The 72,089-nt window shown below is 42.2% G+C and overlaps 3 protein-coding genes and 1 long non-coding RNA gene across 5 annotated transcripts in view; 1 reads left to right on the top strand and 3 right to left on the bottom strand.

Annotated features, from left to right (window-relative positions):
- rnf2 (ring finger protein 2) overlaps positions 1–6,425 on the top strand; it is a 22,277-nt gene extending 15,852 nt beyond the window's left edge. For both annotated transcript variants that reach the window (XM_034206379.1, XM_034206377.1), the window contains exons 8-9: positions 840–1,029; positions 4,481–6,425. In XM_034206379.1, coding sequence (XP_034062270.1) covers positions 840–1,029; positions 4,481–4,582 — 292 coding nt within the window. In that variant the 3' untranslated portion in view covers positions 4,583–6,425. The remainder of the gene's footprint in view (positions 1–839; positions 1,030–4,480) is intronic.
- Positions 6,426–20,642: 14,217 nt separating this feature from the next.
- On the bottom strand, positions 20,643–41,074 carry LOC117540018. The gene is made up of 8 exons (XM_034206408.1): positions 41,045–41,074; positions 40,505–40,640; positions 38,608–38,752; positions 38,420–38,515; positions 36,678–36,822; positions 36,436–36,581; positions 22,713–22,852; positions 20,643–22,107 (listed from the first exon to the last, which is right to left on the bottom strand). Exons 1-8 carry the CDS (start codon positions 41,072–41,074, stop codon positions 21,959–21,961), a joined length of 987 nt encoding a protein of 328 aa, XP_034062299.1. The 3' UTR covers positions 20,643–21,958.
- A 531-nt stretch (positions 41,075–41,605) lies between these two features.
- On the bottom strand, positions 41,606–67,075 carry cunh5orf22 (chromosome unknown C5orf22 homolog). The gene is made up of 10 exons (XM_034206376.1): positions 66,823–67,075; positions 59,792–59,937; positions 48,997–49,146; positions 46,735–46,868; positions 45,642–45,928; positions 44,632–44,694; positions 44,223–44,344; positions 42,963–43,029; positions 42,435–42,574; positions 41,606–42,334 (listed from the first exon to the last, which is right to left on the bottom strand). Exons 1-10 carry the CDS (start codon positions 66,889–66,891, stop codon positions 42,178–42,180), a joined length of 1,335 nt encoding a protein of 444 aa, XP_034062267.1. The 5' UTR covers positions 66,892–67,075; the 3' UTR covers positions 41,606–42,177.
- On the bottom strand, positions 44,860–45,635 carry LOC117539997. Its single transcript, XR_004568099.1, has 2 exons — positions 45,560–45,635; positions 44,860–45,436 (listed from the first exon to the last, which is right to left on the bottom strand). It is a non-coding gene; the product is annotated as an uncharacterized LOC117539997 (long non-coding RNA).
- Positions 67,076–72,089: the final 5,014 nt, after the last annotated feature.

The following is a 72,089-nucleotide window of genomic DNA, read 5'->3' as shown; positions in this document are numbered from 1 at the left end:
CTGCATCGCCCGGCTCTTTCGTTCTTTCAGTGGTTTCTTGTGCTGAAATGTGGAGGGGACGGCTCCGGGTTTCAGCCTCCGACGTGCTATTAATGCTTCTCCACCAACAGACTTCATGATAGCAGGATCAACGTCGTATGCATAACACGCGAAGTGGTCAGAACACAACTTGCTCCATTTTGTCGGTTGCCATCCAACACGATTCACTAAAAAAATCCATTTTTTGCGGATGATTTGGTCTTTGGGAAATGCATGTAAAACTCTCCCAGATCCCGCACCGTTCGTACAACAAAAAGCTCAACAATAACCCATGTTAATTCAGTTTTCTTTTCGAAAAACATGTGACCGAGACTGCCGAGTCGGGATATTTGGTCCAGAGACTGTTTGGCAACTATTACGTCACGCGCGCGGAGGCTGCTGGGAATTACATGTCAGAAATTCAGACGGCTTTGGGTCGAGTTTTGGATCAATAAAAAGCTTTTTTTTGGGTGTATTATCTCGATTTAAATAAAATAAAAAATACAGGCAGTCTTAAAAACAACATTTCTATAAAAATGTAGCATATTTGGAAGCTTTGCATTTGATCTTTAAGTTATCATTAATATGTTAACATAATACATAAAGGCAAGAAGACAAAGGGTAATACTAACGTATACTATTTTGATCATGTTTAATATTAGCTAGAATACAGTGCACAGTTGTTGTGTAGAATGTTGTGTTTGCACTAAGGAGTGACATGGAACATGGTTCCAAAACAAAACACTGTAAAAGTGCTTTGATTAAATCAGTCCTATGTGGTTACAATGGCCTGCCTGCTGATGTTTGAATGGTGTCCGCAGTGTGGAGTTTGTCCCTCGCTACATCAAGACGTCCGGTAACGCCACAGTGGATCACCTGTCCAAATACCTGGCTGTCCGACTGGCTCTGGAGGAGCTGAGGAGAAACGCTGAGGCCAGCCCTGTGAACGTGGAGGCAGCTTCAGAGAAACAGTACACCATCTACATACCTACTGCGGCAAACCAGTTCACTGTGAGTACACACACTAGATATTTTTCCAATCTCAATATTATTATCCAGTGTTTCCCACATAATTTGATTCTATTTGTAGAATCATGCAAATGAGCCATAATCTCATTAAATATGCGCATATTTTAATACATTTCAGGAACACAATTCTGAACACTGGATATTCAGGTTCGAAATTGTGGTTTCATTTTGTAGTCATATTAGAATCTAAAGTTTTTACAGAAGGGATTTTGGTTATCTCTTTTTATCACTCCATAAATCAGAAAATACTGTCAACAGCTCTAAAATATCAATTTTCACCATGTTTTTAGGTATACAATGTTGTGTAATTCAGGCTATGAATGATATATGAACAAACCCTTCTGTAAAAGCCTTCATAATATTGCTAGGAATATAACTGGAAGGTTTGGTGTATGTACGTGCAACTGAAGTGGAAATGTCGGACTCAGAGTAGGAGAAAAAACTAATCTTGAGAAAACGACCTTTAAAGATTGCAGTGAGGCGCTAGCTAAACCCTCCTGTTCTTTGGATGACAGCTTGCTTATCGACGCACTCCGTGAAGGTATTTCATGTTCGGGGTCATTTGTTTTTTTTTAGTGCTGTCAAAATTATCGCGTTAACGGCGGTAATTAATTTTTTGAATTAATTGCGTTAAAATATTTAACGCATTTAACGCATGTGCAGAATGGCCCGCCCCATACGTGCCACCAGTGGCAGCGCCAGGGTATGGCTGGGGTAGGCTACACCCATACCAAGAAATGGCTTAGCCCCACCATGAAAAATGATGTTAAAGTAAGCTAAATAAAGTCTGCCAACTCGCGCGGAGTAAATTGCACAGACAGCAGTTAGTAAGATTGATTTCAGTAGCCACGGTTTTGAAAACTTTTGTCACGTAGTGATCGTCTTCTCAATAGAACATCTTTGATAACGGCGTGGTGTTGTTGCAGGAAGTCCCGACGGAGAATACTTTTGCTGTAGTACAGGGGTGCACATAACTGGTACGCAGGTTATGTGCGTAATCTGAAATGCGTACCGTCACTTGTGTCACAAAGCGCATTTGCGTACCGACGTACTTGTGAAGCTTTTCCAGAAGGCGGTTAGATCACCGGACGACAGAGTCGGTCTCCGTGTGCACAGACAGGGCTGCTGTTAACGTCGGTCTGTACGACGGAATTGTGCCAAAACTACGCCAACCGGCTGCGGAGGGAGACTCCCCCCCTTCACTGGAGAACTGCGCTAAAACAGCTGATCACAACGTTCACACTCTGTGGTCACGAAGTACTCCACTAGCCGCCCCCCCCCCCCTCTGTCGACTTTCCTGAAGTACTCCCCCGTTGATAGAAATCAACACGTAATGAAATAAGACCCCACGGTTTGATGATTGATAGGTGTGTGGGTTGTCTTTCATTTTGACACTCAGAAAAATGTTATAATAAACATAGATACTGTATGTTAAATGGATATATCCGCCTTCTTTTATTTATCTTTCCATTCCCACAACAATATGCATAAATAAATGGCATATTTTGGACATAGTTCGAATGGTGATTAATCATGATTAATTCATTTTTAAGCTGTGATTAATCTGATTAAAATGTTTAATCGTTTGACAGCCCTATTTTTTTGTATAACCTTGCTTCGTGCAAGTGACAATTGTTGTCGTCTTCTCTGTGAACGTTTTTTTCGCCGTTCTTTTGCCATTTTGAGATTTACATTTCTAGCGGAAAGCTAACCAGGAAGTGTTTTAGCACACCACGTGACGCATCTGAACGAATCACGTTGTCAGAAATTGACACCAGCCAATGAGATTTTGTTTCTTGGTTTAAGACCCCTTTGTGCTTTCACGATTGGTTGCTGATACAAAGGAAATGACCATATTTGGATCCGATGAGATTGTGCAGGAGAGACGGAGCTTTCCAGCGATATCTCTGTAGACATGGTGCACACAGCGGTCGCGGTACTTTATGTTACGTTAGAATGCTAACTTTTGGTGAATTTAGGAGAAATCTACAGACGCAAATAGACAAACTATAGTAAAATAAACACTTAAATGTGTATTTTGTACGTTTTCCTTCCAAAAGCCTGAAAGAAAACATGTTATAGAATCAAAATAGCACAAAATCTCAAAATGTACCAGTACTTGAAAAACGATGTTTTTGCCTGCCGTGTCTCGCCTTAATGAGTGAGACACACCAGAGTTGAGGATCTGTGGGGTTTGTATGTCGATGTATGGGAAACACTGTTATTTGTATTACTATTATTAATAATAAGGGGTGCATAGTAGGGATCGACCGATATGGCTTTTTCAAGGCCGATACCGATTATTAGTAATCAAGGAGACCGATATTTGGAACCGATATACATTTGCAGTAAAATCAGATAATCTTGGTGTCAAAATGTAGAATAACAGAAACTCCAACACAACTCTTTGAAATGCATTTAAGCATATATTATGTTTAATGAACTTTTAAACATCTTACAACTGGTTTCCTCTCTGTGCCCTTTTCTTTAGTGCAGCCATCTGCAATGAGTTAGAGAGAGACAAGAAGTGGGGCTGCAGGCTGACATGCTTAACTAACAATAATGCTTAAGTTATTATATCAAAACAATGCCAGTCTATCTAGCATAACATCCCAATAAGCTGCTAGCAACTGCAAAACACTAGTGCTAGCTAATGTTTTGCAAAGTATTAAAAGTGAGGCTATTACAGTAGACCTAACGTTAGTCTAGTAGCCTCACTTCTAATATGTTGCTAAACATTTGCTAGATACATGTTGGCTAGCTAATGAGCTTCACATATCAACCTGAAAAACTGCGAGGCTCCACTCGCAGCCCCCCCCGCACCCAACTCTGACTGACTTCCCGCGTCCCTGTGTAACTGGGAAACTGATAGAATTGGATTTTAAGATCGTGGTGTTTTTGCAACTTCAGCTGAGGGGATAGGGATGTTTATTGAACAGAGCCATACCATAGTATGGCTCTGCGCTGCTGCTTGCTTCAGTCTGTGTCTGCGTTCTTTTGCACCTGCCTGTAATCTGAGAAGGTCCCGCCTCTCTGGCTGGCTCCCGCCCGGAACATTTTCAGTGTTGATTGACACTTCAGTAATAGCCTATCAGATAGCGCTGTGGGCGGGACATTGCTCGTGTACACAGAGTGGTGACTGCAGCCAGAGAAACGGCCGCATCAGAGCCAAAGTTTTATCGGCAATTTGATAAAAAAAGGCCGATACCGATAATCGGTCAAATGCGGAATATCGGTCGACCCCTAGTGCATAGACCTTTTTCAGGGGCGGACTGGCCATCTGTAGAATGTCTCCACAGCGAGGCTCCCCCCGTTGACAATTTACTAGCATACTAGTAGTAGTATGGGGAACGCTACGTTTGTATACATAAGCACTGCACTGGTGACAGTGATATATTAGATTTGTGTTTGATGTGTTACCCTCTGTCCACAGGTTCTGAACGGGTCCTTCTCTCTGGAGCTGGTCAGTGAAAAGTACTGGAAGGTGAACAAACCCATGGAGCTGTACTTTGCTCCTACTAAAGAACACAAGTAGACTCACACACATAAAACACACTCGGCAGTTGGAAGTAAACACATGGACTCGGTTACACCTGCACACACACTAACAAGAGGACAGGAGTGTGTTTCTCTGAAGGAGATGAGGGGGTTGAGCCCTCTAAAGGACTCTTGTAAAAAGAAAACCAACTCTGTTTTATATTCTCTTTCTCTGTGTGTCTTTCTATCCTCTGTAGACGGCAGCAGATCAGTACAGCAGCAGCTCATCGCTTCTTTCACTATTTCTTAGTATCATCCAGTATTCTACTCGCAAATCCCCTCCATGCCACGTGGTTTCGGTCCAACATAAGCTAGTTGAGAAATGTTTGCTCCTCATTCCCAAACAACTCTCAGATTCCTCTAAAAGTCACCGCCAGTATCTGAAATATTGTATATATTGTCAAAATAGGGCATAAGCTTGGAAAACCTAATAATATGATTCATAAGGGCCTGTGCTTCTCAACTGAACACAGACATCCAACACCAAGCTGACATGTATGGAAGCAAAGAAAGGCCAAAATGAATACAACTTGAATGCTAAAATAAATTGTAAAATGTAATCGCTTTTGAATTATCGATTGAAATATTTAACTATCTGCATTCATGTGGTCTTGCGATTTAAAAAAACATATTTTTGAGAGTCTAGGTTCCTATTTAAGTGTTTATCCACATCAGTTTGAGTTCATTGAAATATCATAAATCCAGTCAAAGCAACCTGGTATTCAGAACTTCCCTGCACTTTTGGATCTGAATCTTTTAAATGTTGGAATATTGGGCCTATTTTCCTCCAAAAAGCAGACATTTTTTCAAAGTAAAATATTTTAATGTTCAACATAGTGGTTACATTTGATAAATGGGTTCCTTATTAAATTCAAACGACTGGCCTTTCTTTGCTTCCTCAGACCACCCTATCTCACATGGGACTTCTCTGTGTGACAGAGCACCTGTTAGAGCAGATGTTGAACACTGTAGAGCAGAGCTCTGACCAGCAGGGGTCAGAATTCCTCTCTATAGTGGAATAAAGCTACAAACATTGCCTCAGGCATTTTGTTTCTTCTTTGAGGGGGTTCTCAGAATATTTGTTGTTCTCTAAACAGTTTTTTCTTCTAAATAAAAGTAGAGGCTGGTGAAGCTTTGAATGTCTGCCATGTTTTTGTCAGAGAAGACTGTACCGCGATCGATGAGGAACACTTCCTCTTTTAGTTTGTAATAACTTCTCTCACTCTCAGCTGTTGTGTTGATCTGTTGCCCGTAGAAACAAACTGTTCTAATATCTGTGACTTGTTCTTTTATAAATGTCTTTTGTCACAAGGAAAGGAAGGATGGGGTTTGATTGGAGGCGGGTGGGGTGGGAGGATTTAATTTGTCAGCGCCATAGACAGTCAGACTATCCAAGTATTCTCATGCTCCCTGACCAGTGGATCTCCATCACTTCTATGTAGGCACCTATTGTGATTGTGAAACTGGTTTTATGTTTCCATGTAGCTAACTGAAGGGTTTAAAGCTCAACAAGAACAGAACAACCGTGAGAATTTGACATTTAAGAGTCTGAGCAAGTAAAGGTTTTGTCATTATTGGTGTGTAGATGCATGACTCATGGGAGACTGGATGACGAGCATTTTAAATGAATCCCTCAATACAGCCTGTCATCTCATTTTCACTGATGTTTGATATTTTGATGGCGGTGCAGGTCTTTTGTGGACACCTGCAGCATTTTAGGGTTAACGTGGTGTCGTCACACCTAAAGAAGTATTTCAAATTTCACTGTGAGAACCTGTATACTGCATCTTTCTGTTTGGACAATAAACCTGAATCTGTGTTGCTCAACATGGAATTCTGAGCACCTGTGTTTTTATTGTCTCTGTTTAAAATCTGCATTTTAGGTGTGATCATATCACATATTGGTATAACATCTATGATTTCTTTATAAAAGGCTGGCGTAGAGTCACTTTCTAATCCTATAATGACCTATAGGAAAAAATGTTTAATTGAATGTGGCAAAAATAGGTATAAGTATATAATACAATACAAAAAATATATATGTTCCAGTGTTGTCCTGAGTGGATTCTAACTAAATTATTTAATGCTTGCTAAATAATTTGAAGATTTAGTCAATTTCATAGGAAATTGCTTCTCTAACTCTGAACTTCTGAATAGTGCATCAATCTATTACAATTACTTTTAGTTGACCTCAAACAAAGATGTCAATCACTGATTCTGCCAGAGGCCTGTACTACGAAGCCGGATTTTCGCTTGGCGAGCTAACTTCAGGGAAAGCTCTGGGTTTCCGGTCCTACGGCGCTGGTTCACTTCTTAGCGGGCTAGTATATATATATATATATATATAGTATTGTGGTGATCACTGTAACATAATTCACTCATGGAACTACAGTTTGGGGGTATTGGTTCCGCACGGACATATGTATCAACTGTTATATTGTGTGCCCTCCTGCTTCTTTCTCTTGTCTTCCCGGGCTGAGACCCGACAACATGTCCGTTTCTGCTGCTCATTAAAGTTCCCTTTTGCACCTTCGATGCACCGCCTCCGACTCCTATCTCTCGGCACTACAGTATATTGTGGTGACACGTTATAGGACATAATTCACCGTGTACTGTGTTGCAACCCGCACCCGTTAGTGAGGGTACCGGGTTTGTGGTCATGTGGTAGCTTGACATGCAGTAGCAGTAAGTGTACTCACCTTGTCTTGATCAATGTATAATAAAGTGTGGAGTTCCATACTGAACACACCGCCTCTGACTCCCATTCATCGGTTCTACAATATATATATATATATAGTATATATACAGTGGGGCAAAAAAGTATTTAGTCAGCCACCAATTGTGCAAGTTCTCCCACTTAAAAAGATGAGAGAGGCCGGTAATTTTCATCCCAGGTACACTTCAACTATGAGAGACAGAATCCAGGAAATCACATTGTAGGATTTTTAATGAATTAATTGGTCAATTCCTCGGTAAAATAAGTATTTGGTCACCTACAAACAAACAAGATTTCTGGCTCTCACAGACCTGTAACTTCTTCTTTAAGAGCCTCCTCTGTCCTCCACTTGTTAACTGTATTAATGGAACCTGTTTGAACTCGTTATCAGTATAAAAGACACCTGTCCACAACCTCAAACAGTCACACTCCAAACTCCACTATGGCCAAGACCAAAGAGCTGTCAAAGGACACCAGAAACACAATTGTAGACCTGCACCAGGCTGGGAAGACTGAATCTGCAATAGGTAAGCAGCTTGGTGTGAAGAAATCAACTGTGGGAGCAATTATTAGAAAATGGAAGACATACAAGACCACTGATAATCTCCCTCGATCTGGGGCTCCACGCAAGATCTCACCCCGTGGGGTCAAAATGATCACAAGAAAGGTAAGCAAAAATCCCAGAACCACACGGGGGGACCTAGTCAATGACCTGCAGAGAGCTGGGACCAAAGTAACAAAGGCTACCATCAGTAACACACTACGCCGCCAGGGACTCAAATCCTGCAGTGCCAGACGTGTCCCCCTGCTTAAGCAACACATCCTCACTCCCAGGTCGGCTTATGTTGACGTTATGTCAAGTCCTGTATCGGCTTTTTCCAACGCAAGGGGGGGGGGCCTTAGCGTCCATTTTCAACGCAAGGGGGGGTCCCTTAGCGTCCATTTTCAGCTTTCCGGGATGTCCATATGCTTCTATGGACGCTCATGGAAGCACGGCATTCGTTTGTGTCGGCTGCCCTTAAAGGCAATGTGAGCGTCCATTCTCATTGGATAACGGAGAATTGTACACCCGGAAGTAAGTATTCCCCTTACTGTCGATTGAGTTTACAGTGATATCTGCACTACTCATCGACTAAAAAACACCAGATTATCCTTGTTAATTACACAACATTGATTGGTTTAAATTGTGTGCAATACTTTTGTATTTTTCCCCTTCGATTCGGAGAAACAAATATTTTTTCGGAGTAAAGGATGGCAGAAGACACTACACTACCCAGAATCCCCAGCTATCGTTTGGACTACACCATGTGCTCTGTTTGACAAACCCCGTGATAGTCCTCAAGCTCTGTGATTGGAGAGTGTGCTCCGAGGGTTACGCCGAGCCTCGAACGGCAAAATGTCCAAAACTGGATTTGAACGGGTCCACCGCGTCCCCCCCTCCCCCACCCCGTCCCCAGAACTACACATGCTGGCTATTCTGTTTCGCAACATGTTCTGTATCTATGGCACGTCTCTACTGGGAGTTGTAGTTTTAAAAGACGTTTTCGTATTTCCCATAATAAGAAGTTGCCAGTATTAAACTGTGTACATCCCTGGAGGTTTAGGGGATAGGAAACACTCACATTTAAAACATATAATTAATAAATGGGTGAAAATTGCTTGTGCCCATAGTGGGCAGCATTAATATATATACACACATGCCAGCTAAGGTCAGAAGAGCTTTATTTAACAGCTGGTCTTATGTTTGTGACCCCTGTTGTTAATTGATAACATTACATTACATTAATTGATAAGCCTGAAACATGCACTTGTCAAGGTTCAGAGGCACATTTTGCAAATATGGCAGTAGCCATCGATCAGCTTAAAATAAGATATACTTTATTGATCCCAAGTTGGAACATTTGCGTTACATCAGCATGTGTAACAGTTAAATATGCAGTGGTGTTCATTTGTAAATCATTTTGTATAATCACACAAATTCTGTGTTTTATATTCAACAATTCTGTGTTCTTTATTTATTGATTGTTCAATACCTGACAAGGCCGGAGATGAAATATCTACATACATCTTATAAGAGTATAATACATTATGTATAATATCAGTTAAAATAAGTGCTTCAACATAGTTAACATTGCTGGAGGTATGCACAAATATTGATAGATGTCTTGTAATGCACTATTGAGGAACCTGCGACCCAAGTTTTTCATTCAATGCAGAACTATAGTTGTGTAGGCCTATATGATATGTCAATAAACCTTAGAAAATCTTGAAATCTTGAAAGGGATGTGCAAAATAGTCATTATATACAGTCTTTAATTAACTATTAGTAGAGAATAACGAGTAATTAATATACTTTATAGGGATCCTATTAATATCTAATAATACAAATAATGAAATTCAATAACATGCTTTAACCACTAGGTGTCCCTTTATATCAGCTGTGCACCTTTATGGTGTAAATACAGCATATCTACCAATTGGATCAAATATAAAAGTCAGCCGAATTAGTGTTGATACTGCAACGAGACGTATTGTGTGAAAAGAAATGTAAGATGTTGTTTAACTGCTGATATATTTATGATCCACGTCACGTTTTCAGTTCCTCATATTTGTCTAGAAGTCTTATCAAGGCTCTATAAATACAGAACTACGGCAGATATGTAATATTTAATGCAGCCGAACCGTGTATTACAATGCCGTTATGTGATGACTTTCAAAGAGAAAATCAAGCACACTCGGAATAATGTATTTTTTTTTTTTTTTTAAATGTTTTCTGTCTGTTTCCGGTATTTGTTAATGACGATGTGCTCTGAGATGTGAGACTGGAATTGCACAGGGGAAAATAACGTATCTTTAGATGCGGAGTTTGTTAAACTAATACGTTTGCGCTGTGGACCAACACTATACATTGACGGGGAAGGGGGTAGCAATAAAGATAACACCATTAAACAGTTACACAACATAACAGAATTAATATCGATAGCAGCGTCCCTAGCAACCACCTTGGTAACAATGAAAACTTCCTGAAGTAATCTTCGTAATAACTAGCAAACTAAAGATCATGTACATCCACTGCACACATAATCTGAAATAACAACTCATATTTCTCGCATCAAATGACATCAAAACGCATTTTAATGGCCAAACTAACTTTAAAATAGGCATTTTCCATCGAGAATAAAACGAAGTTCGGCCATGTTTTTTTTTCTGCAGGGAGACATTTCAAGATCACGTGACGTCAAACAGAGCACATGGTGTAGTCCAAACGATAGCTGGGGATTCTGGGTAGTGTAGTGTCTTCTGCCATCCTTTACTCCGAAAAAATATTTGTTTCTCCGAATCGAAGGGGAAAAATACAAAAGCATTGCACACAATTTAAACCAATCAATGTTGTGTAATTAACAAGGATAATCTTGTGTTTTTTAGTCGATGAGTAGTGCAGATATCACTGTAAACTCAATCGACAGTAAGGGGAATACTTACTTCCGGGTGTACAATTCTCCGTTATCCAATGAGAATGGACGCTCACATTGCCTTTAAGGGCAGCCGACACAAACGAATGCCGTGCTTCCATGAGCGTCCATAGAAGCATATGGACATCCCGGAAAGCTGAAAATGGACGCTAAGGGCCCCCCTCTTGCGTTGAAAATGGACGCTAAGGCCCTCCCCCTTGCGTTGGAAAAAGCCGACACAGGACTTGACATAACGTCAACATAGGCCGACCTGGGAGTGAGGATGTGTTGGCTTAAGCCAGTACATGTCCAGGCCCGTCTGAAGTTTGCTAGAGAGCATTTAGATGATCCAGAAGAGGATTGGGAGAATGTCATATGGTCAGATGAAACCAAAATAGAACTTTTTGGTAAAAACTCAACTAGACGTGTTTGGAGGAGAAATAATGCTGAGTTGCATCCAAAGAACACCATACCTACTGTGAAACATGGGGGTGGAAACATCATGCTTTGGGGCTGTTTGTCTGCAAAGGGACCAGGACGACTGATCCGTGTAAAGGAAAGAATGAATGGGGCCATGTATCGTGAGATTTTGAGTGACAACCTCCTTCCATCAGCAAGGGCATTGAAGATGAAACGTGGCTGGGTCTTTCAGCATGACAATGATCCCAAACACACCGCCCGGGCAACGAAGGAGTGGCTTCGTAGGAAGCATTTCAAGGTCCTGGAGTGGCCTAGCCAGTCTTCAGATCTCAACCCCATAGAACATCTTTGGAGGGAGTTGAAAGTCCGTTTTGCCCAGCGACAGCCCCAAAACATCACTGCTCTAGAGGAGATCTGCATGGAGGAATGGGCCAAAATACCAGCAACAGTGTGTGAAAACCTTGTGAAGACTTACAGAAAACGTCATTGCCAACAAAGGGTATATAACAAAGTATTGAGATTAACTTTTGTTATTGACAAAATACTTATTTTCCACCATAATTTGCAAATACATTCTTTAAAAATCAGACAATGTGATTTTCTGGATTTTTTTTTTTTCTCATTTTGTCTCTCATAGTTGAGGTATACCTACGATGAAAATTACAGGCCTCTCTCATCTTTTTAAGTGGGAGAACTTGCACAATTGGTGGCTGACTAAATACTTTTTTGCCCCACTGTATATACTATATATAATATGTATATATAAAGTATATATAGTATATATTTAAGCAATAGCTCACGACAGGCCGTGGTATATGCTCAGTATATCACAGCTAAGGGCGTGGTTCGGCCCGACGCGAAGCTGCATGCAGTTTGCTTTTCAGCCCAACTCAGACGCGGAGGGATACTAGGCTTGTTTGAGACAAGCGAGACCGACGCAGACCTGCACAATTTCAATCAACGTCTTTGCTAGTGCGTTGCATGATGGTTAGTCATTTTGTCCGACTTGCTCTGGAGGCTCGCCTACATGAGACGTTGAAATCTCGCGGGACAAAGACGCCCGCAGCCTTGAGAGCGAGGCACGGCGAGGCGGCGCAGTTCCTCTCCACGGGCTGCGGAAGCTAAATGCTTGATGGGAAACGACTCGCTGGTATCTCGAGCTGAGCGCTCATTGGTGGTTTTTACCACGTGCTGCTGATGAAACTCTTCAATTGGCTGGGCAAAAGTTTGTTGTTGTTTTGTGTCAGTTTTACGTCGCCACATCCATTCCCATTTTTCATCATTGTTCCACAATGTTTATCATCATGACATTAATATCTAGCCTATATATTTTATACTATACTTGCACTGCTTACCGTTTTCATACTTTATATATAATAGCATATTCATACTGCTCACAGGCTGATATCTAGTGTATTCATACCCCTCACTGTTTATTCATCATTCAATTAGTTCTATATTTTATTCTGTAGATTGTGTACATTACTTTTCACTTTACTGCTTGTTGCACCTGGTTAGAAGCTAAACTGCATTTCGTTGTCTCAGTACCTGTAATATGTGCAATAACAATAAAGTTGAATCTAATCTTGAGCAGGAACAAATGTATTTACTTAGTACATATCTGACATTAACGATTAAACACATGTGTGCATTCTTTATAAATGCAAACCGAGTCAAGCCGACTCCGGAGGTGGCGGTATGCACCTTCAAGCTGTTTGCAATCCGCCAAAAAACCGAGAGAAGACGAAGAAGAAGACGAAGCCGACTCGGAGCTGTCCGACTTCAGGCGAGCTTTTTGAGACCTCCCCCGGCTGCGATCGGCTATTCGAGGCGATCCGCAACGCGTCTCAAACAAGCCTACTGACTTGTTGTGAAAAGTAACTACAATTCTACCCGTAGGGCGAAGTCCCTCCCTTTCCGGGGGACCTCCATGGGACCTTGGCTGCAGTCGAATAGTCCAAAAATCCGATCCTAAGTTCTAACCCTATTGTCTATTCCTTGACCTCTGAGTGAAACGTCGTGGTGTTAAGGGATAGTGGATAGGAGAATTCAAAAGGATTTAGGAGAAGAGACTGCGGTACTTTAGAGAATCCGACTGCACTTTCACTATCCGACGTGTATATGATGCGCCAGCGGACGTCATTTTGTGCGTCTGCTGCTGTGGGGAAACTATGGAAACTACAGTTTTCTATACAACGGACCAGCAACGGACTACATGGATGTTTAATAGAGTGGTGAAGTCACGCCCATCTACTTCCGGTTCATGGGACCTTATTTCGGAAAAATTCTGTATTGAAGTCAATGGAGAGAGAAAACGTATCTTTCGATCCCGTTTAAATTGTGCCACAAATTACACATATGATGTTTGTCAATCTTAAAAAATAATTTCTATGTAAAAAAAGTCAGTTTGTCGTAAAACTGTTGAAATATAAGACTATGAAAAATACGCAACTACAAAAAGAAAGACTACAAATCTCAGAGTCGCGTAAGTGATTTCATAACTGATGTCACAATTGTTTTCCTCCGCTAAATATAAGAGATAGCTAAGATAAGATAACTTTAACAAGATGCCTGTGTGCTTAGTACCAGGTTGTTATCATACCAGCAATGGGTCTTGCTCGTTCTTTCGCTTCCCGTCTGATGAAAGGACCAGGAGTGGCTGGATCAAGTTAGCTACTTAGCTAGTAGCAAGCACGTTAGTTAGCATTACAGCCTTTGCCTTGTCATTTTTATTAGCCTTAACATGAAGTAACATCAAGTAACCCAAAATGATAAACAGTAAGAGTAGTAGTCATATTTCGTGAACCGTTTGAAGAGTACTGTCACACCGGTGAGATCATTCTATAATACACCATTTAAGCCCGGGGGAGAAATGCTAACGCTACATTAGCACCGGCGATCTTTTTCTACTTCATGCTATCTGCACAAATGGATGGTTGACATTAAACATTAAAAAGACTACGCAGTTCAGAGAGAATCAAAGGAAGGCAGGCAGGCAGACAGCTTTGCATGACATTCTTCTGGACGTGTTTCATTGTGGTGATAGTGAGGGTAGTCAATCACTTTTTTGACAAGACAGTAGTGACGGCCATCTTGGTGACGTGTGTTGTTGTGAGAGTCTGCGAGACCAGAGATGTAGTTCATTCAGCGTTTCACACAAAAAAGTGTTACTTCACAGTTTTACGACACATTTATATTATTTTTTTGACTTGCAAAATTATCTTTTAAATTGACAAACATCATATGTGTAATTCGTGGCACAATTCAAACGGGATCGAAAGATAATCTTTCTCTCTCCATTGACTTCAATACATCATTTTTCCGAAATAAGTTCCCATGGAGCTCCCCCGGAAGCTCCACTAAGAACGAGGGACTACTGTAAACTCATCTAGAGACTCTGCACCGTGCTCTGATGCTGTTGCTTTATGCTTTATGAACGTGGACAACAGAGAAACATATTCTTCATGAACAAAGTTTTAGAATTTAAATAAAAAAGGAAAGTGAAACTGATGCTCGTCACCCTCTCACATTAATACAAATTATCCCAATACGTATGATTGTATGAAAAGATCTTAAAATAAATACAAATGTATTTATTATAAACGTTAGTCCTTAACATCTATCACTGTGTATATCACCATTCAAACATATTTTAAAAGTTGAACAAACCCCACACAGCTCAGTGAAATGTTGACTTTATTTGATCATTTCAGTAAAAACTAACGTTCATGTTTCTCTTTTTGATTATAATACTGATGAACGTTCAAAACAAAGCACTTTGGCAACTTACCACATACGTTTTAAAATGCTTAATAAGCACCGTAACTTTCATGATATCATTTCTCCGTCATAATCGTTTGTTTCCGTGAACGGCCGACTGTTGTGTGACGGCAAATGCTGCGGCTGCAATGCATTGTGGGGCAGCATTTTCTCCTCTCCTTTCGGTTAGGGAGGTCCAGTGGTTCCTAAGCTAAAGGAGGTTATAAAGGACATTTGAAACCTCCTTTCCTATCATCTAGAGCAGTGGTTCTCAACTGGTGGGTCGCGACCCAAAAGTGGGTTGCGGACCCGTTTCGAGTGGGTCGCGGATGTGTGAGTGAAGAAAACAAAATTGAAAAGCAAAAAATTGGAATTTTTTTTTTTTTTGGGGGAAAAAGTCAAACTTTTATTTTTGAAGGCCCGATTTTCTAACGCTGTGCATGCAGTCGGCGTTGGACTGGAAGTACCGGAGACCATAAACGGTTTTGAAAACTTCTGTCACATAGTGATCATCTTCTCAATAAAATATCTTTGCTGATGTTTTTTCGAGTCTTCTGGCCAATCAGAATCAAGATTGTTGCCGGAAGTCCCCATGGAGAATAACTTTGCGGTAGAACTCTTTTTTATATATCCATGGTTACAACTTCAGATAACAATGAACACATAATGAAATATGACCCCCGGTCTGATGACTGACAGGTCACAGAACAATGGGAGCTAGCATTGCCTGCTAGTTAGCTAGCGCGACTTCGTCAGCTTTGAAGGTAAGATTTCAGTAATGAATCGCTAGCAGCTTATATATCAATGATGCTGGGTAACTAACAAGCAGGATTTAGATTGATTATGTTTTTTTGTTGTTATTTTGGTTTTTATCTGCTGAATCAGCCTCCCTGTTCCCAGATGCAGCTCCACGCTAGGGGTGATGGACATCTCATACAAGGTGAGCACACATTTCTTCTCCATCTCACTCATGCCATCTGCCTTCAGCCTCAGCATATCAAACACCTCCCCCAACACTCCTGGCTCCAGTTTGACGTGCTGCATCCTCCTCTGAATGGTCCTGATGTCAGGCAGAGGCATATTCATGGCTTGGAGGGTTTTATATCCTGTGCCGAACCGGTCGATCGCGATCGACCGGTCGATCGCGATCGACCGGTCGATCGCGGGGAGATTCCCAGTCGATCGCGAGATGTGTCTAAAAATAGAACAACAATATTCTGTTTTATCGTTAATGTCCTGTAACATAATCTTCCTGTGCCAGAATAATGCACTTGAACGCATCAAAGCTTTGTGATTGGCCGGCGTGACCCCATGTGTCGGGGCGTGGCTGGTGAGCAGTGGGCAGTGCACTAGTTCGCTAACGTTGTCCGTGTCAACAGGAGTGACAGTCCGCACACACACAAGACCGCAATTATGGCAGAAGCAAAACATATAATTCTCACTCCGAGTGGGAGGATGATTATTTTTGTATCTATTCCAATTCAAAGTCCATCTGTCTCATCTGCAATGCGAGCGTGGCTTTATCGAAGAAGGGTCATTTAGGAGCGGCATTTCAAAACAGTGCACAAACGCTACGAGACGGAATTCGCTCCTAATTCTGCCCAACGCTCCAAAAGGGGAGGGGCCTGAAAGGACAGCTAAATGCACAGCAGTCCATTTTCACCAGGCCCAACAACAAGAGCAAGGCTGATACCAGAGCATCTTATCGTGTCAGTCACGTTCTTGCGAAACACATGAAGTCTTCCTGGAGGCTGCCGACGCGCTTTTGGTGGACAGTAAAAATAACAGAAGCATTTCAACAGGTTTTTGATATAATAAAAACTCAAGTTAGATACCGTTATTAATCTGCTGTAAGTTTTAGTTTGTTTGAACTTATTCATTATAATTATTGTACACAATGGTATAAGAATGCAAACTTAAATTGATTATAGTCTATCATCAATTCAGGTTAAGAAACTAGTGTTGCTTGCATCCTATTAAAAGGCATTTATTTTTATACTCTACTAAAATGCAACAAAAAAAGGGTTTGATTCCATTAATGTTTTTTTTTTTATTGCACGTTGGCAGCAGATTCCTGAGTAGCTTCAGATCTGAGTTGTCTTATTAGTAAGCCTCATTTATACTTTTGTAGCAACACTATTTGTATATAATGGCAAAGAAAGGGTTCAGAGTCTTTTCTTTGTCCCTGTGTCATATGTGGCAGCACTGTTCAATGTTTCTTGAAGACATTACCCACTGTAGTATGTGACGTGTGAATAAACTCCAACTCTGTATCAACAACACTGTTGTGTAACTTCAGTTAAATACTTGTATGTGTGTAGATTTGAAAGAGGTAAGATAAAGGATCTGCAGTATTTTATGAGGTATTCATCGTACAAAGGTCAGTTTTATACAAGTAGAAGTGTGTATTTACCTGGTAGTAGGCTGTCAGTAATGGCTACGCCTCTCTATTTGGACTGGTAGATCTCGGCAGACTGGCAACTTTAAAAGTAGCTCTCGGTTCAAAAAAGGTTGGGCACCCCGTGTAGTGCCACAACAGAACCTTAGTTGTATTGCTTTTTTCACGGTTTCTTTCCCCCACCGTATCCCACCTTTTTTTGATTGCCCAAGTGCTCTAATTTGGTCTGTGTTGAAGATTTTTTTAAACTTTAGATTAATCAAATTAACCGAATTAATCCTTTTCCGGTTTACCAGAGCCCTCTCTGCTCTCTTTCTTAGTAATCTCTCCCTTCTCAGTTGCCTCATTAGATCCTCCACGTGAGCCCGGTCACAACTGGCCCTTGGCAGTCTGGTCCCTGGAGCACCTGACCCTGGCAAACTGGCCTCTTCATAGCTGACCCCTGACTGTCTGGCTCCTGGCACACTGATCTCTGGTAAGGTGGCCTCTTGATTGTCGGCCCCTGACATACTGGCCCCTGGCAGTCTGCTGACATCTGTCTCACTCTCTCTGTCTGTTATGTCCCTCTCATTCCCTTGGAACTCCACCTCAATATCTCCCTGAATCTCTGTAACAATAACAAGGCAATCTTGCTGTTATATGTGTATGCTGCCTTTACATGTGCACCTATTGTCATTTAAGGGTACACTATACTCCTATAGTGACATTCATCTAAGTTCGTCTATTGGCAATGTTAAAGTATGAAGAAATCTGTAGATTATCTACATGTGGTATATGAGTCTTCAGAGAATCCCTGAACCCTGGTAGTTTTGAAGCTGTATAATCTGAAGGTTGCATTAGGAGTGTAGTCTATCCTTGAATTATATAACATGGGAAACATTGTTAGCTTCATATATCATACCAATGTTTGATGTGCCATAATAGGTGTGGTCATCATTCCTGACAGCTGGAGGCATACTCCTTGACGTGGATTTCCTCCTTTTCGGCTTAGGCCGATGTATAAATACTGTTGGAACAGCATCTGGCCTCAACCTCAAATTTCCTCCTGATTTGTTGCCAATATATTGGTCGTCTTCAAAGTAGGTAGGTTTGATCAGTTTCCACTGCACACTTCAAATGTCATTGAAGAGTCATAATTCTCTACACTTGGAAATATGATGCCCTTTAAAATGTTAACAAGTCATGTCACCTCTGTGAATATTACTTACATGACAGAGTTTTCTGCTGTTGTTGTCAGACACAGGTTTTGTCTGTTGACCATTGCCATCCATCTCTTCCTTCGCTCTACGTCCTTAGGGAAGCCATACATCCGGAACCCCTTCTCAGATCGATTAGAGCATCCAAATGCTGCACATCCAGCCATGGTATGACAACTGATCTATTAAAATTAGGGCTGTCAGTCGATTAAAATAGTTAATCGCGATTAATCGCAAATTAATCGCACATTTTTGATCTGTTTTAAATGTACCTTAGAGGAATATTTTTCAAGTTTTTAATACTCTTATCAACATATGAGTGGACAAATATGCTTTATGCTAATGTTTATTATCATTTGAACAATGACAAATATTCTCATGAATATTAAACACAACAACCTCTGAACATTACAAATATTCGCCTCAATTCAACCTGGAACCTCTCTTATACAATACAGTGTGTGTGTGTGTGTGTGTGTGTGTGTGTGTGTGTGTGTGTGTGTGTGTGTGTGTGTGTGTGTGTGTGTGTGTGTGTGTGTGTGTGTGTGTGTGTGTGTGTGTGTGTGATCGATCGTTGGAGCTATGTGCAACTCAAGGCATATGCTCGAATGGGAGCTGCCTGGACGCTGCAATCATGTTGCGCACTATCCGTGCTGAGTGTGCTGACTTTCCGTACAATGTCCCACTGTCTGGCTTCCTGCATAAAGTCAAGTGCTCAGCGCAGTTGTGGCGAAATGTCGCTCCTCTGTTTTCATTTAAACAGCTCCTTATATCCGTTAGCGCAGCTAGCTAGCACCAGATGCTAACAACAACAATGCACGTAAGGTCTCCCGGTCCTCCAGATGGCCAGTCGGTGCCTGCCGGTGAGCGTGGAAGTGTGGTCTGCCACAAGCGGGCAGCAGGAGCGGGGCTGTCTGCATCAGCTTGTAGATGGTATTTTAAACTCGATGCGCTCTGAAACTACGGGGCGGCCGAGGAAAAAAAATACACATGCGTTAATCGCGTTAATTTTTTTTTGACAGCCCTAATTAAAATGCAATATAAACGAAAGTGCCATAATATTTGTTGTGCAAACATTAACATGAATATTGCTATGTCCTCTGTTCAGTCTGCTCCCAACTGTATTCTCTCCCCTTATTCACCACTGTTCCTATTCTTGCTCTGCTTTTTAGGGCCCAGGAAACAGATGAAGAGGTATCTAGGTATTAGTATCTCTATGGCTCTGGCTTCTCCATGTTTGTGATTGGTCAAATGTTGCTAACCCCACCCCTTTTGTGAACGCGGCAACTAGATAGGGCAAAGCTGTCTTGAGTTAACGTGCTGATAACCAGCGTTGTAGGACTGCTTAGCGAGAGCGCGTTTGTTTTGTATTAGGTAAACCGGGTAACTCAAACATATCCATGTTATGTTGAACCGGCTTCGTCGTACAGGCCTCGGGTCACACATGATCCGTGTTCATTTATAACTGGCATTGTAGTATTCATTGTCCTTATTATTCTTCATTTACTTTTGTGTTTAATAGGTTTTCTACTCGGCAACTCAATTCAAACCTCTGTTTCTGACAGTCTGCTGTACCCGGATTCCTCCCACTAGAACTACATCTATTTGCTTTGAATGTGTGCTGATTTAAAAATGTAATTATATTGTGGTATTCTGTGTACAAATTATATTAAATGCAAGGAAAGGAGCATTTCGTTTAAATAGATTTGGTTCAACAGCAAAAAAAAGCTGTTAAATATAAAATATTATTTGACAAGGACTTCATAACATTTATGTTATTTAATCTGCATTCCTCAATTATGACCACTAGATGGCAGAAAACACAATAAACACAGTCAAATAAAAAGACACCGAGCCATGACAAACACAACCTTCAGTTTACATGACTAGAGGCTGCTGCTTTCTGACGATGCAGCCATCTTTACATGAGCGCCACTGGTAGCAAAAGGAAACTAAGGATCTCAGTAATAAGGTAAGTAAGCTTCTCAGAAGTGTTAACGCTTATTAATGTTGTCTTTACTTTAATCATCTTTTATCTATTTTTTTTCCACAGTGAGGAAACATATAATGTGCTGATCAGATTATATGTTAACAGATTTTCAGGAAATCAAACAGCATGAGATTGTAAAATGGCAGCTTTAATTGGCAAATAGGTAGGAACTCAACAACACTTTAAACAAGTTCAAATGTTACTGTATGAAAGCCAGCATATAGACAGAATATATTGTCACTGAATGGATACAAACAAATGATTCGTGCAAACATAAAACTGCTTCAACATAGCAATATAAAACATATTCAAACCACATGCATTTGTATGAAAAGTACTTATCATATAGACAGTGTTGATGGCAAGTAGTGGTAATAGTGAATTAGTATTTATAAGATAGTGTAGTATTGTCTGAATTGCAGTTAGAGAGAAGAGGAAAAGACTCAGTGCTTTCTCTTTTACAGAAGTGTATATCCATGTTGTGTATGCACCCCCATCACTAGCTACACTCCTTCATGGGTGCAGCCCCTAGTGGAGCTTTGCAGGGCCACAGGAGAGAGTCCTGTAGAGTTTAGAGGCAGCAGGGCCACAGGAGAGAGTCCTGTAGAGTTTAGAGAGTCCTGTAGAGGTTAGAGAGTCCTGTAGAGGTTAGAGAGTCCTGTAGAGGTTAGAGAGTCCTGTAGAGGTTAGAGAGTCCTGTAGAGGTTAGAGAGTCCTGTAGAGGTTAGAGAGTCCTGTAGAGGTTAGAGAGTCCTGTAGAGGTTAGAGAGTCCTGTAGAGGTTAGAGAGTCCTGTAGAGGTTAGAGAGTCCTGTAGAGGTTAGAGAGTCCTGTAGAGGTTAGAGAGTCCTGTAGAGGTTAGAGAGTCCTGTAGAAGTTAGAGAGTCCTGTAGAGGTTAGAGAGTCCTGTAGAAGTTAGAGAGTCCTGTAGAGGTTAGAGAGTCCTGTAGAGTTTAGAGGCAGCAGGGCCACAGGAGAGAGTCCTGTAGAGGTTAGAGAGTCCTGTAGAGGTTAGAGAGTCCTGTAGAGGTTAGAGAGTCCTGTAGAGGTTAGAGAGTCCTGTAGAGGTTAGAGAGTCCTGTAGAAGTTAGAGAGTCCTGTAGAGGTTAGAGAGTCCTGTAGAGTGTGGAGGCAGCAGGGCCACAGGAGAGAGTCCTGTAGAGTGTGGAGGCAGCAGGGCCACAGGAGAGAGTCCTGTAGAGTGTGGAGGCAGCAGGGCCACAGGAGAGAGTCCTGTAGAGTGTGGAGGCAGCAGGGCCACAGGAGAGAGTCCTGTAGAGTGTGGAGGCAGCAGGGCCACAGGAGAGAGTCCTGTAGAGTGTGGAGGCAGCAGGGCCACAGGAGAGAGTCCTGTAGAGTGTGGAGGCAGCAGGGCCACAGGAGAGAGTCCTGTAGAGTGTGGAGGCAGCAGGGCCACAGTAGCTGCTGCACAGCTTCCTGGTGATTAGGTTAAGATCTTGAACGCTCCGCCATCGAGGGGGGACACCATGAGCCGGGCCGAGCCGGGGGAGTGGAGGGGCCGCCACATGTTCCTCCAGATGACGGTGATGAGGCGGGAGATCAGCAGCACACAGGCCAACACCAGCAGAACCACTGATGGACACATAAGGGATAAATAAAACCAAATCATTGGCTGTCAGTAGGGATGCTCCAATCGGCAATTTTGGGGCCGATCGCCGGAATCAGTATCGGCCGATACCGATCCGATCGAGTGGGCCTATGGGGATCTTCCATTTAAAGTGATGTTTAAAGCGCTTTGAGCACCAGGAAAAGCACTTTATAAATGTAATGTATTATTAAAACTTAGTTAATGGGGCTCATTCACTGGAGCTTCTACAAACAACAACCAACATAATTTTTACATTCAAATGATGTACATTATTCAAGTTTACATTAACTTTGGATAATAACACGGGAGAAATGAGCGGAAGCGCTCTGGAGGCAATTTTTATATAACATTAGAAAGACTGATTCTTACATTATAAGCTTATTGTGCTCATTTTATGTTGATGTGACTTTGGAATAAATAGACAACATCACCAATCCCAAGGTTTGATGGATTGGAAACTAATGTTTTTAGCCTGCAATACAGAGCAGCAAGGTCAGATGCAGACACTGGAAGAATTCTCTCTCTCTATATATATATATATATATATATATTCACTGCAGAAAGGGGCTGGTTATTATGGTAAACTCACCCATGAACACAGAGTTTGGAGTGGGATCATCGGGGTTAAAATGTTTGAAGACGTTTCCGACCAGAGCCAAGATCACCACCGGGTAAACCGTCAGGATGTTACGCACCCAGCGGTCCAGCAGCCAGTTCTCCATCAGGAACCTACACACACACACAGTAAAAACTAAACAGAGCATCTAGTGTTTGTTGCAAAGGATCAGATGTTCTCTTCTCTTAGAGCTGTACTGTTCTGTAGCTAATACTTTAAGTGTGAATCTATACGCCTACTGTAATAGAACAATATTATACTCACTTACTTTAATAATATCATTGTGTGATTCTTATTTGCTAATGTTAATCTATATTCACTACTTTCACTTCTTAGCTAAGCTTGGGAAAATTCCTTATTAAGATTTGTTGCAATGTTGTTAGTTACACTCTTCAACCAGCAGCGCCAGATTCATTTCAGAAGTGGGGGGGCCAAAAAGTGCGTGTGTATGTGACAGCCTACTTGCCAACCCTCCAGATTTTCGCGGGAGACTCCCGTTTTCCTCCCGGGGTCATATTTATCCCGCATTTCTGACTAAATCTGATTTGTTTCATTCTAACATAACGCACCAAATGTTACTGTTTTTTTTTTACAGTCTCTGCGGCCGCAGAGCTGCTGCTGGGGTTCATCTGGCTGCGCTGGTTCTATGGTTGAAGGACCAGGCTCTGGAGCTGGTTCTATGGTTGAAGGACCAGGCTCCGGAGTTGTGGATGTCAGGGATGTGACATTCAAGTTGTTGAATTTCAGCTTAGTTTGACTATATTTTGTTTTCTTATGCGCCGGTTCTTCTGACATGTTTGCAAGTTTATCTATCTAGGTTAACGGCTGACACACTGAACAACGTAACACATAACGTAAACAACGTAACAAATAAACACATCTAAGCTTTGTTATTGGTTGTAATGTACATGGATACATTTGAATGGTGTGACAATGTCCTATTTGATTGGATTAAAATGTACATATTCTTCCTGTTATGTCTGCCTGCTGTATTTTACCTAATGCAAAGTGACCTGCTCCATCGAAATCAGTCACATTGACCCGAAGACACATTTTGAGTTGTATACACTGTTGGAAAGAGGAGATTCCTAGCTTTCTAATGATATCAAGATTGTTTTTGTACTATATTAAGCAAAATATGTCACATTATATAATGACTGTCACAGAGTCATCATTTTGAGAAAAAGGCCTTTAAAGTGTCCTCTTCTCTGGATCGATCTGATTGATTATTAGCGGAGCAAATGATCAAAGTACGGAGGGAAGATATTTTCGTTTGGATTACTGGTCTGGGGGGAGCTCGCGAGTGTGCGTGTGTATACGTGTGTGTGTTTGTGTATTTTTGCGTTTGTTTCCCGGGGAAAACTCTCAGGAGAAACACCGGTTGTTGTTATGCTTGCTGTGACGTCAAGTTACTCCGTTCTCCGCTTGTAATTATGCCGTTAAAAGCTTCAAAGCTGTATTTATCATCTGAATTTGCCGAAACAAGTTTAATATTCTGAAAGCCAAGACTTTGTTTATTTGAAATCAGATGAAAACAAACTGTAACGGACCCTGCGGTGTTATCTATGATTACTATGCCTTACATTCATAATGTCAGCGGAGGAAGCGGCGCTGTGGAAGAGCAGAGTGGCGAGTGATAGGCGAGCTGTGTTCTTCCCTTTACAAGCTTCAAAAATGCCTGTAGCTAATGAGATTGAATATAACAATCAACAATAACAAAATATACACAGCTAGATCAGATGGCGTTCTTTTTAGATGCGACTTTAGAGTAGAGGGCAATTATTGAAACGGGATGTGTACAGTGTTCCGCGGCATCCGTGTACAGTGTTCCGCGGCATCCGCCGTAAAGTGGGGGGGCCAATGCCCCCCCCCCGCTTCCGGCGCCCTTGCCTTCAACTCAGGTGAACTGAGAACATCCTGATACGGCCTCCCTAACTCCCAGAATGCTCCTTTGTTATCACCAAGCTTCACCCCTCCCTTTCTCCTCTCTCCGTTTGAATATGAAACCCAAACTCTACTCTTCGTCTTTCACTCACAGACTGTATGCTCTCTGTATGACTGACTGAACTTTCTGGCAAGAAATAAAATACGACAGACAGCTGAATGGTTTGATTCTCTATCCACATTTGATAAATAAATTTCCATCCCACTACTGCCTGAATCTGCTTTATGTTTTCACTTTATTTAATTTTTTTTGTATGATTTATTTATGAGATTTTGAGCACAACAGACATACAATACACCTCCTACATGGAGTGAGATTGATACACAGTTGAATACTGTGGAACAAGGTATCAACAAAGAGACAGTTTGTCATATCTTATAGAATTTCTGTTCCGAGAAACGAAGAGTGTATTTCATCTTCTCCAGTCTCATAAAATGAAGGGCATCCTTTATCCATTGAGAATGACGGGGGGGGGGGGGGGGGGGGGGGGGGGGGGGGGGGGCAAGGGCCTTTCTACCGCAGCAGAATGGCACGTCTTGCTAACAATGTGAGAAAGGCAACAAGCTCAGCAAAATAGGACAGCAGTGAGAGGCCAGTGGGTAGGACACCAAACAGGGCGAGTAATGGTGAGGGTCGGATATTGGCAGATGTGATGGATGAGAGGGAGTCAAAAACACAAGCCCAGAAAGGAGCAAGGGTGGGGCAATACCAGAACATATGACTGAGATTGGCTGGTCCTTGATGACATTTGTCACAGTTTGGGTCAATGTCAGGGTAGATATGAGCTAACCTACATTTAGACCAGTAAACTCTGTGGACCACTTTGCACTGTAAAACTCCATGGCGAGCACAGATAGACGATGAGTGGACCCACCTCAGAGCATGCTCCCAGGTGGCAGGGTCTATATCCTCACCAAGCTCCTCAGACAAAGCATTACACAAAAAATCAGAGGTTGTTAACTGATTTTTGAGAAGAGTATTATACAGTATGGAAATTGAACCTTTGCGATTAGGGTTAACATCAAGTATTGTATCAACAAGAGTAGAAGGAGGGAGGGCAGGGAAGCCAGGAAAATGATTGTGAACAAAATTGCGGACTTGCAAATATCTAAATAAATGAATGCGCTGCAAATTGAAAGCTTGAGTTAGCTGGTCGAAGGAAGCAAATATGCCACTGATGTAAAGCTGTTTTATTGAAACAATCCCTAGGTCTTTCCAGATCAAAAAAGCCCTGTCAATGACTGATGGAGTAAACAGAGGGTTAGAATGTACTGGGGCAGAGACAGGTGTTATCTGTAGCCCAAAGTGCTGCCTGAACTGATTCCAAATTTTAAGGCAGCTTTTCACTACAACACTCCTGGAGTGTGAAGTTGGTGACGATGTTGGGGGGAGGCACAGCAGGGACAACAGAGAAGAGGGACTACATGAGGCTTCTTCAACCTGCAGCCATGATGGAGGCTGGCTGCTGGTGTGACACCAGTACAATATTGTTCTAATGTTTGCAGCCCAATAGTAAAGCAAGAAGTTGGGTAGAGCAAGGCCACCCAACTGTTTAGGCTTTTGTAAAATGTCTTTTTTGATTCTAGGGGTGCTTTTGTTCCAAATCAAATTGTGAGATTACGCTATCAAGAGAGTGGAAAAAGTGTTTGGGGAGGAAAATAGGTATACTCTGGAATAGATATAAGAACTTGGGCAGCACATTCATTTTAATACAATTTATACGACCAGCGAGAGACAGAGGACCAACGATGGATGTCTTGGGACAGCCTAGCTAAGAGAGGGGAAAAGTTACGTTCAAATAGTTCCGAATAGTTTTTAGTTACACATACACCCAAATATTTAAAGTGCTCCAGCGATGTTCTGAATGGTAACTCGGAGAGGGGATGGGCTATGGCTGCCGCATTAACTGTCACAAGTTCGCTGTTATGCAGATTCAATTTATAACCTGAGATTTGCCCAAATTCTTTCAACACGGTCAGTACAATAGGGATAGATTTGTCTGGGCTAGAACGAAAGACCAGGAGGTCATCGGCGTACAGGGATAGTTTATGTTCCATGCGACCTCTTGAGATGCCCAACATCTGACTGGCCCTAAGAGCTACTGCTAGAGGTTCAATGGCAAAAAGTAATGGAGAGAGTGGACAGCCCTGTCGGGTACCACGGTTGAGGGAGAAATAGTCATTATTTGTGCGAACACAAGCAAGGGGGGATGTATACAAAAGCTTAATCCAAGATATAAGTGTATCGCCAAAGCCAAAACATTTCAGTGTGTAAAACAGGTAGGGCCACTCCACACGATCAAATGCCTTTTCAGCATCCATTGAGATGACCAGCTCCGGGTCGTCAGAGGTGGTTGGTGAATACAGAATATCAAACAGTCGTCTGACATTGTGAAAGGAATGTCTGTTCTTTATAAACCCTGTTTGGTCTGCAGAGATGATAGTTGGCAGGACACACTCCAGCCGCCTAGCCAACATTTTAGCCAGTATTTTGACATCAGCACAAAGCAGAGAGATAGGGCCAGTGGCGACTGGTCATTAGGGGTAGGTGGGGCACAGCCCCACCTAGTGTCAGCAGAAAGTATTAAAATAATGATTACAACAAAATGCAAAACATTTATTAAAAAATATAAAAAATATATTTTAAGATATATGTTTAATCATCTGATTCGTCTGTACATTGCTGTTTTAGTATGTGTTCTTCTAATTAGTGTCTACAGTGTGTGCCTATTGAGCTGTTTAGAGCCATGTGGGACAAAACCCGATCCTGCCCCTCCCTCTCGCTGTCTAAGTGAACGCTGACTGTAAAAACTACACTGCGCATGCTCAGAGTATTGTCCTATTTAATGTGTGTGGCAAACAAATAATGACCATAGGGCCATAGAGCTGCCATCCCCACCATACGTCATCTCACATAATTCAGAGCTGATTGGCTGTAAGTACGTGTGCCGCGAAAAGTGTGGTGTGTGAAGAGGAGGAGAGAGACGCGTCCTAAAACCAGGAAGTAAGCTGCGCATGGCTTCCCTCCACAAAAAAGCAATGAGATTTCTCCATAGGATTTTAGAAAATAGCTCAAAATAAGATCTGTGGGAAACGTAGCGGTTAGATACATGTACGTTTTGTTCAGCTGGATAATATCCACATGTCTACCCTACTTTTATCAATTTCGAATCATAAATCCATCATTTAGATTTATGATAGACTTTTGAAACTACAAGAAGATAAGGAGGACTTTTACAAAAAAGTAATAGAGATTTTTGTCCAGAAGGATAGGCAAATGGACTTCATCTTCAAGTCAAGGTAAGACCACCATTTTATTGAAAATGGGATCTTACTAAGAGAGAACAATTCAATATTTAAATGATAAAATTACATTTTTTGGGTATCCTTCTGTTGAACTGTCGATTTAAAATTAATTGAAGCATCAGACTAAAAAAGCTTTTGAAAATAATATTATGTTTTGATTTAGGTCAAAATATAATATTTGTAAACCTGAAGAGTCAGTGCCAGTGCCTCACCAGCCATGAACCTCACTGCAGAAGCTTATATATAGACATCTGAGTTTTTGTGCCCCACCACTTTTGTACATATAGAAACGCCACAGGGCGATAATTACTACAAGACAATGGGTCTTTATCCTTTTTCAATATGAGAGAGATAGTAGCCTGACGCAGAGTGAGAGGAAGTGAGCCATTTTGCAGCGATTCCTTGAACATGTTAAGTAGAAGCGGTGAAAGTGTATCTGCAAATGTTTAAAAAAAATTCAGCAGGGAAACCGTCAGGGCCAGGACTTTTCCCATTCTGCATAAACATTAAAGCACTCCTAAGTTTGTCTATTGTAAATGGTGCATCCAGATTAGATGCCACTTCAGAGTTGATAGAAGGGATATCTAAGGAACTAAAAAAGTGTTTGTACTGCGTTTCGTTGTCTGGGCACTCAGAGTATAATGACGCATACAAATCCCTGAACTGACCGTTAATGGATTGAGGGTTAATGGTTGGTCCAATATCTGTGTTAATTTGGGCAATGTGCAATGATGAGGAGGATTGCCTAATCTGGTGAGCAAGCAACCTACTTGGTTTATCTCCAAATTCCTAATAATTATTGCGTGTTTTTAACAGGGACTGTGCTGTTTCGTTGGAGGTCAGAATGTCATATTCCGCCTTTTTTGTGAGTAAGTCTTTGAAAAGATCAGCATCAGGTGTGTCTACACACTTTGACTGCAGATCTGCTATATCCTTGGAGAGAGTGGCCTTGTTTTCCATAGCAATCTTTCTCTGATAAGCAGAGTAAGATATTATTTCTCCTCTTAAGTAAGCTTTACATGACTCCCATATGGCTGTTGCAGATATATCTGGATTGACATTGGTAGATGTGAAAAGATCAATACGACTGTTAATTGTGTTAATAAAGTTGGTGTCAGAAAGTAGCAATGAATTAAAGCGCCAGGGAGAGCGGGAAAGCGTGGGAAGGAGACATCCATGACGATCATTGCATGATCTGAAATTACAATGGGACTGTAGGAACACGACATGACAGAGGAGAGGAGTTTACTATCAATGAGAAAGAAATCTATTCGTGAGAACGTTCCATGAACAGGAGAGAAGAATGAGAACTGCTTGGTGCTAGGATTAAAAAAGCGCCAGGCGTCTGAGACGGCATATTGTTCCATGAACAGCTGGATTACTTTAGATTATTTAGATGAAGCATAAGGCCTGTTGGATGAGCGATCAAGCAAGGAATCAAGACAGCAGTTGAAGTCACCACCAAGGATAAGCTGATGAGAGTTTAGGTCCGGGAGAGAGAAAAAAAAGTTCTTAAAAAAATTCTCATTATCCCAATTTGGGCCATACACATTTGCCAATGTTCTCTGAAGAACCAGCACCTTACCGTGGTAGAGAGGTTTGTGTGCCCTGATGAACATGGGGGCTGTGTTGTCTGGAACCTTGTGTTCCTGGTAGGGTCTCCCATGGCAAATTGGTCTCAGGCAAGGGGCCAGACTAAGATTGGTTCAAAAGACCTCATGAAAGACGATACAATAAGTGAGGATGCCCGGGGTCCCCTTCTGGAGCCAGGCCCAGAAGGAGGACTCGTCTGCGAGCGTCTGGTGGCCGGGCTTGCCACGGAGCCCGGCCGGGCCCAGCCCGAAAAGGCAACGTGGGCAACACCTCCGCTTCTCCGTCCCACCACCTACGGGAAACAGCGATGGGGTCGGGTGCGCTGCCAGAAGGGTGGCAGTGAAAGCGGAGGGTCTCGACGGACCAGACCCGGGCGACAGAAGCTGGCTTTGGGGACGTGGAACGTCACCTCTCTGGGGGGGAAGGAGCCGGAGCTTGTGCGGGAGGTGGAGCGTTACCAGTTGGATCTGGTTGGGCTCACCTCTACGCACAGCATCGGCTCTGGAACCTTACTTCTGGATAGGGGTTGGACTCTATTCTTCTCCGGAGTTGCTCAAGGTGTGAGGCGCCAGGCGGGTGTGGGGATACTCACAAGTCCCCGGTTAGGTGCTTCGTTGTTGGAGTTTACCCCAGTGGACGAGAGGGTCGCCTCCCTACGCCTGCGGGTTATGGGGGGGAAAACTCTGACTGTTGTGTGTGCTTATGCACCCAACAGCCGTTCAGAGTATACAGCCTTCTTGGAGACCCTGGAAAGAGTCCTGTATGGGGCTCCTGAAGGGGACTCGTTAATCTTGCTGGGAGACTTCAACGCACATGTGGGCAATGATGTTGACACTTGGAGGGGCGTGATTGGGAGGAACGGCCCCCCTGATCTGAACCGGAGTGGTGGTTTGTTACTGGACTTCTGTGCTGTTTGGCCATAACAAACACCATGTTCGAACATAAGGATGCTCATAAGTGTACGTGGTACCAGAGCACCCTAGGCAGAAGGTCCATGATAAATTTCGTTATCGTATCATCGGACCTGAGGCCGTATGTTTTGGACACTCGGGTAAAGAGAGGGGCGGAGTTGTCAACTGATCACCATCTGGTGGTGAGTTGGGTCGAGTGGCGGGGGAAGCCTCTGGATAGACCTGGTAAGCCCAAACGTGTAGTTCGGGTGAACTGGGAACGTCTGGAGGAGGCCCAAGTTCAGGAGGCCTTCAACTCACACCTCCGGCGGAGCTTTTCGGGCATTCCTGTGGAGGTTGGGGACATTGAACCAGAGTGGTCGGTGTTCAAAGCCTCTATTGCCAAAGCCGTGGCGGGGAGCTGTGGTCTCAAGGTCCTAGGTGCCTCAAGGGGCGGTAACCCTCGAACCTCCTGGTGGACACCGGTGGTCAGGGAAGCCGTCCGACTGAAGAAGGAGGCCTTCAGGGATTTGTTATCCCGGGTGACTCCCGAGGCAGTTGCAAGGTACCGACAGGCCCGAAGGGCAGCAGCCTCATCCGTGGCCGAGGCAAAGCAGCGGGTGTGGGAGAAGTTCGGAGAAGACATCAATCAATGTTTATTTATATAGCCCAATATCACAAATGTTACATTTGTCTCAGTGGACTTTACAGTTTGTACAAAATATCAGTATGACAATACGACACCCTCTGTCCTTAGACCCTCACATCGTACAAGGAAAAACTTCTGAAGAAAACCCACAGTTTAAAGGGAAAAATGGGAGAAACCTCAGGGAGAGCAACAGAGGAGGGATCCCTCTCCCAGGACGGACAGACGTGCAATAGATGCCGTGTGTAAATTGAAAAGACAATACATTTGCAACATAGGTAGTCCAAGACATGGAGAAGGACTTTCGGGCGGCACCAAAGTTGTTCTGGAAAACTGTCCGACACCTCAGTAGGGGAAAGCAGGGAACCATCCAAGCTGTGTACAGTAAGGATGGGACGTTGTTGACCTCAACTGATGGAGTGTTCGGGCGTTGGAAGGAACACTTTGAGGAACTCCTGAACCCGACAACTCCGCCCTCTATGTTAGAGGCAGAGCTGGAGTATGACGGGGGATCAACACCAATCTCCCGGGGGGAGGTCACTGAGGTCGTCAAACAACTCCACAGTGGCAAAGCCCCGGGGGTGGATGAGATCCGCCCGGAAATGCTGAAGGCTCTGGGTGTTGAGGGACTGTCATGGTTGACACGTCTCATCAACGTTGCGTGGAAGTCGGAAACAGTACCGAAGGAGTGGCATACCAGGGTGGTGGTTCCCCCTTTTAAAAAGGGGGATCAGAGGGTGTGTGCCAATTACAGAGGCATCACACTACTCAGCCTCCCCGGGAAAGCTTACTCTAAGGTACTCGAAAGGAGGGTCAGGCCGATTGTCGAACCTCAGATTGAGGAAGAACAATGCGGATTCCGTCCTGGTCGTGGAACGACGGATCAGCTTTTTACTCTCGCAAGGATCCTGGAGGGGGCCTGGGAGTACGCTTATCCGGTCTACATGTGTTTTGTAGACTTGGAGAAGGCGTATGACCGAGTTCCCAGGGAGTTACTGTGGGAGGTGCTGCGGGAGTATGGGGTGAGGGGGTCTCTACTCAGGGCCATCCAATCTCTGTACTCCCAAAGCGAGAGCTATGTCCGGGTCCTCGGCAGTAAGTCGGACCCATTTCCGGTGAGGGTTGGCCTCCGCCAGGGCTGCGCTTTGTCACCAATCCTGTTTGTAATATACATGGATCGGATTTCGAGGCGTAGTCATGGGGGAGGGGGTCTGCAGTTCGGTGGACTAAGGATTGCACCACTGCTTTTTGCAGATGATGTGGTTCTAATGGCTTCATCGGTCTGCGACCTTCAGCACTCACTGGATCGGTTCGCAACCGAGTGTGAAGCGGCTGGGATGAGGATCAGCACCTCCAAATCTGAGGCCATGGTTCTCAGCAGGAAACCGATGGACTGTCCACTCCAAGTAGGGAATGAGTCCTTACCCCAAGTGAAGGAGTTCAAGTATCTCGGGGTCTTGTTCTCGAGTGAGGGAACAATGGAGCGTGAGATGGGCCGGAGAATCGGAGCAGCGGGAGCGGTACTGCAGTCGCTTTACCGCACCGTTGTGACGAAAAGGGAGCTGAGCCAGAAGGCAAATCTCTCTGTCTTCCGGGCCATTTTCGTTCCTACCCTCACCTATGGTCATGAAGGATGGGTCATGACCGAAAGAACGAGATCGCGGATACAAGCGGCCGAGATGGGTTTTCTCCGCAAGGTGGCTGGTGTCTCCCTTAGGGATAAGGTGAGAAGTTTGGTCATCAGGGAGGGACTCGGAGTTGAGCCGCTCCTCCTTTGCGTCGAAAGTTGGAGCCAGTTGAGGTGGTTCGGGCACCTAGTTAGGATGCCACCTGGGCGCCTCCCTAGGGAGGTGTTCCAGGCACGTCCAGCTGGGAAGAGACCAAGGGGTAGACCTAGGACCAGGTGGAAGGATTATATCTCTTCGCTGGCCTGGGAGCGCCTTGGGATCCCCCAGTCAGAGCTGGTTGATGTCGCCAGGGAAAAGAAAGTTTGGGGCTCTCTGCTGGAACTGCTACCCCCGCGACCCGACCACGGATAAGCGGGAGAAGATGGATGGATGGATGGACATTTGCCAACACCAGGTTATTAGCCCCAATTCTACCTGTAACAATTATAAAGCGTCCATTAGGGTCTGAAATGACAGTGGACATTGAGAAGGGAATTGATTTATGAATTAGAATTGCAGCCCCGCGTGCCTTGCTTGAAAATGAGGAGTGGTAAAGTTGGCCAACCCAACCTCTCTTAAGTTTAACGTGATCTAACGGCTTAAGATGGGTCTCTTGTAAAAAGGCTATTTTAGTGTTAAGGAATATAAGATGGTTGATCACTTTGTTACGCTTAACAGGAGAGTTAAGACCTCTAACATTCCAACTAGTGAATCGAACTGCACCGCATGGTGCAGACAATGAGACTGTACTAGCCATATGCAGGGATTGACGGTATGGTTGGAGATGCATCCTCCATAAATGCCCCCACCCATCCCCACCTAAGACTCAGAGCCAGAACCAGAGAGAGAGCCATATGGATTGTAGCAGTAGCACATAGATAATAGTAGAAAAATACAGTAACAGACCGCACAATAAAACAACTCAAAAAACAGTGACAAAAACACCCCACAAGCAACCCACACTCCAACCCCAAACCCCACGCTGCTGCAAGAAGCAACAGCGTGAAACTCACTGATCCACTGATCAGCATAATTTGCTACTTCCTAAAATCCATCACGCTGATCCCACGACTTAATAAACTTCAAGAAAAGCATTGTATCTTAACCTCAAAATCCACATAAAAAACGAGTATAATAGGCATTCCCATGAATTGTTTTGAACACATGTCTGCCTGTGAAAACGTGTCAGTCTGTTGGAAATACAATGAAACAGTGTAACACAAACACTAAACATGTCAGCCTATTAGAAATATGAAACTCTTTGATGAGACAGTGGAACATGAATATCAAACGTTTATACTCTTAACAATAGGCTACTGTAGACAGCCCGTAGCTGTGGAGATAACATTTGGGAAGGTGTACGCCAACCGCAAACTGCAATCAACGCTAGCGCACAGCCGGCATTTATGATGGGGAAAACGCTAAAATGGAAAGAGCGCGCCTCGCCATCAGGCACGTAATATTGACATTAACGATAGCGTTATTGTACATAAGTCACTGGCTTACTTGTTCAAGTTCTGTAGAAACTTGTCAGCCTCCAAAACAGACCGGATCCATGTCTTCTCGCCGTTGGGGAGGGTAATACGGAGCTTGGCTGGATACAGGAGAGCCGGTCTGTACCCGCGCTTGTAGAGTTCCGCCATGGAGCTTTTGTACTCTCCTTCAACACATCGCTGCTGTAATCCTCGTAAAGTCGGATCTTGTGCTCCTTGTAGAACAGCTCACCACGTCTACGAGCCTCACGGATGAGCAGGTCCTTCACTTGGAAGCGGTATAGGCGTACGATGACAGGTCGTGGCTTATCTCCTGCAGCAGGCTTGGGTGCGAGGCTCCGGTGGGCACGATCGAGCTCAGGTGGTGAAGAAAGGACCTCCTTGCCAAAGACATCCACAAGTAGTTGGGAAAAAAACGCGGTTGGTCGTGGACCTTCAAGTGATTCAGGTAGGCCAATAATCCTGATGTTTTGGCGCCTGCTGCGCCCCTCCAGGTCGGCTAGCTTAGTTTTCAGCAACACGTTATCTTGTTGGAGGGAAGAACATGCATTCTCTAAATGTTGGAGACGACGGTCCACCTCATTAGAGTTGTCTTCCAGAGAGCCGATCCTTTCCCCATGGCCCGCTAGTCGAGTTCAAGCCGTCCAGTGTCGTTGTCAGCGCCTCAAAAGATGAGTCGGCAGATATTGCTTTCCTGTGCTCAGCTAACAGGGAGCTAAGTTCTGCTAGCGTAACACTAGCAGACGAGGAAGACGGGTCTTTATCCTGCTTGCTTTTCGTTTTAGACATTGTCGAGGCCAAAAAGGTGGTCAGCACAGTTACACTAAACTTTTGAAAACAAAAATACTTAATGAGAAGTTTAAAAGGTAAATCTGAAAGTTAAGTCGTGGGAGCCTGCACGTCTACTCCGCACACCTCATACCGGAAGTTCCCATGGTTTTCACTTTCTTTGGTTCATTTGTTCTGTTTTTAATTCAGTAGGTGAACCTATATGTTCATAAAATAGTGTGTGTGAGCTTAACTGCATTAAACTAAAACTGAGCTCAGATTGTATTTCTGCTTTTTTAAACTGCAGTATGTGCTCATGTGTTTCAGTGTTGGCGTATAGGCTGCTGCCTGAATCTGCCGAGTGAAAGACAGCTTTTCCTAGTGGCGAGCCGTCAGGGCCCTCTAGGCCCTCTCTGAGGGCCTAAAATATTCTACAAAATAATATTTAAAAACATTAAACAAAAAAAATTGTTTTACCAACATAACTTGATTTAATTGTATTTAAAATAACATTTCCAAAGAAATAAATCCTTCGAATCTGCCTATTCAGTTTCTGTGAAGGGTTAAATTAAAGAAACTCGTCTCTGCGAGTTACTGTGAAGAGAGGAGCTGATTGGTGGTCCTGTTGTAAATTCACAGAGGGCCCAGACAGTACAATTGACCAATCATATCTTCCCTCTAAATGGGTGGGTTTTATTATCGTGGACTTTATGACAAGTTCCGCCCGCTGTGAAGCTGTTCCTGTTTCCATAGCAAAACCAACTTCCTGTCAACAGCATAAACTTGTCTTCAAAATAAAAGCATGTCTATACAAAATAGGAAGCCAAGCCAAATTACATTTAAGACATACAACTGCAACAAAAGTAACACACACAATGCAATATCCTTTTCAATTTCAAAGAACACAAATTGGGTTATTTACAGGTGTTGTTTTGTGGTAGAGGGTTGCTTTCATTGATGCGTTTTGCACCCCGGGCCGTTGTTTTGATATTCCGCTGAAGTACACGCTGTGACGTAATAACGCAATTCATTTTTTTCCGAGGGAAGGGGTGGGGGTCAGAGGGCCTAGGTATAAAAGTCATGGCCCGCCACTGCCTATCAATAAAATAATTTTGATCCTAAATATCTTGGTTTCTTCTTTTCTAAGGTCACATTGTTCTGTTGTCTTACATAATACACTCATGTTAGAAACATCTCATTGATAATTATCTTCTGTTGTATTTATTTGCATTGCATTTGATATTGAGGTAATCCAAAAGTAACTGAAAGTTATCAGGTTACATTACTTTATATCGTGATCCTCAGAAAAGGTTACTGATTACTTTTTTCCACAGGTAACTAGTAACAGTAGGGTCACTATTGAAATGACTTCGTCCAATCAGAGCCTACCATGCCACCACCTCTGCAAACAGGATGCAGAGAGACGCTGTCGCCGCGGTGCTCTTGGCCACGCCCCACAGGTGGAGAACCAATGAGAAGTTGATCAGAGACGCAATGGAAGTCCATGTGGTGTAGAGAGCCAAACCATTCTGGACCTGGATATGGGGAGCATTTATGAACAAAGAGATGACATCATTCTCATGGCACATTCTTAAAAATAGAGACTTCAGGGAATGAAGAGCAGCACTCACCAGGACCCTGAGGCAGAACAGGTCTTTGCGATGGTACGCCTGTAACCACAGCCCGTAGTAATCTGTGGCGAAGCAGCAGCAGAACAGAGCGGTGCAGCTGGTGATCACCATCAGGATCAATACAACCAGAGCTGCCAGTATCAACCTGCAGGGGGGGGGGGTCAATTCTAGGTCACATTCAGTGAGTTTGACTTCCCTAAAACTTTCAAATCGACGCAGACTTCATCAAAACCAGCCCACTGGGAATACAAATATTTCACATAAATGTATCCAGCATCCTCAATAATCAAAGCAAAACCACTCCAAAATTGTCCAAGCCATTTTTTAGCTATGGTCTGAATAGGCTTATAAATGCAACTTGTTTTAAGTTATAATCATTACGTTTTTATTTTAAAAATACTCTGTGCATGCCTTTTTACGTGATAGTGTTCAACTTTCTTCGTCTCTATACTCTGCTGTAACAAACTTAGATTCCCCCTAATAAAGGAATTCAGCTTCTGATTGTGCTAACTATGCTAATTTCCCTACATATAAAAGTTAGCATCCGACCCTTACTATACCTGAACATAACATAAAACTTTGGGGAAGTCATAATTTCCGGGTTCACAATAGGGCTCCATGAGCTGGCAGACACTACTTTGTTTCTTTTTGCAGTATTACTAATATTATCACCCCAAACCTTATTGTGTATCATAGATGAGGCTGACTGATTAACTCAAACCTGATTATGTTTGTAGATAACAAACAAGGCAACACATCCATTTGTAAATAAATAATAAAGATTTGTGCCTATGTGCTATATCAGATTCAACTTTCTTACAAACTGTTAAACTAACCTAAACTATATGACAGTGGTTTGTAGAAAACTGAAAAACGTTAATGTGTCAAATGTGGGAATACTGCCTGTAAAGCACTTCCCTACCTTGCATCATAGAACATTATTATTATCCACATTCTAATTGTGAAGAACTAACATGACAGCCAAGTAACTAACATACATTTCACAGCTTCCTGCAACAATACAGTTTGTACTAGGGCTTATATTTAGGAGTCAGAGCGAAGGAACTGTGAAAGTAACCGAAAGGATGCGTTTTTGAGGGCCTTAACGTTTTGCAAAAGTTGATTTAGTTTTTTGGCAGGACTGTAACATTTTTTTATATTTTATATCTGGCACAGATAATTCTGCCTCCTTCGCTTCACTATTGAGGGGAATGGAATTTGTATATGTTGTGTATATGGCATATACAGTATAGCACATATAAAGTATATATAGCATATAGCACAAACAAAACAGCAATGTGAATTCCACAAACAACCTCTATGGTTTTCTGGCTAATCGACAGTTTTCTGAGCAGTGGCTTTGGATACATTGTTTTATTAGTTTCTTCCGTAAATATATATTTTTTTTAATTGTGTTTTTAGATGTAATTTGATAATTCTGTGCGACAAATTAATTCTATTAATTTCCTCAGTACTGGGTGAGGCAGACCATTACAAAACAGATAGCTATTTAGGGGTGAACAAACACTTTAAGTAGAATATTTAGTTCATTCCATCATAAATCAACAGTACACTTAATTTACTCTTTTCATACTAATGTTTGCACTATCCTTAGTCCCTACTTACTTAATGTTGACTGGTTAAAGCTTACCTAACCCCCATGACAGTCACACTCTTTGTATTATAGCTTTTCAGTGGTTCTGTGCAAATATAAAAGTAAGAAGTATAGGTGTCAGACATACTCTCTGTCCCACAGCAGCAGCCAGATCATGTTCAGCACCAAGTTAGCCATCCAGCAGAAATAGAAGGTGTAGGGCAGCAGGCTCTGAGCCCAGGATCTATTCAGAGGAAGAGAGAGAGGGGGAGGGGGGGTCAGTTTCATCTGCACACAGCTCTCATCCGCATTATACATATGTTGATGTGGGCTTACCCTCTGAAGACATATGAAGTGGTGTATATGACCAGGAGGGTGAGCCAGGTGTAGATGACGCCCCAGATGGAGAAGGTCCAGCCAGCGGGGGTGATGTCCGTCTCATAGAGGGCGGAGACATTCCCTGTGGAGGAGTGGAAAGGACCTGGTGGACGGACACAGCATGAGAGGTTCCTGAAGGCCACAGTGATGTCATATCAGCATATACAGTGTGGGCATTGTCGTGTTCAAAGAGGAAAGGGAAAAAACCAACACCTGGAGGCTTCCAGGTGTTTTGTTTAGGGCTTCCTAAAAAAAAAAAGCAATGGGATTTTTCCAATGGATTTTTGTTTTGTTCAACAGGATAATCACCACTTTGTGATTTTTGGAACATAACAAAACAATTACCAGAAATACAACTTAACGTTTGGCTAGAAAACAAACTACATCAAGGCCGCATGACTCAACATCACCACCACTGAGCTAAAGGCGGTTTTTGTTTGGCAAGATGGCGTTTAGTGGCCTCATTTAAGATACTTGTTAGCAAATGCTGTTTTTATAACACATAGAAACTTTAGACATTCACCATTGGTTTATTTACTGACATATTTATGTTGTATGACGAAACGTGAAAATCTCTTCTGCTTGTGATAATCACAGACCTTATGTCAGACATCTAAGCAAAAATATGTTCAAAATCATGTTGAACATGAAACCACACATTGCAGCTTTAATGTAGTATTTTACTGATGTAGCTTAAATATGAGCTCCTTATTACCTTCTTTTTATTGAGTTACATAGCTTAGGTTAGGTGGCTCCTACTAAGTCTTAATTGTGAGATGATTAATAAAAAAAAGACGACTAGACAAACTGGTATGGTTTTGGAGACTTTTATAAAGTCTTTTAGCAATTTAGTACTTTTCCATTCAAGAGACATTTTTAGGGAAAATGTCTCTTGAATGGACAAATAATAACTTTAGACACATGACACATGACAAAAGGATGGTTACTGTGTCTTTGTAAGAGGACACAAGACGGAAAGTGTATTATACATCTAAAACAAGGAACTACATATGTTACAGTTGATAGTTCATAGGGATTGCTTTCAACAATGCAATGATGTGACATTAAAATACAGTTATATCCAATTAAAATATAAATTATGCCGAGAAAAACAGCAATATCAAAACTTGAGCCACTGATGACTTGAGAGAAAGGAATTTGATGTTTATGCCAACCTACATGGGTGTGCCCCTCGCCCCCCTCCATGGGCACCGGTGGGTTTCAGGACCAGATGTTACAAGCGCTCGTGCTTTCGTTCATTTGGACTGTTTATTTTTGTACAAAGTGGTTTAAAAGTTAAATGGTGTAAAATGTTTTGAATGCAGCGTGCAATACCACTGACGTTACATTTAGAGTTAAGTAAGAACACTTTTTTTTCATTTTGTTATTGGGGTGAACGGACTTTTTAACGCGGCGCAAGAGCATTCTCTCATCTCTGTGACTTATCCTTTCTACTGGAAACAAAACGCAAGCTCTTGAAATACAAATACAGAGTAGCGTATTTGATATATTTATACATCACTACTATACTTTGCCTCTAGTTAGTAGTTGGTCAAGCTAAAATAACGTCAAAGTTACACAAGCACTGTCATGGAAATAAGTGCTCATGTTTTTATGTAACGACAGCAACGACGCAACACAACATTAACTGGGAGTCTCCCTCCCAGTGAAAATGGTTTCGTAACCAGTTGGTGAGGAGAAAATATAAGTCCTTATTCCAATTTGAACATGTTACACACATTGTGACGTTAACGTTACAGTAAACGAGTGTCCGACGTTTTAGGTAACTTAACTTTGGCTGTAACGAAGCGCAAAACAAAACATTGAAGTGTCAGAACAAGGTTACTCAACTCACCCTTTCCCGCTCCAGCCAAAGCGTTGACAATTAAAACTGCAATGAACACCACCGTACATATGGTAATGAGTACAATTCGGTTCAAACTGTTGGTCCTCATGTTGGTGAGCTGCTTCTTCTTCTCCTCTGTTCTCCGCTGCTAGCTGCTGTTAGCTGACCGTCAGAGAGCAACACAAACCGTGACCAACTGATGCCTTCACGCACACTATGTAAACGCCCACACCCCTTGTACGCCTTCAACAAACGTCTCTATTGACTTAAGTGCTACGTTTTCATTTATATATTTGGCAGAAATTAGCCTGGTTGTGACCTCGAATGGCAGAGGGAAAGGCAAAGGAAGTAGGCCTACCCAATTAAAAGAAAAATAACTCCGAGAGAATCCGATTTAGGGGCGGACACATTATCTTTCACTCGTGTTAAGTCTATGCTTAATAGTGGGACAGGGTCCTTATAAACCAGCAGACTTTTCTTTGAAGATAAGGTTCCAGGGTGTCCCTTTGCTTGAAGCTGACACACCCTCTAACACCATCATTCCCTCACGTTCTCTCTCCAATACATCAGTGCTTCCATGTCAGGAAAATGGCTTCATCCAGATGTTATGCACTTTAGATGAACATGTTTGATCCTATTTTCTCAAAACTGCCTTGTCTAACATGACCTCAAACATATCTTTGCTTTTTTTGTAATGACATTTCTTATTGGCTGCTGAATACACTTTTACCCATATATTGGCATTAAGATAATATATATTTTACACATGTTTGGAATTATACTGATACGTTTTTGTTTAAGAGAAGGGTATTGTATTCAATACAATAATCGGAGAGAAAATGCTTACAACCCTGAGCAAAACATTTGAAAAGTTATACAGGGCCACCCCTCCCTACACGCAGAACACGTGCAGTGCGTAGGGCCTCATCTTATGCGCAAATGCGAGCAATACCCATTTGTATCAGTGTTCAAATATAAGTCGTGTCTTAGTTTGTGAGCTGTTTTTTCTTATACCATATGAAGAAAAACGGTGAGCTAAACAAATGTGGAGATTTTTCTCTAATGACAAATGATCTTTGTTTTTCAGGAGTCTCTTGTAGAGGGGCGGGATCATCTGTGTAGCAACTGCAAGTTGTGGTTTATTGATATTAAAGACAGATGAGGAATTCTTTTAAATGAAACAAAGCCTTCAGTACATTGTATCTTCCCAGCTGTAGTCAGCCTAGGGAAAGTTAAAGCATGTTCGTAGATTTGTGGAGATACACTAGTAGTTTATCAATTCACCAACGAATGGATCATGTTAAGAAAAACCCGACAACATTACTGCTGGGATTGCTCTAAATTCTTGAATATAAACTCCCTGAAAAGGGCACCAATATTCATTCAGTGCTGGCCTGAGTCTGCACATGGGATTTGTTTACGATGAAAAACATAGAATATTACCAGATTTCAAATGTTAACATATTACATGCATAAATAATGACCGACAGTCTCAGAACATGTTCCAGCTTTTGGACATAAAATATGAATTTACTTCAAGTTCATTACAACCGTATCCGTATATGTCATTTTTTCAAGTGCTTGTCTATTACAAACTGTACATCCATTAAATCCAAAAGTAACGTGTGTGTGTGTGTGTGTGTGTGTCTCAGTAGGCTGGTTTGTGTGTGAGTGTGTGTGTGTTAGGAGGCCTGTGGTTGGCAGGCCTGAGTCTCTGTGCTGCTGTTCTCATAGTCTCTGTGTAAGTCCAGTGGTCCGTACAGGTTCTCCAGTACAGCCAGTACTCTGCTCTGCACCGAGTCCACCTGCTCTACGGGGCAGTATTCATCCAGACTGGACCTGGACCACACGTTCAAAAACACATTTCATTTATTTTTTAACTCTGACTCTTATTAAGTACATCCGTAACTCCCATGAGGCTCTGCATGTTGTTATTTACCTGGACATGGTGACCAGTGTGGGTTTGGGCAGAGCCTTGAGAAACAGCTGCACGGCGGAGATGAGTCTGTCGATTTCCTCGTCGGAGCTGATGTGGTGCGGCAGCTCCCCCGAGTCACAGGTCAACCCAGCCTGATGGACCTGAGGGAACACAGTGAGAGAGCAGAGAGATCAGATGTGAGAGGGAATAAAACAACACCCCAATATGAGCCCTGATGTATTTCATTGTATTCATGCAGTCACTTTGAAAGTCCCTGTACTTCATTTATCATTATCACATCACTGCCGAGTGTTTTATTCACGTCACACTGACAGGTGAATGAGCGACTGTCATTCTGAGTGAACAGTCCCATCCCATGTCGCAACCTCTAAGGTTTTCATTTGTAATGTGTGAATAATCTACGTACATAGACACCTCTGTATCAATTTGTCAATTATTGCTTGAGTTTCACAAAACCTGTTATAATCAGTATAGTAGGAGCTGTTGTATCAGTACACTCACAGTTCATAAGGGCCTTAACCTTCTTACCATTTCATAGTCAGGGCACGGGTTTCTGGACTTTAAACTGGAAACCAGTCGGGTTAATGAAGACATGCTGGAAGAAAGAAAACAGATAATACACTTTAGGTGTGCCTGGCAGAATAAAGTAATGTGCATGGAGTTAAGAGTCACACAATGAAGGATCTGGATAATTACAGACGTGCTACACTTCACACATCAGTGCTGATGCTCAATGATCATGATCAATAAGCACCCATTTCATATAGGGAGAGAAGTCACTTCATAATCGTCCCATCACACACATGCTTTCATCTGGTTGGACATGTTGGACCTGTTCTCACTGTGTGGGTGTGTACACTCTGTTTATGTCGTTTCGCTAGTTCCAGAGCCCTGAATTGTGCTGCATGGGTTAGCACTCTCTTCTCAAAGCATCAAGCTTCTGACTTCCTCCAGTCGTGACGTGAATTTTCGTCTGTTCTTCTTAGCCCTTTTCCATTCAAATGAATTCCGTTGTAGTTCTGTGTTGGGGCTAGATTGGTTCAGTTTGTTGAGTGAGAGAGGAGCCAGGTTTTAACGCCACCGTTTATATCCCATCAACGCCAGCGACTGTACCTCACAATAATGTGATGCATAAGGCAAATTCATTATTGGCCCTAAAGTAGTGTTAAAAACGAATTATGTAACATACTGCCTGGTTAATGTTCCATAACGTCTATATGTACAATATGTGGAATTGTGTTCCAGTCACTTTGCGATCTCGGCACTCCTGCAACATCTTTCTAATCTCGCCATGAACTGATGTTGCTCTGCACTAGCCTCTTATGTATGCGTTATGCCTTATGGCAGTTCAACCCATTTTCAGGGCTAAGAGCCGGCCCTGCTGCAGTGGAAACACAAACAACTTGTTCTCAATTGGGCACCGGCTCCAATCCGGAACTAGAACCAGGGAAACGGGGTAACTTTATCAGCCCTGTGACTGTGTATGGTGTACATGCAATCGTCTGTTTTCATTCCACTGAGGAAACTGTAGAGCATGATCTCCAATAAAACAGCAGAGGATAAACATTGAGCACTATATTTAGCCCAGGCTACACAAGCTAGCTCACTGGAACAGAGCCGTTGTTATTGGCTAGGAAGCTTTTACACCAACACAGTCCTGATTATAAGTGTGCACATGGAAAAAACAACGACAGTTTTCACAGGTTGAGGACACAATCCCCTATAATAAGAAAACTGGAGTGCCACTTTAATAAATTCCATTAGTTTAAAATGCTAAGGGTTGATTACCCGGGGTTCCCGGCCCAGCGTGTCACTGTGTCCTCCCCATCATCCTCCAGCAGGTCAGCGAACGCAGCCTCCAGGTCCTCCAGCTGACGGACACGCTGATCCACACACTCATCCAGCTCCTCCTGCAAACACACACAAAAAAAGGTTTGGTATAACTCTTAAAAAGGACCAAAATAAGCTTCAGAGAAAACAACATTACCATGTACTCCTATAGTAAGTATAGAAGCTTTAATAAGTATTAGCAATGTAAAAGATAAATGGGAAAATTATCTCTTCAGCATTATACCATCAATGGATTGGGAATTGATGCGCAAAAACATTTATAAACCAACTAACCCAAACTACTCTAAGGAATACACATGGAAGACTTTAGTTCAGTAAAATGACGCTCACTCAGTCACTGACTCACCTCAGCAGCATGGGGACGCGGTCCTTTGAAGCTGTAGAGCTCCTTCAGGATGGTGTACTCTTCCTACACACACACACACACACACACTTCAATTAAACACATTTTACATTCACACTACAAAAGATCCCTCTGTAGATTTCCAACAGTAAATACGGAGCTAAATCCCAGGTCAAATGCATGCAAAAGGGTCTTGAGCGGGTTTCTCTCAGTGATCTTGATGTTATGTTAAATGTTTTTTATTTTTTTTATTGTGTCTTAATATCTGTCATTGTTGATGTTGCAAATGGAGCTGCTGTGACTCAAGTCGAATTTCAGACTTGATCTGACCATTAAAATAATACCGTATCTTATATGGACTCTGGCACATCCACTGTACTTTAATTGGTCTTTTTTGTTTTATCTAAAAAGATAAACTGGTGAAAGACTGCATCTTTGCCTGTGTAAAAAATAATAATAATTCTGCCTGAATATGCTGAATGAAAGGCAGCTTTTCCCATCAATAAAATCATTTTTGATCCTAAATATCTTGGTCTCTTATTTTCTAAGGTCACATTGTTCCATTTGGATAAAGGAACTCTGAAAGCCCCATGGAGTCGTTACTTTCTGGAGACTTCCTGTCTAGCCCAGGCATAATTCCAAACTCTTTTTTCAAATTATTACTTCCTGTTTTTCAGGAAGGCGACATCTCTTATAGTTAAACAAAGTGTTTTATATCAAGCATGGTGCTGCATTGGTAGACGTTTGTTTATAAAACATTATGCTTTTTTGAAGATAAAAGCAATGCGTGAGTTCAAGTGGGATGTACCTCTGTGTACAAAGCAATGAGTGAGTTCAAGTGGGATATACCTCTGTGTACAAAGCAATGAGTGAGTTCAAGTGGGATGTACCTCTGTGTACAAAGCAATGAGTGAGTTCAAGTGGGATGTACCTCTGTGTACAAAGCTATGAGTGAGTTCAAGTGGGATGTACCTCTGTGTACAAAGCAATGAGTGAGTTCAAGTGGGATGTACCTCTGTGTATAACTCCTTGAAGGGATTCTTACATGAGAAGAAATCCAAATCAATGTCCAGGATATACGGCTCTGTCTCACTTAGAAATGAAGATATTATCTTCACAACATAACTGGTGGATCCTTCCTCATCATCTTCATTGGAGCTCGACCTGCTGCTGCCCTCTGCAGGTCGCAGCGGGTCAGTACATGTGAGAGGGGGCTCCGAGCAGCTGGACCCCTCAGCCCTGCACTCTGTTCGGCCTCTCTTAGCACAACCTCTGTCTATGTCCTCTGCACTCTGCACTTCTGAAATATCACAAGAACAAATGAAAAACAGGGTCAAATGGAAATATGAAGAAGAGGAAATCTTCAATATGATCTAAAAAAAAATATCATTGGATATAGAGAAGGAAATAAAAAAACTAGTAAATAATACATGTGTTAAAAACATTTGATTAAAAGAAATCACTCATATATTAACATTGTTGAATGATGACTGATAAGTCTTGAATAAATCCGAGGCTTAAGATGTCAGGGAACAATCTGTTTTTCAATGTTTGTACGACTGCAAATAACATTATACGGAGGAGAAGAACCCTGCAAACTGATGAAGCATTCAAATATCCTATAAAAGGAAAAGTGGTTTTTGAGTTAGAGCAAAATAAATGCTATTATTTAGTGTGCTCCCATTCTTAGAAGTAACCAGGTCATTTATAAGCATGTGTATTTCACACCGAGGCCTGGGTTCCCTGAAGAGAGAATGAAATCACCAAATCAACCTTAAAGTGTGCTTTCAAAGCGAGGCAAATTACAATGAAGTGGCTGTGCTCTGAAAGGAGTCAATCACTTCAGTTCTGGAATTAGTGACCAACATTTCAGACGAACAAATCTAAAAAAGTAGCAACTTTGTAACGCTGCTGTTGGTTCGCTCTACCTCCCTGGTGTTGGACTCTAGGCCTCAGACTGGCAGCAGGGACAGCTATTGTGTTGCCATGAGCTTGTGTAAATCATCGGTAAATTCATACACAAGATACAAAATCCTTATCGAAATGAATATATCAATGATTTCTGTTTAGATGTCTTCTAATGTTGCACTCAGTGTTAGACCTCACCCGTCAGTGAGCTTTGGCTCTGTTTAACAGGATTGACTTTGACCACGTTCAGCCTCAGAGCTTTGGGATTCTCCAGCTGCTTCTCAGAAACATACAGACCGTCGCTAAGGAAGTAGTCGTCTGTGCTGGTCACCCTGCACAACAAGGAGAGAAACAGATACAGGAAATGACGTTCATGACAAACCAAAGGGAAACATCTGATCTTAAAGCTCCTAGAAACATTTGTTACAGGCAAATCGTTTTTTTTGCTATTGGGGTTCCTAAGAGTGAAATGACCCGTAAGAACTGAAATGGCAGCCATGATGAGAGCTTTCAAATTCATTCAATGATAGGAAAGGAGCTTCAAGAGTACCTTTAGTGTCCCCTTTAGCTCAGGATACACTGGGGCATTGCTTTACAGAAGAGGAGAAAGTGACGCACTATTCGTCCGTTCACAGAAACAACCGATGATGACCGAGAAACGCAGATCATTTAAGTAACACTGCTTTATAAGTATTTTCCGTCATATTACATACATCTTGCTAAAGTGCTCATATGTTTCCAACTTTAAAGAAAAATATGCACAGTAGTAGATGTATTGCATAAAGTATTATTTATTCAAATAGTTTCATACAATCACACTAATTGAGATTCATTTAAATGAATATGAATAGAAGCAGGATGCAACAATTGCCATGTTGTATTTGAATTCAAACCTTGGTACTGAAGATATACATGTTTCACTGTTGTCCACGTTTATACAAGCCCAGCTGAAACAACATGATAAGAATGCATGGGGTAAAGTATCTACATTAGGGCCGGGACTCGATTAAAAAAATTAATCTAATTAATTAGAGGCTTTGTAATTAATTAATCGAAATTAATCGCATTTTTAATCGCATATACATATTTGACCTAAGAACAGTGAGAAGCAATTTTTTTTCACATGGATTTTAGTATACCATTAGGCGCATTCACACCGCAGTACTTTTCCCACAAAGGTTCATGAGAATTTAGTTCATGAGAACTCTTTGAACCTGGGGGTGGATTAGGCAAATGAAGCCGCTGACGTCACTTCTTCTTCTTCTGCTTTGGGTTTACTGGCAGGCCGCAAATCACTTCACGGCGTATACTGCCGCCCAAAGTCCCCGGCCGGAAGTCCCCGGAGTTGGGGACTGGCTTCAGTAGAAGCTGCTGGGAGTCCCAGCAGCCTTCCGAGTAAATCGCCAGAACGCCGACACCTCCTCATCTCCACCGCTCCCATGTTTTATTTTGTGTTGCCATAAGTTAGTCTCTCTGCGTTTCTGCGCTGGGCTAATGCTAATGCTAATAATGCTAATGCGAGGATAATAAAATGGCGGCTTCACAAAACTTTTTGGGAGTTTTACGGGGCGTGGTTTGCAATCCACCCAGCCAATCAGAAATATAGCTCTTTTCTCACAAGAGAGCCGTACGAAAGTCCCTGCTCTCTAGCAGCTCTCTGCTCTCTAGCAGGGACTTTCGTGGGGGGTAAAAAGGTTCTCATTAACTAATTTTAGTACCGGCTCTTTTTGGTGTGAACGCGATAAAAGAGGCTAACGTCCACGCTAGCTTCCACGCTAGCTGCTATATGTTTTGCATTGAGGTGATACTTGAGGCTTGATGTGCTGCGGTGATATGCGAATTCCGTTTTGCATAATTTGCACACAACCGTGCTCTTATCAACGCTTCCATCCGTCCGTTTTTTAAAACAACATTTCCCACTTCACTGTGGTTTGTTGTTGTCTGAAGTCATGAACGTTAGTTGGTGCTCCAGTATAATCGGTACGCCTGAAACTCATCCAGTGAGAAACGTTCCGCGGTGCAAAAATAAGTGCGATTAAAATGCGTTAATTTTTTTAACGCGTTAATCTTTGTGTAATTAATTAATCTTAATTAACGCGTTAAAGTCCCGGCCCTAATCTACATGTATTCCATCTATGGAACATGTTCTGTTTGTGGGCGACTGTGGTAGTGTTGTGGGTTAGGGTTGTCATAATGAACATAATTAACCCTTTACTCTAACCCTGAGCTTAATTCATCTGATTTAGAAGAAGACATTGGACGTGATTTTTTTGGAAAGTTCAACAGCAGCTTTCATAGCAGTGTGTGATGCGCTAACAGGTGCAAGCTAACATGAGAGTGGGGGAGCTGACAAACAAGCCCAGTGTGCAACACAAGGGAAGCACCTGTGTGAGGGCTTTAACTAAAGATACACACTTCACAGCTGACCGAGGAGTTTAATGAGGGTGTGTGTATTCCTACCTGATGGTGGTGGTGGAGGAGTCTCTTCCCACAGCCATCCTGTGCTCCCCCTCTGTGATCTGCTGGGCCCAGTATGGATGCAGCCAGGCCACACAGGACACATGGCCCGCATACACCATGGGCATGATCCAGTTCTCTATACTCAACTCACTGAGAAACATACACAGATAATAGAGGAGTCAACAAACGGGCATTTGTTGTCAACAGGCAACCTGAAATTATCTCTGGTGGCCCAAAATATAAATATATAGACTTTTTACTTTGACGCGTTTTTGAGCACAGTGAACATGAACATAAGGGTAAACACAAAACATTTGAATATAGACATAATATTTGGATAAATAAAAAAATGAAGTGTGTGAATCTTTGAAATTCACATATATCTGTATAAATGTTGTGTTGTCAATGTACTCAGTACTGAGAGTGGGGCAATGACAGGGAAGAGGAGCAACATGTGTTGAGAGGGAAGAGAGGATGGACTATTGCATGCATTGTTTCTGCAAGTTATTATTCATAATAATTTGAGCAGTGGCGAGCCGTCAGGGCCCTCTAGGCCCTCTGTGAGGGCCTAAGATATTCTACGAAATAATATTTAAAAACATTTTAAAAATAATATATTTTATTTTTTTATATATTTTTCATTAGTTTTATCAAAATAACTTGATTTTATTGTATTTAGAAAGCTGCCATCCTAAACCTCAACACAGTTTCTGTTGGAATGTGAAGGGTAATGAAAAATAAAGAAGCTCGTCTCTGCGAGTCTGTGAAGAGAGGAGCTGTTGGACGTCCAGGCGGGTCCAGCTATGAATTCACAGAGGGCCAGCTATAGTAGGCAAGGCAGGCAAGTTTATTTATATAGCACTTTTCAATACAGGCAATTCAAAGTGCTTTGGCAAAAAATGAAGACATTAAGAAAAAGGCATTTAAAATCAGTCATTAAAAAAGAAAAGCTACTAAGATATGAATAGTTCAATTAAACATTAAAAGAAAAAGTACATGGATAAAGTTACAGTGCAGTCTAAGATATGAATAGTTCAATTAAAAGCAGCGACAAAAAGAAAAGTCTTCAGCCTGGATTTAAAAGTAGTCAGAGTTGCAGCGGACCTGCAGGTTTCTGGGAGTTTGTTCCAGATATTTGGAGCATAATAACTGAACGCTGCTTTACCATGTTTAGTTCTGACTCTGGGGACAGAAAGCTGACCAGTCCCTGAAGACCTGAGAGATCTGGATGGTTCATCATTTAGCAGGAGGTCAGAAATGTATTTTGGGCCCTAAACCATTCAGTGCTTTATAAACCAGCAGCAGTATTTTTGAAATCTATTCTTTGACACACAGGAAGCCAGTTGTAAAGACTTCAGAACAGGAGTGATGTGATCCACTTTCTTAGTGTTAGTGAGGACTCGAGCAGCGGCGTTCTGAATCAGCTGCAGCTTCCTAATAGATTTTTTAGTGAGACCTGTGAAGACACCATTACAGTAGTCGAGTCTACTGAAGATAAAAGCATGGACAAGTTTTTCCAAATCCTGCTGTGACATTAGTCTTTTAATCCTAGATATATTCTTTAGGTGATAGTAGGCTGATTTAGTAACAGTTTTAATGTGACTGTTGAAACTCAGGTCAGAGTCCATGACTACACCTAGATTTCTGGCTTTATCTGTTGTTTGAACATTGCACACTGAAGCTCAGCGCTAACTTTTATACGTTCTGACTTGGCTCCAAAAACCATTACCTCAGTTTTATCTTTGTTTAATTGGAGAAAGTTCTGACACATCCAGTCATTGATTTTGTTCAATGCACTTACTCAGTGTTTGAATTGGAGCATAGTCTCCTGGTGAAATTGTTACAATAAATGTGTGTGTCATCTGCATAGCTATGGTAACTTATTTTGTTGTTTTCATTATCTGAGCCAGTGGTAGCATGTAGATGTTAAGAGAAGAGGCCCCAAGATGGAGCCTTGAGGAACCCCCACATGTCATATTTGTAAACTCAGATGTGTATTTACCTATAGAAACAAAGTTGTTTCTGTCCTTTAAGTAGGATTCAAACCAATTTAGAACTGTTTCCGAAAGTCCCACCCAGTTTTCCAGTCGGTCGAGTAATATGCTGTGGTCAACAGTGTCAAACGCAGCACTGAGATCTAATAATACTAACACTGAAGTTCTGCCACTATCTGTGTTTAAGTGGATGTCATTAAAGACCTTTACAAGAGCAGTCTCAGTGCTGTGGTTTGGACGAAAGCCTGACTGGAAACACATCCAAACAGGTTATTTAAATGCAAGAAATTACTCAACTGTTAAAAACAACTTTTTCAATGATTTTACCTAGAAATGGGAGGTTTGATATGGGCCTGTATTGTTCATTACTGAAGCATCTAGATTATTCTTTTTAAGAGCGGTTTAATGACTGCAGTTTTCAGGGCCTGTGGAAAAATACCTGAGTGAAGAGATTTGTTTACTATATGAAGTAGATCTGAGGCCATGCAAGGCAAAACATCTTTGACAAATCCTGTTGGAATAATATCAAGGGCAGCAGGAGGAGGATTTCAGAAGTTGTATAATGTCCTCTAGGTTTTTATCATTAATCTGATGGACTTGTGTCATGGTGTTTGAATTGATGTTAAGTGGACACAGAGACAACACATTTGCTGTTCCTGATGCAGAGGCACTGACTGCTTGTCTGATTTTCTGAATGTTGTCAGTGAAGAAGGCAAAATCATTGCACGCCCTGGTGGATAGAAATTCAGAGGCTACTGACACTGGGGGGTTAGTTAGTCTGTCGACGGTAGTAAACAAGGCAGGTGCGTTGTTTTTGGTAATGATGTCAGAGAAGAACGATTGTCGGGCGTTTTTCAATTCCAAATTATAAAGGCCAAGTCTCTCTTTATAGATTTCAAAGTGAACCTGGAGATTTGTTTTTCGCCACCTGCGTTCAGCTTTTCGACATTCTCTTTTTTGTGTTTTCACGCTCATGGCCTTTCTCCATGGAGATATTTTCTTGCCAGACACTTCCTTTACCTTAGTTGGAGCAATGGCATCTATAACATTTTTTATTTTTGAATTAAAATGATCTACTAGCTCATTTACTGAGATGTTAGCAGGGGCAAGTGTGGAAAAAAAATTCTGAGTAAACATTTCCCTAGTGTTTTCAGTTAAATATCGCTTTGTGGTTACCTCTTTTTGAACATTTTTGTGAACAGAAATAGAGCTCTCAAAGAAAACACAGGAATGGTCAGAGAGTGCAACATCAGTCACCACAACCTTAGAGATATTCAGACCCTTTGAGATAATTAAGTCCAGAGTGTGCCCCTATTGTGCGTGGGCTCCGTCACATGCTGAGTTAGTCCATAGCTATCAAGAACACAAAACAGTTCTTTTGCCCCTCTGTCCTGGGGTTGTCAATATGGATGTTAAAAATCACCAACAATGACTAGACGGTCAAAGTCAATACACACTAGGGCTGTGCGATTATGGCAAAAATCATAATCACGATTATTTGGTCAATAATTGGATATCACGATTATTTGACGATTATTCATTGACCATTTATTGAACTTTAAAACAAATAATATTTACCTACCAATAAACAAGATCAATAAATGTGTTGGAGCGCACTTCCAAAACCATACTAAAACATATATTAATATGATAAATAAAAATAAATTAGACCAAAATAAATGAAATCAAATATGTTGCAGTGCAGTCACAACCTACTGAAAACTCTCTTAACATATAGCCAACTTTTGGTGAAACATATTCAATTATTCCACTCAGTTAAAGTAGCTGTTGAAGGCTGGCCAACCGTCATGGTCCAGAAGTAACAGGAAATAAATGTTGAACTACAATTTAAGACCAAATAAAAATGTTTAGGCCACCATGGCAAATGCTGGTAGGCTGCTCATGTCATCTCTTAAAGATTTTTTGCAAGAAACAACAGCCTGTTTACATGGTCTGGTTTCAGAGATGAGCGCAGGCAGGTGACAATATTGCCACCTGTACTGAAGACCCTCTCTGAAGAGGAACTTGTGGCAGTGCTGCCACATATGACACAGAAAAAAATAAAAGACTCTGAAGAACCCTTTCTTTGCCATTATATAAAAATAGTGTTGCTACAAAAGTATAAATTAGGCTTACTAATAAGACAACTCAGATCTGAAGCTACACAGGAATCTGCTGCCAAAGTGCAATAAAAAAGACAACATTAATAGAATCAAACCCATTTTTTGTTGCATTTTATTAGAGTATAAAAATAAATGCCTTTAAAATAGGATGCATGCAACACTAGTTTCTGAACTGATAGACTATAATCAATTTAAACAGAACAGATCTTAATGTTTGCATTCTTATACCATTTTGTACAATAATTATCATGAATAAATTCAAACAAACTAAAACTTACAGCAGATTAATAACGGTATCTAAATTGAGTTTTTATTATATCAAAAACCTGTTGAAATGCTGCTGTTATTTTTACTGTCCCTCAAAAGCGCGTCGCAGCCTCCAGGAAAGCTTCTTTCATAACTTCGCCGTCTTCGAAAGACTTCATGTGTTTCGCAAGAACGTGACTAACACGATAAGATGCTCTGGTAGCAGCCTTGCTCTTGTTGTTGGGCCTGGTGGAAATGGACTGCTGTGCATTTAGCTGTGCTCTCAGGCCCCTCCCCTTTTGGGAGCGTTGGGCAGAATTAGGAGGGAATTCCGTCTCGTAGCGTTTGTGCACTGTTTTGAAATGCCGCTCCTAAATTACCCTTCTTCGATAAAGCCACGCTCGCATTGCAGATGAGACAGATGGACTTTGAATTGGAATAGATACAAAAATAATGATCCTCCCACTCGGAGTGAAAATTATATATTTTGGGCTTTTTGCTTCTGCCATAATTGCGGTCTTGTGTGTGGTGCGGACTGTCACTCCTGTTGACCATCCATGCTGTTGACACGGACAACCTCAGCGAACTAGTGCACTGCTCACCAGCCACGCCCGGACACATGAGGTGAGGCCGGCCAATCACAAAGCTTTGATGCGTTCAAGTGCATTATTCTGGCACGGGAACATTATGTTACAGGACATTAACGATAAAACAGAATGTTGTTCTATTTTTAGACACATCTCGCGATCGACTGGGAATCTCTCCGCGACCCTTCTTTTTAACTAGTTGCTGCTCTTGTTCTGACATCTTCGCTTGCGCTGAACACTCACAACACATGTCACTCCCACGTGGCCGAGTGAGCTTTTAGGGAGGGGCGAAAGCGCACCCAGCAAAAATAATCGTATTTTGTCAATTATGCTGTTTTCCTAATCGTCGCAAGCCATAATCGTAATCGCGATTAAAATACGATTAATTGCACAGCCCTAATACACACTATAGACAGCAGTTCAGTAAAGTCATCAAAAAAGCTTGCACAGTATTTGGGTGGTCTATAGATATTTAGGAACAGAGCTCGAGAGGAGCATTTCAGCTGAAGGGCCACATATTCAAAAGAATCAAAGTTCCCATAAGATGTCTTCCTGCATTGAAGGGAATCATTGAACAGAATAGCAACTCCACCCCCTTTCTTATGCATTCTTTCCTGACTCATAAAACTAAAGTTGGGAGGGGTTGATTCGATAAGAACAGCTGCACTGTTATTTTGTTCAATCGAAGTTTCTGTTAAAAACATAACATCGAGATTGTGCTCAGTGATAAAATCATTGATTAAAAATGTTTTTCCTGCCAAAGACCTGACATTTAATAAAGCTAGTTTAAGTTTGTTAAACACACTATCAGTCATGTTTTTTGTAACAAGCTGTGGCTGACATGGAATCACTGCTAAATTAGATAAACTCACAAACGTTTGAGCGCTTCCTGTTTCTAAGATGATTCACTGCTCTTAATCTATTACCTATCAATACAGATATCGGCAAAGCTACAGGCAGGCAGGGCCCCGACATGTCCTGGAAAGAGTTGAGTGCCATACGCCCTTGAGCCTGGACCCAGCAAATATCAGTTTGCAGCGTTTAGTACACACACATCCTTATCAGGCTTCGGAGACTGCAGATGCCCTCTCGAAGGGAGGGGAGGCGGCCGACGCAGGCACGGTGATGGAGACTGGGAGATGTGTGGGGGTAGAGGACATGCTGCCTGGGGGGGGAGGTGGTTGACGTAGGCACGGTGATGAAGACGGGGGAGATGGTGCGCGTCTCCGCTGTGATTTTGGTGGGCGTCGTTGAGGAGCGGGGTTAAAGGACATGGTGCCAGCCCTGCGTATCGCCTTAGTTTGGTCTTTGAACGCCAGGAAGGAATCGGTGCCAACCCTCTGTATCTCCTTCATGTGTTCAACGATCCCCAGGAGGGTGGGCGAGGGTGAAAGGGTCAACGGAGTATCCTCAAAGGCGTTGACAGGGGGGGGGGGGGGGGTTGACGGGCAGTGGAGACTCCTCCATGTGTCTCCCATAATCAGAACATTCCTCAGGCGGGTGCAGTGATCATTCTTCAGGGTTTTCTGCGTGATGTGTTGTGTCTTTCTCCTGTTTTGATTCCTCTTGTTGCTTGTCCTTGGCAGAGGGAACAGATTGATGACGCAGGCAGTTGAATATGTTGGAGATAAACAATTTCACTCCTGACTTGTTCAGGCAAACTCCATTTGCCTTGAAAAGATGTCTGCAGTCCCATAAAAAGTTAAAATTGTCAATAAAATGAACAGAATGGTCAGTACAGACAGTTGAAAGCCAGGTGTTCAGTGCAAACCATCTGCTGAATCTCTCCACTCCTCTTCTGACTGGCGGTAGAGGGCCACTGATGAACACCTCTGCATTTAGAGAGCTGGCAGTTTCCAACAAACATTTAAAGTCTTCTTTCAGCACTTCTGACTGTTGTTTCACAACATCATTTGTTCCAATGTGCAGTACCACATTCTTCACAGTCGGATGTTCAGCCCCAATATGCAGGATCTTCTCAGCCAAGTCAGAGACCACATCCTTGGGAAAACAGAGTACTTTGGTGTTGTTCTTACTACACAGACCTTTTACATATCTTAAAGCAGAGTCACCCACAATCAGAGTTTCAGGCCCAGTCGTTAGCTTTCCCTCTAGCCTTTTACTTTTGGAGTAGCTATTAGTCCTTACCCTGCTGTGTGAAGAGGACAGGTTATCCAGGTCATCAGATCTCCGGTTCTCGGTTAGCGGAGCGTATCTGTTCTGGATTGGCACACTTGGTGGTTTAGGAGGATTTTTTGTAGTTCTCCCCTTTAGCAGCTGTCCACTGCTGTTTCCTAGTATGAATAGGGGTTGAAGAGGCGCTCTTCCTGGGTGATAACAATGCAGGCCAGCCGGTCGCATCACAGATTGCAGAGCACTGGGCTCTGCCTGTTATCCGTCCTCCCAAATCCCATGGAAATGATTTACTCTTAGGCTTTGCACCCAGAGAGTTCCAAGGAGGACTACCACTTGTAGATGTATTACCCGGTACACAGCCCTCCTGTTCCTTGGAATCCTTGTAGCTGCTAACTAGCTGTGAGTTAGCATACCCTTCTCCATTATTTTGCAACACTGGTAAAGTGGTGTCATTCCCATGACATAGTCCATTCACTTCCACGTTAACTTCCAACCGTTGCATTTTCATTTCCAACACAGCTATCTTCTTCTGTATAAGTTTGTGGAAGTCATCTGTAGAGAACGGAGGCATTTTGCTACCAACTAGCTTAAGCTAAATAGCATGCAGTAGCCTACCAGGCTTTAGCTGTTGCTAGGCCACGCTACTGTAAGACTGAGGTCGTCGTAAAAATGTTGAAATATGGCTGAAACCCTCCGTCTATTTACGAAGATGAACTGTCCCAGTGATAAGTTAATGTCCAGGAGCCCGCTGCTCGAAGTTTTCAGAGAATAAGAATAGGAAAATCAGCATAAAAAGTAAGCAGAGGCAGGAGCAAGCAGAAAGCGTCTGCACTGTAAGAAAGAAGATTGTGCTAGTAACTGAACGAGAGAGTAATGTGAAATGACAGTACAATTGACCAATCATATCTTCCCTCTAAAGGGTGGGTGTTATTATCGCGGACTTTATGACAAGTTCTGCCCGCTGTGAAACTTTTCTTGTTTCCATAAACAACAACTTCCTGTCAATAGCGTTAACTCGCCTTCAAAATAAAAGCAGGCCAAATTACACTTAAGACATACAACTGCAACGAAAAGTAACAAACACAATGCAATATCCTTTTCAATTTCAAAGAATACAAATAGGGTTATTTACAGGTGTTGTTTTGTGGTGGTAGAGGGTCGCTTTCATTGATGCGTTTTGCACCCCGGGCCGTTGTTTTGATATTCCGCTGAATTATACGCTGTGACGTAATAACTCGAGGGAAGGGGTGGGGGTCAGAGGGCCTAGGTATAAAAGTCACGGCTCGCCACTGAATTTGAAAGGCAACGTTAAAAACATTCAGTTGATTATGCTTACTTTTATAAGCTGATACAGATGTTAAAAATAGTGCACAATAATTTGTATTTCTGCTTCCTCCAGAAAAACATGTTTGTGCTCACCTGCTAAGCCCCCACATGTAATTCTCCATGAACCATGTCTTTTTTACCCCCAATATAAATCTTTTGCGAGTTTTCTGCTAGGTACCAGCAGAATACTTAACTTCATTGTACACCCAGAAAAAGATAACTTATTCTCCATTAACCCTTTGAGATAAGTAGCCAAGCAGATTGTTTTGGTTTTAGTACTCCAGAGCTTTGAATCTTGCCCCCTTGGGAACTTGAGGGTTGCCAGTTCAAGTCCCCAAACAGACCATTACGGGGTGTAGACTAGGGGTGTTGAAAATAATCGTTTTCTACGATGCATTGCGATGCAGACGTGGACGATTCGGTCTCGATGCAGTGACGGAAGATAATCGGTTTATAGCGTAGTAACGTTGCTTCCTGATTTTCCGGCCGCGGCTTTACTATAACGTTTTTTTTTTCTGTCACTTTAATATCAAATTCGGTCGGTGACGCAGAGATCAGGGAACAGACGTGACAGCGGCACAGCAACACCAAACACGGAGCAGTCTGCTTTATCCACAACACAACACCACCAGTCCAGAACCAACAGCAGAAGGGCCCGCTCTGAATCACTCCGCGTCGCTCAGAGACACAGGGATTTATGTTTTTCAAAAATAATCGTGTTACAATCATGTCCGGTTTTTGGTGGATTTAATTAAGTCTTGGATTGCAAAGTATGAATGCCCTCTAGCAATTTTCAGACGATATATACGTGTGTAAAGTTTGTGAAGGCAGGAGGAAAAAAGCTTCCGCGATCAACGTCTCCTCTCCGTCCTCCAAACCCCCCCCCCTCCTGAAAATAATGAGTGACAGGCTGATAGTGACCCGATAGAAACTTTATTATTCACTTAATCACTGAGATATAATGAAGCTAACTTAATCTCATACATTCATGGGATTTATGTAACGGTAAGACAGAGAATGTAAGTGTGCACCCACATGCAGTATTTTAGTTGTTATATGCTATTGTAAATACTCCTGTTGTCTGATGTGTTCAGACTCAAGTCCTGTGTGTGATGCCACATTCAGGACATTCAGTGTCCTTTTTTTAACAGAAGACCGTTGCTAGAAGCTGCAGCTAGACTGCAGAAGCATTATTTTTTTGTTTTTGAGGATGGAACAACTTCACACACAGATATAAGGAGGCTAGACCTATACAATTCATTTATTTTGGTTTATAAATGAATGTCAAGACATTTATGTTATTGATTTCTGAAGCACTTTCTAAATAATAAAAAGAGAGTTCATTATGTATTTACTGCATGTATGCATTGATGAAAAATAAGCCATGTGCAGTAATATAGAAAATTGAGGATGCAACGCATTGGTATGAATCGTGATGCATCGGGATATCGAATTGAATCGAATCGATGACAGGATAATCGTAATCGAATCGAATCGTGAGACCAGTGAAGATGCACAGCCCTAGTGTAGACTGGTACTTTGAAAGATCCACTGCTATAACAGTATAATAGTAGCCTGTATAATTGCTGCTCACTGCTCCAAGTACGAGGATGGGTTAAAAGCAGAGGCCAAATTGCTGTGTACTTGTAAAATAAAGAGGGTTTCTTTCGGAACCTCCATTTCCATTAAATATGATTTTTTAAATGTATTTAAACAAACTAGCAAGACAGTCTGGGTGTCCGAATAATTCAAAGTAGATCAAGTAGATGCTGTAAACAGCTTCAAAGGGAACTGTCTTCTGAAGAAAATAGTTCTAAATTGAGTAAAGCAAGCAACCCTTTAAAAAGGTGATAAGGCTCAACAATGTCTCCCTCTATGATCCATCCATCCATCTTCTCCCGCTTATCCGTGGTCGGGTCGCGGGGGTAGCAGTTCCAGCAGAGAGCCCCAAACGTTCCTTTCCCTGGCCACATCAACCAGCTCTGACTGGGGGATCCCAAGGCGCTCCTCCAGGCCAGCGTAGAGATATAATCCCTCCACCTGGTCCTAGGTCTACCCCTTGGTCTCTCCCCAGCTGGACGTGCCTGGAAACACCTCCCTAGGGAGGCGCCCAGGTGGCATCTTTACTAGGTGTCTCTCTCTATGATGTCCATCATAAACATATGCAGATGTAGGCTTTTCAACATGTCAGCGGTCAGTGAAAAATGAAATCAGTGCCACCACAGCCACAGCACAGCTAAGCTCATATTGAGATATTAAAAGATGAATTCTGTTTGAGTAAGGTCTTTTTGCAATTGTTTTCCCTCACCTGTTCGAAAGCCACAGCTCGGACAGATGCCAGGCCCCGCTTCACACTGAAAGACTTTGTGTGTAAGAAACGTACCTGAAGAGTTTCTCCTTGTCAAAGACGGTGTCAGCTGACATGTTGACGGGGATGAGCAGATCAGGGTGGGAGTCTAGATGAACCATCTTTATGTTCTGCAGGGGGAGGTGTCTCGATGCAATGGCACGATAAATATGACGCACCACCTAGTACAGAACCAAGATAGAGTAAAATTAGCAATTTAAAGACATTTGACTCATTAGAATGTCATGATTACATTACATTGCATTTAGCTGACGCTTTTATCCAAAGCGACTTACAATAAGTGCGTTCGACCAACAAAATACAAACTTGAAGAAAACAGAATCATATAAGTACATTCAGGTTTCATAGAGGCAAAAACATTTCAAGTGCTACTCAAACTGGCTTTAGATAAGCCAGCCCTTTATTAGTATATAAGTGCTTTGTTAATAGTTCTATCGCTCAAAGTGGAGTCGAAAGAGATGAGTTTTCAGTCTGCGCCGGAAGGTGTTAAGCTATCTGCTGTCCTGATGTCAATGGGGAGCTCATTCCACCATTTTGGAGCCAGGATAGCAAACCCACGTGTTTTTGCTGATGGGAACTTGGGTCCCCTTCGCAGCGAGGGTGCAGCGAGCCATTTGTTGATGCAGAGCGAGTGCACGTGCTGGGGTGTACGGTTTAACCATGTCCTGGATGTAGGAAGGGTCAGATCCATTCGCAGCATGGTACGCAAGTACCATTGTCTTGAAGTGGATTCTAGCAGTTATCGGAAGCCAGTGAAGGGAGCGGAGGAGCGGAGTGGTGTGGGAAAATTTAGGAAGGTTGAAGACCAGACGAGCCGCTGCATTCTGGATGAGCTAAAGAGGTTGGATGGCACATGCAGGTAGACCAGCCAGGAGGGAGTTGCAGTAGTCTAGGCGTGAGATGACGAGAGCCTGGACCAGAACCTGCGTTGTTTTCTGAGTCAGCTGGGGACGTATCCTCCTGATGTTGTAAAGCGTGTATCTACAGCAGCGGGTTGTAGCAGCGATGTTTGGAGTGAAGGACAGTTTGTTATCTAGGATCACACCCAGATTCCTTGCAGTCTGAGTCGGGAAAACAATAGAGGTGCCGATGTTGATTGTCAGGTCAAGAGTGGGACAATCTTTTCCCGGAAGGAAAAGCAGTTCAGTCTTGTGAAGGTTGAGCTTGAGGTGATGAGCAGACATCCACTGAGAGATGTCAGCTAGATAAGCAGAGATGCGTGCGACGACCTGGGTCTCTGAACGGGGAAAGGACAGAATTAATTGGGTGTCGTCAGCGTAGCAGTGGTATGAAAAACCATGCGGGCTAATGACAGATCCGAGCGAGTTTGTGTACAGGGAGAAGAGGAGGGGACCAAGAACAGAGCCCTGAGGGACCCCTGTAGTTAATTGACAAGGGTCGGACTCAGACCCTCTCCAAGTCACCCTGTAGGTACGGTCTTTGAGGTATGAGGTGAGGAGGGAAAGTGCAGAGCCTGAAGCTCCAAGTTTTTGGAGAGTGCGAAGGAGGATCTGATGATTCACCGTGTCGAATGCAGCAGACAGGTCCAACAGGATGATGACAGAGGAGAGGGATGCTGCTTTGGCAGTGTGCAGTTCCTCAGTGACAGCAATGAGAGCAGTTTCTGTGGAGTGACCTGCCTTGAAACCAGACTGGTGCGGATCCAGAAGGTTGTTCTGATGGAGATAACAGGAGAGTTTGTTAAGACGGCACGTTCAAGTGTTTTAGATAGGAACGGGAGTAGAGAGACAGGCCTGTAGTTTATAACATCAGACGGGTTGAGAGTGGGTTTCTTTAGGAGAGGGTTACTCTTGCCTCCTTAAGGACCTATTTGGAAAGTGACCAGAAGTAGAGAAGTGTTGATTAAATGGGTGAATATACACTGAACAAAAATATAAATGCAACACTTTTGTTTTTGCTCCCATTTTTCATGAGATGAACTCAAAGATCTAAAACATTTTCTATATACACAAAATATCCATTTCTGTCAAATATTGTTCACAAATCTGAAAAATTCTGTGATAGTGAGCACTTCTCCTTTGCCGAGATAATCCATCCCACTCCACAGGTTGTGGCATGTCAAGATGCTGATTAGACAGCATGATTATTGCCACAGGTGTGCCTTAGGCTGGCCACAATAAAAGGCCCACTCTGAAACGTGCAGTTTTTATCACACAGCACAATGCCACAGATGTCGCAAGTTTTGAGCGAGCATGCAATTGGCATGCTGACAGCAGGAATGTCCACCAGAGCTGTTGCCCGTGAATTGAATGTTCATTTCTCTACCATAAGCCGTCTCCAAAGGCGTTTCAGAGAATTTGGCAGTACATCCAACCGGCCTCACAACCGCAGACCACGTGTAACCACACCAGCCCAGGACCCTCCACATCCAGCATGTTCACCTCCAAGATCGTCTGAGAGCAGCCACTCGGACAGCTGCTGCAACAATCGGTTTTTGCATAACCAAAGAATTTCTGCACAAACTGTCAGAACCGTCTCAGGGAAGCTCATCTGCATGCTCGTTGGTCCTCATCGGGGTCTCGACCTGACTCCGGTTCGTCGTCGTGACCGACTTGAGTGGGCAAATGCTCACATTCTATGGCGTCTGGCACGTTGGAGAGGTGTTCTCTTCACGGATGAATCCCGGTTTTCACTGTTCAGGGCAGATGGCAGACAGCGTGTGTGGCGTCGGTGGTGTGAGCGGTTTTTCTGATGTCAATGTTGTGAATCGAGTGGCCCACGGTGGTGGTGGGGTTATGGTATGGGCAGGCGTATGTTATGGACGACGAACACAGGTGCATTTTATTGATGGCATTGTGAATGCACAGAGATACCGTGACGAGATCCTGAGGCCCATTGTTGTGCCATTCATCCACGACCATCACCTCATGTTTTCTAGCATGATAATGCACAGCCCCATGTTGCAAGGATCTGTACACAATTCCTGAATGTACAATGGCTCTTAATGGAGACATGTTGAAAGTGTTTGTAACTTCATGCCCTCAGGAGAAATGTTGCTTAATTTTTTTTTTTTTCTCAACCTAAGAGAGGTTTTCCTACATTTCAAGCATAACATTATGTCCCAGGGGTGTAGGGTTTGGGAATTATGGCAGTTTAAAAAAAAAAAAGTAAGGCGAATTTCAAGCTCTCCTCCACTCTAGCTGTGACATCACGCACTCTAAGCCTTAACGAGCTGCGCAGTACACACTAGGGCTGCAACAAACGCCTAATTTGATTATCGATTAATGAAACGATTAATCGACTATCTGGACTATTATGCCTTGCACAATTTCTCAAACGCTCTTATTAGCCATCAACTTTTAGATTAGCTTGAGGTTGTTTTAGGCATGTGGAAACTAACAATGAAGACAATAAAGATGAATACTTGATTCAAAAATACATATATTATTAATTAACTAAACAAATTATGAACAAAATTAACAAAGCTTTTTATTTAAATAAAATAAAATTTAAATAAAATAAATAATATTTCAAAAGAAAACAAATGAAACAACAATGTTTTAACAAATCGTATAATGTGACTACATAATTGTAAACAGAATAGCTGAAACTTTAAGAAAATAAATAACTCTGTTACCTCTAATCATTAACCCATGTTTGTATAATTGAGTTAACTCTGTGTGTTGCTGCTAGCATACATAACACCTGACGCGGAAAATATATTTGTGGATGGGGCTACAGAGCTACTAGAAAGACAGTCGAAACCGGTGCATTTCTCCGTCTGAATGTGTTGCTAAATGTTTAGACAAATTGCTCGTGTTACCGCCCTTACATCTTAAACTCTTATTGCACTCTTGGCAACGAGCATTGTCCACCTAGAGACGGGTAACATTTAACCACACCTTGGAGTGCTTCTCTCCGCCATCCCCGCCATGTGTTACTGCTTGTAGCAGCCGCGTGTGTGTAAACTGCCCCGCCCCCTCGCACACAGACGGGAGAGAGATCTCGCCTGGATTGGAATGATCGAAAATACACCATAGACGCATTTTGTTGTCTTTTTGCATTTTAGAAACGAGTTGGCGACACTAAGACTGCGAGATAATGTTTATGTAGCAATAATACATATGACATATATTTTTTAAATGTCTCCAGTACCGATAAAAAGACCGATAACGTTGGAGCTTAACGGCGCGTAAAACACACATGATGACGTCACCAACGAATCGACGACTGAATTAGTTAGCAACTAATTTGGTCATCGATTAAGTCGATTAGTGGTTGCACCCCTAATACACACTAATGTTAAAATCTGAAGAAGGCCTCTTTACCAAGCTCCAAACTAAGTTAAATATCTCATAAAGTGTAAAAGATTACAAAAATCTGAAAAAGATTTTAATAGCTGAATGTCTTGTGATCATTTTAAAGTTGGAATGAAAACTCTAGCTCAAAGTATGTGGAAGGAGTAGCATTTGGTGCAAGGTTGTAGGTAAAGAGGATTTGAACAGTGGCAGCTGGTGGAAAATATTTTTGGTGGGGCTGTTGATATAGTGAGTAAACATTTTTTTTTTGGGAGAAATTACCACTTAAATTAGGACTTCTGGTGATGTAATGGTGCGTTTCCAGTGCAACGCGGAGCTTCGCTTAATGCTGCGTTCAGACCGGACGCGATGCGAATATTCGCTTCGCTCTAAACGCTCCTATCGCATCGCTCTAGTCGCTCGAGTTTCACCGCGGCTGCCAGCTGTGTTTACTCGCATCATTCAAAACAAGACGCGCTGGCTCGGGAGCTACAACTACAACAAAAATGAACATATTTTACCGTGATTAAATTGTAATACACGTTTCTAAATGATGCCGACGTAACAACATACTGATATCGGTTAGTAAAACCATGAATTAATACTTTGACAAGTCTGCAGACAGATGGCAGGCGAAAAACCTTTTAGAATGCTTGTTTTCTGAATGGAGCTTGGCTAAGCTAACGTTATATATGTTCCGACCGTCCACACTCACAACCAACGGGCCTATACAGACATAAATAAACCAGCGACTGTATTCTCCATGACACAGACAGTCTGTGGTTTGTACTTGTTTTAACTTTTGTCTAGTTTCTGACAGATCGTATCTGTCCCCGGCTGTTTGAAGAGCAAGCATGGGATACAAAGATAGCATTTACCTGTTTGCATCCAGCTAGCCATGGCCTTTCTGGTGTACCAGCTACGTGAGAAGCCTCGTTGATACGTTTTGTCTTTTTTCACGAGCTTGCTGCGATATATACAAATCGGGTTGGTCCGGTCCAAGGTCTTTAAGTATCAATTTATCTCCCAAACTTCTCCTTTCGAAAAGAATTGGAGAGTAGCTCTTGCACGGAATTGGGTGCGGACCGAGGTCCGGCGACCTCCACCTGCACACCCATTCTCATCCAACTACTGCGTCACCCTTGTTCACTCACGAGTCTAAAAAACAACTCACGTCAACGCACGTAAGCAACGTGGCGCCAACGTGAGCGCCCTCGTGACCAAAATATCTTGACGGCGCTGATTGGCTGAAATTATGTTTCGGCGGCACAGTTTACTATTGAGACTTTTGCAACGTGCTGGTTGCTGCTGTTTGGCTCGGGGGCTCCGCCTGGTAATGATAAACTAATGCCATGGGCAAGGCCAGGCAGGAAACATGTGACTTATCAGTAACTTTAGACATCGTAACACAATTTTAAACGAGATTTTATTGTAGATTATACATTTTACTGATACCAATTGTATGATATTTACCTTGTTCATTAAAAATAAAAAAATATATTTTTTAAATATATATTTTTTTAATTTAATATATTTTTTTGTATGTGGGAAGAGGTGGGGCGGCGCCCCTAGCGCCCCTATTGGCCGGCCGCCACTGGATTTGAAGGTTCCTCCCATTGAGTTCCATGTTAAAAAAGAGATTTTAAAAATAACTTATTTAGTGTGAAGTAGGGCTGTACCCGAATATCCGTTCGTTGGAGTACTATTCGGGTTTCAATTTCGTTATTCGTTTTTTATTTATTGAAATCTCCAATATCAACGTAAGAGCTTGTGCCTCTTCGGGGTGCTAACACTTAACCATAACATTATCGTTTACTTTCTCCGTCTTTATATGTAGATATGACGTCACGTTGTTTCCGTAGCAACAACAACTCCCTGTCAACTGGCTAACAGTCCTTCAAAAATAAAAGCATGTCCATCCAAAATAGAAAGCCAAGCCAAATTACACTTAAGACATATACAACTGCAACGAAAGTAACACACACACAATACAATATCCTTTTCAATTTCAAAGAACACAAATTGGGTTATATACATTAACAAATAACTATAAAACAACAATACTGTAGAATAACAAAAATAATGCCGTGAATAAACCGAAATACACGTGTGTGTGTGTGTACCCCGCGCGGAACGAATATTCGCTGCTGATTACTACCGAATATCCGGAGCCCGAAAAATGGTATTCGGGACAGCCCTAGTGTGAAGACTGCCAATATGAAGGTAAACCACACAGAAAACACACATGTGAATACATTTTTACAAAATCTTAATTAAGTAAAATTACAAAAGTATTGGCATCAAAATATACTTAAAGTACCAAAAGTAGGCCTACTTGATGCATTAATGTGTTAATCATAGCTAGGTACAGGTGGAGCTAATTGTATTACTGTATACTACTAGTGAATATCTTAACCTATAATTATATATCATAGTTTATGTATTACTTTATTTATGTTTTGACTTATAATCTGGATATGTAAAGTTAGAAGTAACTGATTTTGTTAGATTGATGTAGTAAAAAGAGTAACAAGTCCAATATTGACTTCCAAAATGTAATTTAGTGGAAATATAAAGTAGCATGGAATGGAAATAAAAGTACCCCCAAATCGTACATAAGTAATACTTGAGTAAATGTACATCACATTACACCACTGGCTGTCACTAATAAACCAATAAGTGGTGAATTAGGCAATTACAGCTAGCTAACGTTAGCAACACACATTATGTAATGTTGCGGAGTTCTCCAGAGACCCCTCAGTGTGTCAGTATAAAGGGCCGGCTTACATCGTGGTGGTCCTCCACCACCCACACCGGCAGTTCCGTGTAGAGCCTCTTCAGCGGGAATCGGCTCATCTTCTCCGCTCCGTCAGATAACCGTACACTATCCCTTCACGAGCCGTTAGCTCACTGACCGCACGTTCTCACACAGCCTCCCACGCGCACAGTCTGAGCACGTTCCTTCAGACAGAAACAGCTGAAGCATTCACTCCTGCCTTTTAAACTGGCTGCTCGCATGAGTGAACCACCGGAAATGACACCATGCATTGTTTTCATGTCCGTGTGGAAACCAAAATCATGATAAAATAAAGGTTCCTAGTGTGGGGTATTAAAACTGAAGGAAAAGTGTGGAGATACAATTGTAAGTGAATAATTACATTAGATTAATTGTTAAGAAAGCAGAAGTCGTATACAATATGAATCTAAAAAAATCCCTTTTGTCAATACTATATGTTAGCAGATTTAGACTACTTTTGTCTATCTAGTATCTACAGCAGAAAGGTGACTATTCTCACAGTTCAAGTTTAGCCATTCATTTCGGCGTTGTTCATTCAATGCACACAGGCAGTGGCGGCTCCAGAGTATTTTTGTTGGGTAATCTATGGCAGGGTTGCCAACTTTGGGTACCTGGCTGGAGTGAGATTTTGATATCATGGGTTTAATTACACATATACGCACGAAATGACTGCTATCGTGTCAGCAGTGGGACCTTAGCATATCAATCAATCAATCAATCAATCAACAACTTTATTAATCCCGCAAGGGGCAATTGGTTATGAGCTGCAGTTTATGTCATGTACACAGGCAGGAACATACAGGAGGAAAACACATAGATACACCCGGGAGCGCAGATGTGGATAATTCCAATTTACACTATAAATAGTTCATAGCATCACAATAATAAATAAATAAATAATCAAGTTAAAAGCCTTTCAAGAATTTAAAAGTTTGAGTGCAGAAGGGATGAATGATTTGGAAAAGCGATTAGTCCTTTGATCAGGTAGAGCATATCTACGCCCTGATGGCAACAGACGCAATTCATGTGAAAGTACATGACCTGGGGAGGCCAGAATGCTCTCTGCTTTCTGCAGAATCTGTTGGTTACAGAAGGAATTTAAGTCTCTCTGTTTCACGCCGATGATCTTAGAGCAGGTTTTAACAATGCTGTTCAGGCTGTTCCTGTCTTTCAGTGTAAGGCTATGGAACCAGCAGATAAAAGAAAAACAAATACGGCTCTCAATGAATGCTTGGTAAAAACGACAAAGAATGAAAGGCCTGACAGAGAAAGAGTTCAGTTTGTGAAGAAGGTGCATTCTCTGTTGACCCCGCTTCACAACACACTCAGTATTCACATCAAAGTGTAGGTCATCGAAAATGGTGCCCAAGTATTTGTATGATGTGACAATTTCTACCTTGTCATTGTGTATGATGCACTCCTTAGGAACATCCTTGTGACGTCTAAAATCAATGATCAATTCCTGGGTTTTAGAGACATTTAAATCCAGAAAACTGTCGTCACACCAGGAAATAAAATCGGTAAGAGCACACTCGTGGCCTGATTCTGAGCCGCTAAGGAGGGACAAGAGGGCGGTATCATCAGAGAATTTAACAAAGTAGCTGTTGTCTTTCATGCTCCTGCATTTATCAGTGTACATTATAAAAAGTAGGGGCGACAGAACGCATCCTTGAGGCGAGCCCGTGGAAGTGATGACAGAGTCAGAGAGGCGTCCATTGACAGACACCTTCTGCTCTCTATTAGTTAGAAAGTTTAAAATCCATAAAACAAGTTGATCGGGCAGCTTACAATTACATAATAGGCTCTCCACCAGGAGATGCGGCTACATTGTGTTAAATGCTGAAGAAAAGTCAGCAAACAAAAGCCTGGCATGGGCTTGTGGCTTTTCAAGGTGTTTGTGGAGGGTGTGCAGTATAAGAAGCTTTGCCTCCTCTACGCCTCTCCCTGCCTGATATGCACATTGGAGTGGATCAAGTTCACCACCTACTACTGACATGACAAGGCCTTTTTTCAAACATTTTCATTACCAATGACGTTAAAGCCACGTTAAAGCCTCGTTTAGGACTTTAGGATGAGGTTTCTTAGGGATGGGAATTACAGTTGAGGATTTCCACATATCAGGAATTTGGCTATTCTCAAGTGACAGTTGGAAGATATGCTGGAAAACACCACAGAGTTCGCTAGCACAATACTGGAGTGTCCGCCCACAGATATGGTCAGGACCTGGGGCCTTCCTAATATTGACTCGTTTTAAGAGATTCCTAACATCATCCTGTTCAATGACTATGTCTGAGATAGGGGAGAGAGACTCTCTAAGGGTTGAGGTGTTTATGGAGAAATCATTTTTCTCGAATCGAGAATAAAAAATGTTAAAAGCATTGGGGAGGTCTGCCTCATTTGTTCCCTCAATGTTAATGGTATTCCTAGCCCTGTCATTGTTGTTACCCTGGGAGATGGAGGACATTGATTTGATTCCCCCCCAGGCTTCCCGAAGATCTCCACTGCTGTATTTGAGTTCCACCTTATAAGCTATTTTAGCTTTTCTTATCTCATTTCTTAATTCTCTGTTAATTTATTTTTTGTCCTGACTGTTTCCAGTATAAAATATACATTTCTTTCTATTTATAACACTCTTTAGTTCCTTCGTGACCCACGGCTTATTATTAGGGAAGACGGTAATGTCTTTACAAGGAATGTTAGACTCCACACAAAATGATATGTAGGATGAGACAGTTGACGTCAGTTCATTGAGATCAGAGCATGAGCTATAAAACACATCCCAATCCGTGCAGTCCAAACATGCCTGTAAGGTGGCAATGCTTTCCTCTGTCTCACAGGTTTTTTTGTGCACACTTGTTTCCTGCAGATGGGTTTGCAGATCGGCACCAGAAGAATGCTTGTGTGGTATGAAGCTCCAAAAGGGGGCATGGTCAGGGACTTGAACGCACCAGGCACCGTGTCGTAACATAAGTCAATAGTGGATTTATTTAAAGTTGTAGGACATGTGACATACTGCTCGTATGTTTTTAAGGTCTTATGCACCTGACAGTGATTAAAATCTCCTAAAATAAATGTAGGAGTATCGGGGGAGAGGGAGTCCAGTCTGTTAGTAACTTCCTCAATCAGCTGGGTGGCTGCTGAGGCGTTTTCCCGTATATAGGATATATATATATACAATATATACAAATACACAATACTGGACACAGACTATAAAGGGCACAAAGTTTCATTCACTAATGAAAGTTAAACACATGTTTGTTTCCACTGTTTTATTATGTGCCTGTCGCGATAAGCAATTCATTGACTTATCGTACGATAAATAAAATGAACTCGATAAATTGCCATTTACATGAGGATGTGACTAGCAGTTTGAAAGGATGTACTTGAATTATTATTATATATTATCATTATGTCAGTGGTCTAAAATGGTCATACAACAGTGCCGACAATATTATCATTTATCGCAATAATTTCCAGGAAAATGTATCCAACACAATTAATTATCGTGAGAGGCCTATACATGAAACACACACACACAAACAAATCTACAGACTTACAGACAGAGGTGTAAGCACGTGGACATAAAGTACCACTTCATAAGATCAACTGTAAAGGATGGGAAACTAACTCTGGTGTACTGCCCTACTGAAGAGATGGTGGCAGACATCATGACAAAACCTGTAACTAAGCTGAAACTGAAGAAGTTTGCAGGAATCGTTTTTGGAGTTTAAAAATGTGTGAGGAGGACCACATTTTCATTTTGTTTACATGTTTGGAGTACAGCAACCTGAGAACAAGTGGGGGTGTTAAAGGAAATGTTTACATATGTCCTCAGTTATTGTATGTATAGACTAGAGATTGTGTCTATTCTGTACTATAGGGATGCAATACTGTTATTGTACCAGTGTGAGGCACTGTAGTATTACGTGCTACGTAATGACCAGTCTTGCGTCATGTAAATGAGGGTGTGTTCACCTGATACACGTGTACACTGTCTATGTTTGTTCTCTTCTAAGTTAGCTCGGCTGAGCGAAGGAATCACCTGTGAAGCAGAGGAATAAATCATGCTCAAGGGCTAAACAGTTCATCGTCTCCGTCTCCAATATTTCTCTCCGAGTGCAGCGTAAGAAGCTGCCATCCTAAACCTCAACACAGTTTCTGTTGGAATGTGAAGGGTTAAATGAAAGAAGCCCCTCTCTGCGAGTCTGTGAAGAGAGGAGCTGTTGGACGTCCAGGCGGTCCAGCTATGAATTCACAGAGGGCCAGCTATAGTAACTAAAACGAGAGAGTAATGTCAAATGACAGTACAATTGACCAATCATATCTTCCCTCTAAATGGGTGGGTGTTATTATCGCGGACTTTATGACAAGTTCCGCCCGCTGTGCAACTTTTCTTGTTTCCATAGCAACAACAACTTCCTGTCAACAGCGTTAACTCACCTTCAAAATAAAAGCATGCCAAATTACACTTAAGACATACAACTGCAACGAAAGTAACAAACACAATGCAATATCCTTTTCAATTTCAAAGAACACAAATAGGGTTATTTACAGGTGTTGTTTTGTGTGGTAGAGGGTCGCTTTCACTGATGCGTTTTGCACCCCGGGCCGTTGTTTTGATATTCCGCTGAAGTATACACTGCGGTGACATAATAACTCGAGGGAAGGGGTGGGGTCAGAGGGCCTAGGTATAAAAGTCACGGTTCGCCACTGCAAATAGCCAATCACACAAAAAACATGTTGCTGTGACTGTGAGCATTAAACAATTAACATTAAACTAAACAAACACAACAGTACGTTATTGTCCTTATAAAATAAAAACATACATTTTGTAGAACCGACATAATACAGGCACCTTACCCTCAAGAGATCCTCACGTGCTATGAGAATCTCCCACAATCCATTGCCGTAACAAAGCTAATGCAGGCATACGTTTGTGACACTAGATGGCGCAATTGTGTATGTGCGTGTGGGGAGTCTTGCAGTAGAAAATTCGACTGTCGCGCCGCCGTGGGCTAAGCCCCGAATGTATCCAGGTCCAGGTGACGCCCCTGCAGCCCTATTCCGGGTTGGCGATACAAGCGAAACTCATCCTGAGCACACACAAACACTCACAGCCGAAGTAAAAACAATAAGTGTGGCTTGATATTGAGTAAGAAAAAGGTTTATAACGCTGTGAGAATGGGTTTGCGGAGAGCATTTCTCCACGATCCCAACTTAGCAACCAGAAAAACGTTTAGCCATTTAAACAGTCGTG

Source organism: Gymnodraco acuticeps, unplaced genomic scaffold (genome assembly GCF_902827175.1).
Source record: "Gymnodraco acuticeps unplaced genomic scaffold, fGymAcu1.1, whole genome shotgun sequence".
NCBI classification, from domain to species: domain Eukaryota; kingdom Metazoa; phylum Chordata; class Actinopteri; order Perciformes; family Bathydraconidae; genus Gymnodraco; species Gymnodraco acuticeps.
The sequence above is the reverse complement of the archived record's forward strand: the minus strand, read 5'-3'. Positions and strand labels throughout refer to the sequence as shown.

Coding starts and splice junctions, on each gene's coding strand:
- LOC117540018 (XM_034206408.1), bottom strand. CDS start 41,074: ATGGAAGCACTGATGTATTGGAGAGAGAAC. Junction 36,823..38,419: donor CTGCTGCTGTGGGACAGAGA/GTATGTCTGACA, acceptor CCCCCCCTGCAG/GTTGATACTGGCAGCTCTGG. Junction 36,582..36,677: donor TGTTCTGCCTCAGGGTCCTG/GTGAGTGCTGCT, acceptor CCCCATATCCAG/GTCCAGAATGGTTTGGCTCT.
- cunh5orf22 (XM_034206376.1), bottom strand. CDS start 66,891: ATGAGCCGATTCCCGCTGAAGAGGCTCTACACGGAACTGCCGGTGTGG. Junction 49,147..59,791: donor GACAAGGAGAAACTCTTCAG/GTACGTTTCTTA, acceptor TATGTTTCTCAG/TGAGTTGAGTATAGAGAACT. Junction 43,030..44,222: donor CGCTGGGCCGGGAACCCCGG/GTAATCAACCCT, acceptor TCTTTCTTCCAG/CATGTCTTCATTAACCCGAC.